The following is a 72,089-nucleotide window of genomic DNA, read 5'->3' as shown; positions in this document are numbered from 1 at the left end:
ATAGAGTTGAGTTTCCGGCACCTGAGAACTGTAAAATTTCTGCCTTTAAAGGAAATCTTTCGGTATCGATCATTTTGACAGTTTCTGCTTTTGCACAATCGAAGGTAATGTTAGTGTTTATCCCATCAAAACATCCTGTAAAAAAACCCAAGTCAACTGAGTTTTTATGCCGTGAAAATATTTAGTGTATTTCAACATGACATCCACAAGATCTGCAGTAACTGCAAAAATAAAGCTTTATAATACATTTAACCTTCTTTGTTTGGTCCATGGCTTTATAAAAAAATATTTCTATACACTTTATTCCCATCCTATTCTTCTAAATGAGCAATATTTGTATATTAGTTCTAGAGTTCTCGACAACGGCTCCAACGGTTTCGTTAAAACTTGATATATAGATGCATACGATCGTACAAAAACGATTAAGCTAGGTAACATGTCAGAGAAAATTCGTTTTTTCCATATTTTCCCCAGAAATTGATGATTGAAATACGTTACGAAACGCTAAATCAGATAACAGTAATATTAGACATTTGATCATCTTCCTCTCGAATTTCTATGCCTATTGAATTGGTTATAAGCTCATCAATATTGCTTTGACTAATCAGAAACCATCAGGCCTGACTTGATCTAACGATTAGATATACAGTTGATCTACACGTAGCTATCTAATCCAATGTGTGGTAACTTTAATTTGGAATGACATCGAAGATCAATATCGCCTTTGATAAATGATTCAACGAACTCTCAACCCAACTATGAATGTCTTAAACAAGTGACATTATAATTTTAAATGAAATAACATTTATTGAAAGCTATATTTTGTACACACACCACAAATAAAAAAATATGTTTTAACTACATTTGAATCTCAGTTCAAACATTAAGCCATACAGCTGAACGTGAACCTTTTCAAAATACATCTGACTCTATATACCCCGTAAGGGATAAAGACGTCATTATATATATATAACAGATAAATTAAGCAAAAATAGGCCACATAATGCTCGTTGATACAGTCACAAGCAAAAGCACAACAGAACACACCGTTGCGTTGTTGTTCAAACTGTAGTGAAAACTTCGTTAGCGGTGGGTGCACGCTAATGCGCCAGCAAGCGGCTCCTAAACACATCTCTACACTAGATACAGGTTTTAATATTGAATAGGTTTTAGAGAATTGCAACGAGAAGTGGCACTGAAATTTGTTTTTAGAATTGTTTAACGTGTAGGTAGGTAATGTAGGTACAATATGAGTACCTGTTTTAAAAAAACCTTGGCTGACCCAAAAACGGTATGCATCCGAATGACAAATTAAAACAAACCTTTTTTTTTCCTCATGAAAAAATATTGATAAATAAAAACGATTTATGTCTTGAGAAAATTTAAAAATAAAGCACTCGTAACATCATCATTGATTGTTTCTTTGCTTTATAAGTTACTTTAGGTATAACTATATTGAGATTTTTTAAGAATAAGCATTTTTTATGTAAGTCAGTATTTATCTTTTCTCCTTTTATCTGATTTCCATAAATGTCAATGAATAAAGTTAAACTTTTTCCGAACGACTTTTTTACGATTAACATAACATTAGCCGGGGAATGTTTATGAATTCGTCATTTAAACTTTCTGCCAGTTTAGGGGCACTCGTAAATCTGAAAGTACACCCTCAATATCAATACAGAGGAACGAGTTCTCTTCGAAATCGGAAATTCAACTTTTCATGAATGAATTTGAATTGAGTTTAATGAGTAGCGGTTTTCATACCTTACGAGTATCTTAAAAATGTAAATAATTCTCAAAGATTGTAAACATGTAGTATTTAATGAAATCTTCCAGAAAAGATGACTAGAACAGACATACTTTCTGCTCTATACTTATCTAACTTTTTTAATTATTTTAAACAACACACGATTCTTAGTTTTGAGTGGCGACTTATTGGCTACTATATGTAAACAGCACAATTTTAAAGTTTCCTGACCGGAACCATAGTTATCGACAATGAACAATCCAGATTTAGATCTAAGCTTTCATGAAAATTGAGTGGCTATCCTAGCGAGCGGGGACTTGAAGTATTATTTGAAGAGAAATCTTAATCAATGTAAAAGCGTTTTGGAGCTGAAAGTCGTCTTCGGAGCCATGTCGCCCGAAAACTATTTGTTACGGTAGCTGAAAAATATTTTTAATGGATTAAGTAAATTATTATTAGATATTTTGATTTGCTTGGTAAAACTAAACAAGTAGGTACATCGTGCACGTCAATAAGTGATACCTTGTACCTAATTATAATAATTTGATATGCGTGCATTTGACCACAATCTGCCTAGTAAGCAAGATGAGGTCTAAGATGTTGCACGCAAGCTAAATAACATTTATAAAAATACGATTCTAAAGTAAATAATGCTGTTAGCATTATGTCCGCCTTACAAATTGTAATTGTTACAATAAAGAATTAATTAATAAATATTAATATAAAACAACACACTGGCGATATTTCAATACAAATTTATATAGTTGAGCCCAAGATTTTTTCAAAATAGCTTGATTGTTCTCTGTATTAAAAGAAATAAAAGAAAAAATAAACAATTTAAATAAACATTCCTCTTCCTAAACCACTAGGCAGTTCAGCATGTGATAGCTAACGTACTACGATAACATATAATGTTGTAGTGTGCTGTGCAGTCGAGTTCACTGCAAACCTATTGGATTTAATTGAGAGTGACAAATGTCACTCGATAACGGACGGCTCACTCCGAAATCCACTCGGAATCAGGAATTTATCAAAGAGCTCCATCCTGACTCAGAAAACGATCCGTAGGGACCATTGTCTGCAATTCCAGCGAAAGTACGAGTAACTATAATACTGAATTAATGGCTCATTTTGTAATTGTTTAATCACTGAAATACAATATTGTACCCTGTATGTATCTTTTAAATACATATATACAATGACCTCTAGGTAAATCCCGATAGACAAAGCCAACAGTCTCGCAAAGATTGAAAGGCCACGATTTAATCTTTTTTACCATAGGTATGTATTTTGGGTACATGTTAAATAAATAAAATTTAAGTTTGTTATCTAGTATATCTGATTTCCTGTCAGTTAGTTTCTGGGAGAGAAATATTTTGTCATTATATGCACCTCAGATATCACTATAGCACCATTTTACCTCAAATAGGTAGAACAATATTGAAAGAATAAGGATAATATTTTTCCAAGAATTAAATCAGCCTATAAGTTACGATGGCTATGGAGTGCTTCGTATGATTGACGGAACTATCTTCCGACCTTTTAAACAAGATAGCGCTTAAAATGTTTAAACGCATAACTCAATTTGGAAAAACATGGCTTTTTTAAATTACAGCAAAGAATATGTATTTTTAAGCATGTTTTGTGGGAAAACGAGATACAGTAAAATAAAATCAGGCCCAGACTTTCATGCGAAACAAAAATATTTTCATAAATATTCTGTTTCACGCTTCCATTTTGTAGGAACACGCTCACCGCAGAAATACACGCGAATCAAGTTTCGAAAAAGACACTCTACCAAATGTGCTGAAATTAAGAATTTTAAAAATACTTATTCTTCGTAAAATTAAAATTCCAAAATGTACTTGAAACTATTGGAATTAGTCGTCTTGCATGGCACGCAGTTTTCTACGCAGTTGTTAAAAGTCCGATCTCAGAATTATGATGTAGGTAGTATAAAAATGTTATGATGTCACAACAGTCGTTCACCTTTAGTTACTACTTCCTTAGCCTTACATCAATTTGAATGCTACGGATTCAACTACAATTTGGCTTAAGTAACCTAAAGGCTTGACTTCACACTACCAACAGGCACGTACATAAATAAGGCGGCGCTGCATGACTAGTCACATAATATTGAGTCCACGCATGGCCGCCCGAATCGGCGAGTCAACAAGAAGAGTCAACAAGTTCAGCATGCATAGCTCAAGTCAGGCAAGGAGTGAACTTTTACATACTTTATGCATTTAGCTTGGACATTCTTAGCTTTTATGAGTAAAGAGAGAGAGAGTTTAAATAAAATTCAGGTAAGTATAATATGTTCTAAAAAAGTTTAGAGACCTAAAAACTTCAAATGTCTGTGTCCCAAGCTCTTCATCTAGCAGAAGATCGTAGCATAGAAATCTAATCATTTTGTTCCGAATTTTAATGATCTAAGCAATTAAACAATTTTTATTAAAGATCTATGAAAAATTAATTTAAATAAAAGACAAATTGGCTATAAAATTCGTAATTATCTCGTTTAGGCGATGTAAACATTTTTTGTAATATCGTTGAAGATAAATTCGATTTGGCGACCGCAGCCAAGCGCGAATTCCGGGCCCTCCCAGGCAATCATGCGTGCGCGATTGACAACCGACGAAAATCTGCACGCAGCGAAACTCATGGGAAAATATAGGGAACACATCAACCGTGCTTTTTCAAGATTTTTCTTTTTCAAATTTCAGGATTTGAAGTTCGCAGCTAACGAAGACGTCGCGGTAATTTACTGTATTCTCATTCTATCTTCTTCATCACTAATAATTAGTAACATTATTTTTAATAAGTACATTTAAACAATGAACGAAACTAATGTTTAGCTGACACTTTTTCACAACATTATGCAACTACGACAGTTGTAAATTCATACTTTTGCAAAAACCTAATTAAATTGCTTTTAAAGTAGCAGACGGGAATTTATGCACCGTGATTTTCACCCCGTTTCCAAAGCGGAGAAAAATTCACCTCTATTTAGCTGCGAAAAGAGCCATCTCGTTAAAAATTTGTGAACTTTATAAAATAGCGCTCAATAAATAAATCACGAAGCTGGTCCGGGTCAGGTCTATATTTGACTGTACATATAATTATGTGCCTTTGTTAGCCAATAGTTCCGTAAATACCTCAAATCAATACCGGCGGCTGGAGGCTGGCTAAGTTATTTAAAATGCAGTTGACACGTCATCCGAGCGAAATGCAATATTCGCCTTGTCCATGCGGAAACATGGTTATTTTCAATCGCGTTTTTATCTCGAATATTCAGAACAATGATTTCGATGGCCCGGCCTTTAAATATTCAGGATAGTTTATTCAATGAATACATTTTATGTTGTCTGGACTGAAGTTTCATATCTTTTTATTGTCACAAATAAACGTTTTAATGTCTTAATTAATTCTTAATACTTCAAAAACGTGAACGATACCCATTATAGGATTTATAAAAATCCATTTGTCAAATTCTGTTTCCTGCATAAAATTTAGGAGACAAATAAGCTATACCGATACTTTAGATGTCCGTTAACAAAAATTATAGTAAAAAAATGTTTTGGTAGGTCCATAACGACTTATTCAAAAACTTACCAAATTGTCCAAATCGAAAATCACATATACCGCAACATATATTTCAACCAAATTAGCATCCAGTACATCATGTTTATAACACAACATCCCTGGTCCCTCGTTCGTAATAAACATAAGCTTTTCATCTGAAGGGTACACGGACCGCGTGGTTGCCTCAGTATCTTCTGAGCTTTACAAATGATAGCTTTGCTCGTCATTCCTCTACGTAAGCTATCTTAAACTTTGTGCGAATTGTACGGAGTTATATATAGTTAACATATTTCTCATTGTAGCAATTGATAAAATTTGTGCACACATTTTTACGAACATCAGGTTATGTTTGTACATTTTTAAATAATTAGTAGTAAGACGTTCGTTATATGATGAATTGTTGTACTAACTTTTCATGTACAAATGTCGTAAAACAATTTAAAAGATATAGTAGTTTTCGTCTAATTAAGACTCATAAGTGAAAAATGTCATAAACGAAAGAAAATACACCATATCTCACTCAACAATTGTTACTATTTAACGAAAAAATAACGATTCATAATGATTACTATCAGCATATCACACGGGATATAATTTTTCGGTAGTAAGAAACAAACAGAAATCCTACTTCACGAGCCGACTTCGAAGTGCCATCCCGACATGCGCATTCTGCATCAATTCGACAGTTTAAGTCTTTGTATATTCCGCCATGATATCGCGTAAGCTCACAAATAGGGCCTCAGCAGGATTATATTCCTGTTCCCGTCGCATTGCCGGGAACCTGTTTAGTTACTAAGACCTGTCGGGTTGTTGACACTATAATGTATCTAAGCTTCTTTTACAGTTACGTACGGTTTGCAAATTAGACGATCTTGTGTTTTTTTTCTTGATTAATTAAATTTGGATTATTCCGCGTCGTGACGTCGGAAGTGGTTTATTTATAATTCTTTGAGTGTGATTTTGGTGTGCTACATTTTAATAAAATTACAATCAATCATAATATTTCAATACATAACCCATTCTACGTTTTGGCATATAAATTTTGGTATTCATCTTTTCGATGATGGGCTCATGTTACTATCTGAATTTTAATTATGTCTGATAGCCATTCAGCTGATTGTTGCCTCTGAGACTATTGGCTTTGTTTGCGCCGTAAGGGTAAAATGCATTCTACGTTTCTATTCTTGATTTGTTATAATCAAGGTTTTAATGAAATTTATCATTGAGTGGACCATTATAAATCAGTTCAACAGTAAAATCTATTCATTAAAATATATTAAACGTTAGGAAGGCAATATGGACCTTTACGACTCTCTCTAGGCGATGGAAAATTTTACGTCTGTTCTTTTACACTTTCTTATAAAGTTATTGCCACAAATTTAATTTTAGTTATCATCAGGGTAAATTAATTTTCACTTGAAATTCGTACATCATAATGGCTTTTTTTTCCTATGACCGCGACCCAGGCATGGGATGGGCGTGTAATAAACTTTAACTTTATACATATCTGTCAGGATCATACTTCATCAAAAAGTATGAGAGGGTAATATGTATCTATGTTATATAATTTTAAACATTTATGTACTTTTAAAAATTATGAAAGTCAAATTATGAAAATTTGAACATTTTATTATTTATCAATCTGATTTATAAACAAATAAAATATCAACCATCAAGTTTTTATTAAGGCATCTTTTAGCACATTCTATCGGTACGTTTATGGCGTAATCTGTACAATAAGTACATACTGGGATCTAACTGTGCGCGTCCAGTAAAAAATAAAGCAGCGTCCATATCTGTTTAGTTTTCCTGGCGCCTTGTTATACTCCTACTAGTTGTTTTTATGTTTTTCTGAATAAACGTTAGTATTGCACTGCGGTTTACAAATAAATTCTTTATAATTAAGTTCAGATTTCCATGACTACCCGCAGAATGCACTAAACAAAGATTGTATGTTATTTTGACGAATCGTGTTGCTGATAATACCTGTATCTCTTTTTTTACGAAGCGTGCTGCTTATGAGTTCATACTAACATTGATATAAATAAGACATAATATTTTTTACTTACCACACAAAATCTAACCTAAACGCGTCCACTACCGCTTCGTCTCAGGCCGGTGAGTCGCTGCGTTTCTACCAGGCCGTGACATTGCGGGGATGCTTGTCACACAGACATTCCTAGCGCTTGTTAGCTTTCCAGTTTAGTTTACACATTATGTTTAATCATTTGATTAAAATAATAATATAAAAAAGAAAACATTGCGTGATGAATATTGAAAAGCAATATTATTTCATCCGGACACGGGGCACAGCGATTACACTTAAGTTTTTTAACCGATCTACTTCAAATTATGAATCTCCTTAAAAGGTAGGAATACGAAAAGAACAAAGTTTAATTCCGGCACAAAAAAGTACTCTTATTCAATTTGAATATATGCAAGCGGAATTGCGGACAGCATCCTTTTATAATAACTTGCAGGAGGATGTAAACAAAAGCTTAATTAACGATATAAAAATGTTATTACAATGCTCGGCTGCCCGGTATTTAATAATTATATTTTCGCCTTGATCTTAAAATAAGTAAAGATCCTTATTTGCTCAAGCAACAAAATATAAAAAATCCATTTCTTTGAAGTAAGAAATAATTTTTCGCTGACTGAAATCTTGTTTTACGCAAATGTCAGCATTTACATTTTGCTGAACTCTCTTTTTCGGATATCTGTGCAAAATCGATATTACTATGAATTCTATCTTTATTTTATACACAAAACGTGGCAAGGACAATGTTAATCTTGCAAATATTGGTAGATAATTTTTTATAATATATATTTTTTCCTTGAATATCTATGTACAAAATGTAAAAAAATAATATATGACGTAGCCTCTGGGTAGAAACGATGTAAAATTAACACACACATACAGCAGGTATGGGAAAATTTCAAATCCTATTTAGTGATATGATCCAAAAATATTCCCTATAACTTTTAATGAGTAAAATACCTCAGTGCCCTTCAAACGAAATGAGGTGAATATAGTTACAATTTATCATTTTCCTAGTAGGTAGTTTATTATTTTCTTTTTTGAAATATGCAACAAGAAATATCTCGTTTTATGATTAAGTAAAGGATGGGAACTTAAGCCTAATACGTAAAAATACATTTTTGATCAAGGGGCCCAATAAGATTGATTATACATCAAAATATAAGTTAAATTAATCTAAATATATCTGCATGAGAGATGTGGTGTAAATACAAAAAATATGCTTGTTAAAATATATTTCCAAAGGCCAACAGGACTTCGCATAAAAGACCCTTAAAATGGGTCATTATGTTCGGTAAGAGTCGGAATCCGCGACAAAGGGCGGGTCCGAGGGTTCATTGCTACACGTACGAATATTATGAAATAAGTTAGGACGTGTAGCACCCTATAGGGACTCAGATTAGATGTAGGTAAATCTATGTGAACCGTCAGAACTTTATACTTTTGTGACGTTAGTGTTAGGGGACTTCTGGTAACAATTAGTTTTGGGAATTCGGATTATACTTTTAAACTTGTACATTTATAAAAAATGTAATCTAACTTTACAAAATGAAAGCAAAAATGTGTACTGAAACCATTCACATCATTCGCGTGTTATTTTTAAGAGAAGAATCCGTGTATAGAACAAAGAAGTCATATAAGAGAGTACCCGAATCTTATTATCACTGTAGATAAAAGGGTACAAGGAGCATGTTATGAAAAATATCGGACATTAAGGTTCCACACTACAAATATAAATCAGTGAGGCGTTAGCCGCAATCTAGGTGGTCATACGAACCTTGTAATTTTTCTTTCTACCCTAATAATTTACTCGCATGTAATACCTAATATTGAAATATATATTTTTTAGTTTGTAGTTTAGGTATTTTACTTTATATTACTTAGGTAGTTTTATTATTACTATTAACAAAAGTTGAGCTTTGTTATATGGTTTTGGTTTGGTTCTAATGAACTAGGCTATGACACTTTCTGGAGTTATTAGTACTTTTGGTAGGAAGGAACTGCTTTTTTGATAGACTTCAGGAGCAAAAAAGTACCTTGCAGAATAGGAATAAACAAAATATTTATAAAATAAAATAAAATATATATGCAGAGCAACATTAATATTTTGCTCCGTATAAAAATCTTTAGAATATTAAACTCTTCAAATGGATTAAAAACGTTTTCCTGATACTTCCATCGACGTAATTCCATGTACATAATGCAGTGTAAAATATGAATGGGTTGGGCGCAATGCAAACCAGCTAAGCTACAATAACTCGGAGGTCCCAATAGCGGAATATGTCTCCATTTTTCGCTCCCAAAGCGTATATAATTTAATCTATAAAGACCCTAAAAGGAGAAGTTGTGACATATTTATTTTATTTGCTAGAATAACTTTGTAAGTTCGTTCTCGCCGCTGAATTATGTTATTTATAGAGGACATGTTTCAGTGCACTCCGAACGATATTAATGATTTGGGGAATAGATTTAGACAATCATAGGTTATTTGTAGATTTTAAGAGTGAAAAAATAAAGTCAAATTAAGTGAATGAGAATTAATTTGAGGGGAAAAATAGATTGCAGATTTTACTAATTTCCTTCATTTCATTGCAGTTTCATTGAGATGAGCTTTTACTTTGATCAGAAATTAATAATATTTCTATTGATTTCTCAGGAAGAGATAAGATAAGAGATTTTGATACCAATCAAAGTAAGTATTCTACACGAATAGACATTATATTAAACCTTTTCTGTATACAAAAACTATTCTAAAATCACAGCGTCAAATCTCCAGCTTTCTTCGCGTTTTCAATAGTTTGTGAGAAAGCTCAGTCTGAATAGAACGTGCAAAATGCATGGTTTTCAATTTGGGCCGAGGGAAGCCCACTTTTTTATTCGTCCCGTGTACTCAGGGCAAGGTTGAAATCCTCATAAGTCAAAAGGTGAAGGGGCACTCACGACGCAGTAAAAACCGCGAAGAAAATTTTACGATGGCCTTAGAGACGATGTGGAGACCAGTTGTGACCGACTGACGTGACTTTAAATTAGGACATCGTATAGATTATGAGACAAACATACCACACACACACTTACACATACATTACACATAACAGTGAGTTTTGAAATGTTGTTAAAACTTATAACATGATGCATAGGCCTGTATAAATCATTGGGGAGTTATTTTCATGGAAGTATTTTTACATTTATGTAGGTTTATGTTATCGATTTTTTTTCTATTACAAATATATACAAAACAAACTGATTTACATGATAGGTAAACACTACAGTTTTATTTTAGGTGACACAGTAAAAAATGAAGATATGTAGGTATTTAATAAGAAACATCAATTAAATAAAGCAATAACGAAATAATTGTCTAATACAAGTATTGTGAATTCTATAACCAAGTCCATAACATTTAGCTAACAGGTTGCTGCTTAGAGAAGATGAAGTGAAGCATAATTTTCAGAAATAATGGGTTAATCCCTCCAATAATCTTTACCCTTTTGAACCCAAAAGGTAATTAACAAGCCTTTACTACGCTGTTACAGTCCCTTATCGGGCTTTGTTTGTATTCACTACATTGAAGGGACTCATTATAGTAATTTTATCAGATTTTTTGCAGAATTCCGTTTTTTCTTGTTTTATTTTTTTTTCTTTTAGTCATCTAGCTATACTGTTAGCTCTATCTATAATAGAAAAATTGTATCTAATTAAGTACTAATTTTTCAGCTTTGTGATAAATAAATTTCTAAAATGTAAAGGAAAGTTCAATAAGCCGTAGAAATATTCTACTTTTGACTATTTACTTATTACAAGCAAACGTTATTGTTAAGATACAGTTAACAAGCTTTATACCTTTAAAAGCTGTCAAACTGGTAAAAGTTATCGAAACATTTTATTTAATTCAATGTTGCATATCAATTGAAAATCATGCAAAACCTGTGATGATAAACATCACACTCATATACACAGTATGCTATACTTAAAAGAAAACATTCTGTCACCACCAATAGAAATAACCAATAGAAAGTTGTTAACCTAGAAGACAGGACACAAAGCATTATAAAATCTCAGCAAAGTAAGTTCTAACATAAGGTGCGGTGAAGCAGAAGTATTCAAAAGTAAAACAAAAGCGGGAAATTTGAAAACTTAATACCGACCGCTCGCGAAACAAAATTAAAATGGAGGTAAAAATATGTAATTAAACTTTCCACCCTCTGTTTGTTTAGCAATCACGTCTGGCATCTCTGAGAAAGAAAATTGTAGGGCACTTTAAAGCCGGGCAGTTTTAAAAAGAAGCTGCATGTACTTACCTAATACTTGTCAATGAAACCGGAAGTTTGCGGCTCGGAACCGGTCGACTCGCACTTTGCACTTTTGCCACAATCCGGACAATCCCTTACGCACCTACGACCTTCAAAGTTCTGTCAATCCGCAGTCTTAATACTAATACAAACACTAAGAGTAAGTTTAAAATTACACCTATTAATTTACTTAATAGTAATCGGGAAATTTTATCGGGATATGTTAAAGATCGCGTGAGCGCTTGAGTTAGTTCACCGGTAGGGTTCGGAGAGATCGTACGTATCGGAGAGGATAGGTTCGGACACACGACCCGGGAGACCGAAACGCCGTGAGTGACGCCGGGCGCCCGATACCTCCCGCCCGCCTAGCGTCCGCCGCGGCCGCGAGCAAGAGGGATGCAGACAGCGGGAGCCCTATCCCGCGAATATCACCGCTCGGATCAGTTCGGCAGAGTCTCAAGTGCTCTTCGCTGTTGGCAACGCTCTCGCTGTGAGGGAGGGCTCTGTACCACTCAGTTACAAAATGAAATAAACGACACTGACAAACTCATTCCTATTTGATACCTAACATTTAATTTTAGAACACCTATTGAGTTGATAAATGTGAGATGAACACCTGACGTTCGGCGTCATATCGAAAAACATATGCCCTGTTGGCTAGGTGTAGCAAATACCATAACGAATACTTTGGCTGAACACGCGCCATATTATGCAACGTTACGTTACTTGTATTGTGCAGTCTGAAATTTTCTCATCATTTGATGCAAGTTTTTAGAGAGTGCGGATGTTTGAGAAATACTTTTGAAGGAAGTACGAGTAACGTGGAGTATTCCACTTCATTTTAAAGCAGTTGGGTGCAAACTTTTATTTAATATATAAAATGAGCCTACCGGACACTGTACATAGATATAATGAGTCACGATAGATGAAACTTAACTAGGTTTTGAATTTTAAAGATTCAATTTTTTCTTAAATGCGTTTTGCTAAATTAACTAAATGACATTGATGAGCAAGCATTTATAAATATACTTGTTTTTGAAACTATATCAGCTTTCAATACAAATATAATTTTTTTTTAGTATAACATTTGGAACCCAGTAGGTTGTTTTTAAAGAGCAAATAAAGTTATCTACTGCATCAGAAATGCCCACTTAGATCATCTACAACATTTTCAGTATCAAAATCAAACCGAAGTCGGATTCGTTCCAAGCATGTGAGCAGCACTTTGAGTTAATTTCCTGCGAGGGCGGAACATTTCCTTGGCTGACCTGCACATTTACAAGCGATTACTTGCAATAATGGCCGTAATCGCCGTCGACCTCAGCACAATACACGGACAATTCAAATAATTGTTTAAAGTTTGCACTGGTATCCAATAGCAATAGCGGTTGTTTCTTTTAATAGTTCGAAACGTTTAGACATTTATATATTTTAATTTATCTGCATTGTAAGAATCATCATCAAGTTTAATGATTTTTATTGAAAAGAAAACAAGCACCAATATAGCCTTTTTTGTTAATTCCTGAAAGGCCGAGAATTTTATTTAATGGCAGGTGAAGTAACCGTCGAAAGCCATTTAATGATAATTTAATTGTATTTAATTTCAAAAAGTTCAAGCAAGAAGCTGCATTTTATACAGATTTTAATTTCTGCTCTCGATGTTGCGGTGCCAATGTAAGAATTGAGCATTATTTGCAAAGCCTGCAATCTATCTGGAGAACAAATGTCGGAAATAATGTCGATAGATGAAACAAAAATAACCTTAGCTATCTACTTTTTTTTTCATATTTTCTCTTTACTCGTACACCATGTTTAATTTTTTTTTAACTAGAAATGTAAACTTTTTTATATCATGCACGGATAGTGAAAGATAAGGAGTAAAGAGAAAATATGAAAAAAAAGAACTCAGCCCCTAAACAGGTACAATATGGGTAGGTGTATGGGAGAATAGTTGAAGAAATGTAGCTATTTTATTTTAATGAAATAATTTCAAAGTATTTTATAGAAAAAGAAAGACGCGGGGTCAAAGTCAGCAGAGGACTTCTCACAGCAGTTCTTGTTAAATTATCTATATAATCCAACTACAAATTCAACTCCAAAATACTTATGAAAGTCAATCGCATGCCAGTGAATTAGAAATGAGAATGAATACTCACCATTTGAATCACCCTATTTGCCGCGTAAAGTTATTCGAAAGCGGAACTTTGACGTATTTGTATACAGTTCCAACAAAATAATTCCGGAAACATTCCAATACTATCAGAAGTTGGGAGTTTCCAATAATGCGACTAGCATCCCTTGGCTGGCCGCAAACTATATTAATCCATCAATTGTGAGACTTACTTAGTAGCTGGTGTTTTACGACTTGTGTGTATCAAGTTTCAACGTTTTCTTGTGTTTGATTTTATTATTTATGAGCAACACTAGCTTTCGACTTCGTGAAAAGTGCTCTTTATTATTTAACCTACTTCAAACTATATGTATTCAAAATTCGTAGAGATCAGTGCTGTTGTTTAACCGTGAGATATATCAAACTTATATAGTAGGTAGGTATTAATTGGGACAAAGAGTTTTAGAAATTATTACTTAGATATTAGAGATATTAGAGGCTCCGAAACATTCCAAAAGGTGCAATAGGGAACATTAAAAATAAGAGATAGTCTGAGTTATGTTTAATAAAATTGTTAGTTTGCTTTTCAGATAATCAAATAACAACCACCCAAAATAAGACCATTAAAAATTAAAAATAAATTATACACAACATTATATAAGTCATCATTTTGTTCACATATTCTACTAATGTTTTATTAAAAAAGTTGTCCATAATTACGGTACTATTTTTGCAGTTAAAAACACGTTTGGCTCGCACGTTGTACAAGTTTTTAGCGGAAATATTGGAGCGTGCATCGGCAGTTGCCGGCGAAGCGCGATGTGTAAACACGCCCCCAAACATTTCACTCTTTTAGATTTTCGCCCTGCGTTGATATTAAAATGTTTTTCATTTACGCAAAATATCGATATGTTTTTCTTTATGAAACTAAAACCAGGGGATGCAGACTATAATTCTGTGAGAATAACCGAAATTTATATTTACTTTAACTTCTATCGAAATGCATTACTTCACTTCCATTCCGTTATTCTTATACAAAAAGTAAGACTTCTCTCGTGAATAATGTGACATAAGGTCGACGATACCGTCCAGCCACGGGAATCTCAACAATTATGCAGGATTTAAATCCACGAAAACCACAGGGTGTTTTTCGTCTGTCGTGCATATCGATCTGCCCATGACAACACGTTTTGGCCCCCTTTCCGATCAGTGGGGTTGAAGTGGCCCGTGGGTCACTCTCCAAAATACTCACTTTGAGGAAAGGCGAGTTTGACTCAGGCACCCTTTTGACCACCTTTCAAACCCAATTCTGTCCATTGAAAAATTATGATCCCGCTTGTCTTTAGACTCCCAGTTCCGACGCCTTTATCAAAGAATTCGATCGAAAAGTACACTTAAAAAGGAATGATAAGAAGTGATAAAGTTCAATACAAAACATTAAAAAGAAAATAATTCTGTACGAGTGTTTTCTGTTGAGTCAAAGAGTTCAGCGTAAGAATAATTACTGAGAGTAGTGAGTTCTTCGATACTCTTACAGCTTTTATGGAGTGTACGTACCTAAGTATTCTGTGATCGTAACTTTAAACTAGCTTCCATGGGAAAAACAATACCGTCAATCTATAGGGTTGGCAAGAAGGGAATAATAATTATACATTCATACTGATTTCATAGTGATAATATGGGCCAGTTATTATAATTCATAAGGTAAATTCGATCTTTGAAAAGTGCACAAATTGGCTTAGTACACTGTTTCAAAATATTGTTAATTTGTGTGTTTACGAAATAAAGTAATTATTTCGTGATACATTTAAAGTGGAGAGATCGAGAACCAATGGCTACTTGCTTGTGAGACATCAAAATTTCCCATCAGTTAATATCGATGGATTGAGACTGTAGTTTACAGATAGTAAAATGAATTAAATCAGACGACTAGAACTAATTAGTCGTTAGCACTGCACCATCTCAAACTATTTAGGTTTTGAGAATTAAAAATTTTATGCCACACTCAGTATTTCCTGAAATTCCAAGTTGTTTACCTAAGCAGTCAAGTTTTGCATTTTAATTGTACCAAGTTGCAAATATAGCAAACCCGTAAAACCTTTTCAATTAGTTCTCGTAATACTTACTAGACCACTAACTCAACAGCTTTCTTTTATCGGTAAACGGCACTGTTCACTTTATTCCCTTATTTTATATTGCCTTTCTAAGCAGCCTTACAATTTATCACCTAGCTGTTTGTTTAACCTAGGAATATTTACAGACACACATAAAATTCAACTTGTTTTAAAAGCTATTGCAATTTCTGTTGTTTGTAGATAGATTGTTAAGGATGTGAGTAGTGTTGTTTACAAATACGTATTGATTAATTTGTTTTGAGTAATTAGCGATGAGAAGATTTCATTGTTATTAATATAAATACGAGTATAACAATACTTTTCCTTCACGGCATATACAGACTCAAGCAAATAATTACATCTCGAAAAAGCAGCGTTTATGTATAAATAGACGGAAATGACGTATCACATCGACTCTAAAGAGAAGATGCACAATGCACGTATAATATCTTATTATATAGTTTATATGTTATAAATTATGTACACAATCTGATGCCTTTCTTTACTTTTTCCTGTCGTGGGCCTGCTGGAAGAAATTTATCTAGAAATAAGTAGTGCCCTTGTACTAAATTTCTCTTTAGTTTAAGTTCTATTCTTTCTTTTTTTCTTTGATATTCCTAAAACTATATTGATGGAGTATGAATTTGTAAGAACGAATACATACTACCTATATGAATTGAAGACTATCAATCATACTACAAGATGTCGACAGCTATAGGATGTGGAAGGCAAAGCGACACGTCATGCGAAGTCACGCGTGGTGTCAATTCGAGTCAAGTACGAGTTGAGCCTGCCTGGGTAGGATTGCCATGAGATATTCACCGATATTAATTATTTACTCATTATTGCAAAAGTTATAATCGTACAATATACCAGTCAACCATTGAAAACTTTTAATACAATGAACCCATCAAAAATTTGCTATCGATCGTAATCGACAAACAATGATATCACGCCTCTTTCCCAGAGGTGTAGGCAGAAACTACGTACTAATACTTAAGACATGACTTTCCACCATTAGTTCCCCGGTTCGTTCAAAGTGCGTTCGTCTTGGCTCTAGTTATCTGTAATGAGGTACTCGGTATCGGAATGGAATAAATTAATGGCTTAGAATCCAGTGCTTTCTGTTGGGGTACCAATTGAAAACAACACGAACAACCTTAACCTTACCTACCTTGTATATGTACACATTGCAACAAGTAGGTTATTTCGAAAGGGTAGATTATGGTATCCAACCTAACCAATCGACCATCAACACTCAATCACCACATAATATTTTTCACAATTTCTATTAATTTTTTACTCGATGCTTGGTTACACTAGCTCTTTTTGTATTTTTGTGCATATAGATTCAATAAGATTTTTTTTGTTGGGGAGTGTACGTATATACGTGCCTTGATGGTCCCGTTCGGGATTAAGAATAAATAGCAATTCGTGCAATCTATAGCATAAAGAGATAATCACCATCTAAATAAATAGTATATGCAGGGATCCTTAGAAGCGGAAAGAAGTAGTCGCTGCATACTTCTCCGGGAAATAGGCGTATTTTTTAGGGTTTCGTACCTTAAAGGTAAAAACGGGACCCTATTACTAAGCCGTGTGGTTTCCTGCGCCAATAGAAAAATAATAGAACTACTCCATCTCTTTCACATGGATGATTTAAAACACTAAGGGATAGGCTTATCAACTTGAGATTCTTCTTTTAGTCGATAGGCTAGCAATCCATTTATTCATATATTTATGTACATCAAGGTAAATAAGAATAAAACTTAAAATAAAAAGAAATTCAGTACAAGGGCACTACTTATTCCTATTTGAGTACCTATCACTATTTGAAGTTCAATTCTATCATGAAGTCAAACAGCTGAATGTGACCTCTCAGTCTTTCCAAGACTTTCGGTTCTGTCTACCCTGCAAGGGATATATCCGTGATTATATCCCTTGCAGTATATGTTTGTATAATTTACTTATTTATGTAGCTGTCTAAGCTACAAAAAAAAGAGCAAATAATTCATTATACAAAATCGAATCAATACAACCTAGAAACCACGTATCAAATGTGGACGGCCGCGGGGTAGTGTTCAGCGAATATTAATTTGTGTACGAAATATTATTTTATTCCTTTGATATCCAGATTTAATGAATTGTGCAATTTCAATGCGAAATATTTATGATGCATCTGTTATTATCAAATGTGCAGTTGTTTTAGATACATTAGCCAAATTATAGTTTAGTGAACAGTGTTTTATTTGCTTGTACAACATTGACGTATTGATTTTGATTAATTTATAAATTTTAATCTAGATTTTAATCACTATTCACCAAAATAACTACAGCCTGACATAGTTGAATAAATTAAAAGATGGCTACTCTAGGTATAGTGCGTATACCTTTTGTCACATTTTACAACATTCGCTGATAAGAGAAGGAGTGGTTCTGTTTTAAAGTGGCGAAAATCACACGGCGAACTTATAAGCAAATTATTCACTCAAAAAAGACATGTTAATCACGGGGTAAACGGATCTTAAGTTTCAAAAAGACTCGAAGGCCACGCTCAGCTGGATGGCTCTATGATGAAATTGATATACAGATAGTGACAGATCGTTGAATATAACCTCGACGTTTTAAAATGTCGTATCATTATTCCTTACGGGGTTCACAGACCCAACACTCTCACAAGGACAGAAAGGCCATGCTCAGCTAGAAAGTTAAATAATAGAATTGAGATTCAGACAAGTGTGATGAAACCGAATAATGGCTAGACATCATTGCTAAAACGATTTTTTCCCAAATTTCGTTTCATTTTCATACAAATTGTTGACACGAAACACATTACTATCGCGTAGTAGGGGTAATTCAAAGTTCTCGTGCTTGTTTCTATTTTCCTATTTCAGTTATGTTATACTGGTTATATTTGAGGAAGGTATGCAGAAAACTCGCAGTATAAAGCCCCAGCTATGGACATTAGAGGTACCTATGTCACAAACACTAAATTCGAGCGGGCGAGGCTGCAGGTAAAAGCTAGTCGTTTCATAAATTAAGCCCACTTTAAGTCGCCTTTGTTGATAAGGACAAACTATAAATATATATATATTGATGTAGGTACGATGCATGGTAATAATAAAGTTCTCCATATGTCCACAAAATGCGGATGTTGCGCGGATACTCCGCCGCTCAACTTAAACTAACTTCCGGTTCCGTCGTAATCGCATTTCCTTAATGTTCCTGCCTCGAAATTTGTTAACTTACTCATTGTTTGATGGTTTGTGTATTCGCTTATTTTTAAAAAAGTTGCATATTTTTTTCGTTGTTATCGTCCACCTTATTCTATTTGCATTACCTCAACCATCTTGCTGCAAAGGGAAGGACCCTGAGACCCACCTTAAACCACAACCCTGGACAGTAAATCATCATCACCGGCTACCTATCGACATATGTCCCAATTGCATCCTTGTCTTTTTTACAAAAAAATGATGTGACTACATACCAATAATGAGAAAAATAAGAAAATAAAAACAAGACTTACCAGAAGATAAAAATATTGAAACAACGACAATAGAAAAGTTGAAGATGTTCCACCGACGTATTTAAAAGCTAGCCGCTCAAACACATTTTTATAAGATAAAGATCTTGCACAAAACCATCCAAAAATAATTATTGAAAATAACAAGATGCGAAAACGTGAAAGCGTCGTAAAATGAAATAATCCTGCTTTTATCCTAAGTGTTGAAGGAAACAACACCTGCGGCTTACTGTCATAAAATGAAACTAATCAAGTTCGTCTTCTTAACTTGAGACAAATAACACTTTGATGATGAAAAATCTTATTGGCTTTATGTTATTGACCGTAATAAGTTTCATGCATAAAATAAATATAATGAGTGAACATTACTCCTGTTAAAACAAAAACTTACTCTTCAAACGAGGGTGTCTTCTTTTACATGATTCCAATCTCAATTAAACCATCACCATAATTAAGCCATCCAAGTAAGCAAAGTCTTTACATAATTCCTACACTATTGACTCTGTCTCTGACCCATAAAGCATTAAAAAGCATCCGTTATGAGTACCCGTACGTAGTTATGTTAGGAGTACCCATAATCGTCGATTATCCAAGAAAACAGTTCTTTATGCGTTTAGAAGAAGCTGGAGAGTTATGTACGGATCATAGCATGTGGAAATCTATAGTCTCTGCCTGGAAACAGGCGTGATAGTAGGTGTATAAACACAAAAGCATGATACGATTGTGCTCTGACGATATTTTCAATATCTCTTGTAAGTACCTAGTAGATACCAATTCCCAGGACGAGGGCTTTAAAAAGATAAAATATACTTACAAATAACGTAATCCACACCACATCTTGCACTTTACACTGAAACTCGTACACTACACGTCACCTGCAGTTTATAAAACCTTCATAACTTTTCACTTCCAAGTGCCAGGAATACCAATACTTTGTTTCAATTCATATGCAATGCAGCTGTTTATTCTGGAGTTAAAGCTTGTAACTGTGTCCCTAGTCAATATTTCGCTTTTACAGCGCTAACATTGTTGATGTATTAAAATTTGAATTGTGTTGCCGAATTTCGTGACGTTTTAGTTGTGACTTAGAAACAGTGAGGTTCATATTGAGGTGGTGCTTTTCTTAGTGGCACATTGTATACCAAATCCGTAACTAAAGCATCGCATAGAAAGTTGTTAGTTTTTTTTTTCATTGTAAACAAAGTTAACTTATCTCTTCCAATGTAGATTGTAAAAGTCAGTCAAGGCACCAAGCGTAAAAGCCACCAGACAGAGCCTAGCCAAGTTTAGCGGTATGACTCGCAGATAATGTACCTTTTAGCGGTGAAAGAATTTACATGGATGATCCTGACGGACAAACTTTACCTCTATATACCTAATACTAGTAGTTCGCCACGAACCTCGCGAATACTTAAAATTTTTACAAAATTTTAAATAATTCTCAAACTGCTTATCAGATTTAATTTTATTTTTATTAAAATTCTATCGACAAATTCTACACACGTTTTATGTTTCGTCAAAATCAGACTAATGGGTCGACAGTTACCGCGTTACAAACATACACACACACAAAATGTGTTGTCGCCCTAAGTTGAATGGTAGACCACTCGCTTCGCTCGGTCGTTCAATTAGTATAAATGAATTATCTTTCCAAGAGCTGAGAGGTATTTTTCACGAGAATCGCTATCGGTTACACCTGAATGTTCAGTTCACATCTGAACGACGCCCAGTCACGCGTGACGCTTTGTCACGACACAATAAGATAGTAAATTCATTGTTATATTTCAAGCTATTATTTTAGAGCGTTCAACTATTCAAGCTTTTGTTGATGATGTAATTATCATTTCCTAATATAACAGAGTTCCCTAAAAGCTCAGTGAATTCAAGAATGTGTATAAAGCATAAAAAGTATATATCCCTATTTAGGAGTAGGCCCTTTGAAATGAGTCATGAATTAATGTTTGTATGCAATATGTATGTAATTATTATTCCCTGATATTTCATGTGAGAAGAGTGTCTGATGCTATTTTTGTAGAATACCAAAGTGACCTAGGTCAATTATATATATTATCTTTCTCGCACTTGCCACAGAAGTGTGGAAGTCAAATAATGACACGAGCAAACTCGGAGTCCAAAAAAAATTAGGTTTACATTCTTGGTGGTTAATTTTGTTCTCGTTCTGCTCACTTTTTGATGCCATAAAACATGCTTGGTAAAATAAAAACAAAACAAAATATTCTAAGCGTTTTTTAAATATTAATCCCTAGATAAGTTAAATCCTAAACGATATTCCAACCCTACTAAGTATATCAAAGTTTCATTATTAATATATTACTAAATTCAACATCGATTTATATCTTCATTACACCATATTATTGTGAATACGGTGCCTACAATATTTCAAACTTCGTCGCTATTACGAGGGTGAAAGGTTTAAATTGAATACGTGAAATTTCAATATTAGTGAATCGTTACCCTTTGTGTGTTATCTACGGAGCTCAGGCATACGCCTCTAGTGGCATACAAAGACGAGACGTGGCGTAATGAGCGTAAAGAAATGGCATACATATGTAGGTATACCATATAAGTGAAACTTGAAAGTTGTGATTTAATTGCGTTATATATAGTGCAGCGGCGTGTATGCGCTGGTATTATATACTTTCATCATGAGAAGTAGGCAGAAGCTACATCTTTCCACTCCTCGCGATCCCTCTATACTGCCATATTATTTTACTTACCTACCTAGCCCCTTTCTATTTCAAAAATTCCCATTTACCTCCGTTTTATATACCATGACTTTACCATCTTAACATTTCATTTTCTACTCATATACTTCTACGTTGCTAAGGCTGATTATCAAAATGGCAAAAAATTATAGTAAGATAATTTGATTGTCGTTGGAAGGAGTTCAACATGCCGAGATGGAGAACCTTGATTACGATTGGTTGCTGATACGACATCGGGCGTTCGGTGTCTGTTTTATGATAGAATTCGATTAATATTAAGATAATTAAAAACAACAAAAAAAATATAAGATCAATTTAGTAGATATTCTATTTGTTAATAATCAATGAAAACGTATCTATCTGGTAAGATGTTTCACAAGGCTGCATAACTTTGGGGAACACTGGTTCACAAGATTTGATAGAGCATCTCAAGTGGCGGCTCAAAGTTATTTGATTCGTCCTAAAGGACGTGTAAGTGGTAAGTGTACACCTAAAGGTGTACACTTACCAACTAAGTAGATCAAATATATAGAGAAAACATCTAACTGGCAGCCAGTTAGATGTTTTGTCAATGTATTAGCCAGTAACTTGCTTTTAACCTGTTCGAATTGTCCCTGAAGGGACGGGAGTTGCTTTGTCTTATAACCTGACTTACCCAAACTAGAATCCATAGTAAAAGGTTCACCCCGGGCTCCCTTTTAGAGTAGTGAGAATGAAATCCAGTTTGACGCAGATGACGGTGAGACAATAATTGCCTGGATATGCAAATTTCCTTATGATGACATTCCTCACCGTCATCAAGATAATCGTTTCAAAGTCTAATGTAACAACTCAGAAAAGTTATCAATATAATCAGTCTATGAATTTCGGACCCGGTATAGATTAAAAGACGAATATGCCAACAAAGCTCATACATAACTACGATTTTATCAGAGAATTATTGTTAAACTTCATAATTATTAATTAAGTACTAACAAAAGACGCGGTAGATCTTTAACACCTTTCATCGTGCGAAGTTCAAAATCAATTAGGCTACTACGAAACAGATTTTGAAGATGGAACAACTAGAACAATATTATATTCCCAATTTGAATGTAGTTCGAGATTCACGTACGAACATTATCTCCGGGGCCGTTCACCCAATATACCGTACAAACTATAAGCAATTTCGGTAGGTACTGAAATAATGGTAAAAAATCTTGATACGACTTTTTGTTGAAACATACATTTTTGAATAGCCATAAAAATAAAAAGCAAAATTAAATTACTAATGTTATAATTCTTTTGCTTGTTACGGTAAGTACTTTACTTTACAAATGTATTTTTTTATAAAAAGACATTTCAAGTTTGTTTACTATTATATCAGTAGGTATCTAAGACCTAGACGAACGTATCTTGATCAAATGAAGGACGTCCTGGTAAGGGGTCAGGTCAAAAGTACCCGAAACCGCCGAGCTTACATGAAGAGAGTTATGAATGTGGATGAAGCGAAGAAAGAATGCAGAGATCGAGGCAAGTGGAAAGAGGTATTCTCTGCCTACCCCTCTGGGAAAGAGACGTGATTTTATGTATGTATCTAAAGAAATGGAGTATACCTACAGAAATGAAACATATTTCTCACATCAAATTATACATAGCAGTGTGTGTACATCAGATGAATTTTGAACTTGGAATAAACTTGCAATCTAAATTCATGGGACGCTGGATCGTGCGCGACTGGACGCAGTCCAGTTTTACTTATTCCAACATTTACTACAAGTATTTACTATTTGTAAGCCAAATATTGGCAGATACAATTCTAGCTCACCTGTTCTTTATTTTTATTATAATTTTTTGTTCTAACAGGTAAAGCCATTTGTTGTGAATTATAAGCTCGAGGTCTGTAAGTGATTTGGAATGGAGAATAGATGTGTGTTATATGTGGCAATTATATTTGGGTTCATAGATATCTTCATTGTTAAAAAATCTTCAACTATGTAGAAGAAATGTTTGACATTGAGGTTTCGCTCATTTTATACAGATTTATTATGCAAGCTACTTTTGCCCGGACTCGAATCCCATGGGAATATATTTTTTTTTCCTTTTTATAAGACTGTTATAAATATTTTATGAAATGAAATAATATTCCAATTTGGAGTTTGAACTCCTTGTTTGAACAAGGATTTGAAAATATTATTTAAAATAATTCTCAAAAACCCCAGTTTAGCAGAAGTACATATCTAAAAATTTTTCTACCTCATCGTAATTAAATTTGGAACAACTAACAAGTTCAGCAAAATATGAGTTTGGTGAATTACGAACAGAACAAAACTATAATTATGCGGAACTAGTTCCACTACGGTGTAGACTTGGAGAAGTAATTTGAGTAGTCGCGAGAATAAGCAATGTAAAATATACAAATATTTACTCTCAGTATTCAATTTTCCAGGCTTCGTCGTAACCTAGAGACGTAACGATGTCTCAGAGGTACTCCAAGAACTTTATTAAAAGTTTTCTACGTGATCTTTTCGTGGAAGACCGGTGCAATTTCGGGAAACTTTTTAATGTGTGATAACATTAAAGGCAAACATCATATTGCTAATTGGTTGGCTTGTTGAGCTGATTACCTTCTATGAGTTATTAAGAAGTAGGTTAAATTATTCGTAAAAGTATAAATTTTTTACGAATAGCAATACTTTGGCATAGAAACTTTTATTCAGAAAAAATTCAACAAAGATTATTTCAGTAATTTTTTTTCACGACGTATATCTAGTGAAGCAAATTACAAAAATTGAGATTTCCTCAACCTACATATTAAAAATTACTGTAAGCAAAATATCAAAGCTCTTTGGCCGCGTACGTAACAGTTAGTTTGTAACCAGGACCGGTAAAAAAAAACATCTTCATATTAACGAATAATTCATCTTGATATTAAAAAAGTCCGTTAATTATGTGTTATTAATAAAATATTTAAAAACCTTTCATTACAAATAAGTACATTCTGAATCAATATTCTAAGATAATGACAACATCCCGAACTCGTGCGAAACAATCAAACAACGTTGATGAACTGGAATCATTTCAATATTAGTTTGGAACGTGGCTATGCGCTCGGGAAAGCGATACGAGAACGTGATCCATTCTAGCAGATCACAGAGCAAAGAACATCATGGCCGCTCGGGTATTATTGCTCTGTGGTAAACCTTGAGTCCGTACCAAAGCGGCATTATATCGTCACGTACGACGTATCACAAAATCAAGCTAAATTGAACATTATGGAATTATTACACTAAGAGCAATTTGCTTTGACACTGTCACGTATCGTGACGATATTTTGTGCGCTTTAGGAGATCCTTGTTTGGGCCCGTCTTGTGAACTGTAATACCATTCGGTGTTACAAATTTTACTTATTACAACTTCAGTTTTGTTATTAAAGGAAGCAAGGTAATACCTAGGTGTACTTACCTATTGAGATAAAATTATAAACTAAAAACATAACGTGATTATCCCCAGATTCTCCTGAGCCCAGGATGATGATGAAAAACCAAACGCACGCGTAAATAAATAAATAGAGCTACCAATAATTTGTAACCGTAAATTCTGTAATTGTTGTTAATTTCGTAGCAAATAAAAATCTCGTAGCAATCGTTGAACTCGTTCTGATCGTAGCACGTTTTTTAATCTAATACAACCCTACGAAACCATAAGGTACATAAATGGGTAAGATGATTTCCAACCTGGATGGCGCTCTGCCTACGTAAGAATTTACAATATACAAATACGAATTTTAAATAGAACTACAGAAACAAAATTAATTGTGAACACTGCTTTACCAGTAGGGGTTTCGCTACACGCCGTCCGAACGTAGTACAAGTTTGAACATAACTTAATACAATGCACTGGCACCAGCGTACCTTACATTAAATAAATATTTATCTAAGTTACTAACATTATATAATTTATACACTCGTTGGTTCTTTATATTTTGTTTTGTCGCGATCAAAGTACGCAATATTTATTTATTGCCCTTTCGTTTATAGAGAGTTTGTTTATTAAGATATTAAAATACGGATACGTTCTGGAGAAACGTCAGGTGGAAAATAACCAAAACAGATAAACTCCTTTATAAAGATTGATGAATGTAGATATGTACAAGGACCATTGCAAGTGGAAAGATGTATGTAGTCTCTTCCTACCCCTCCCGGAAAGAACATACTTGTATGCATATTGCACAGGGTAATTCAATATAAAATTATTTTTTAGAAACTTTATGATGCCTAAAAACGTGAATTAAGAATTAACAGCCGGGTTATTAGTTATTTTATAACATTAAAAGTCTATGCTTTTAAAAGATTTATTTTTAATCTTTTTACGAAGCTCTTTAAGCTTTGTCAGTGATAATAAATGTAATGCTCTCAGTGTCAGTATGGTTTAAAATTTTGCTACCCGTGTCGTCCAGGGGGTTGCTTGATGATCATAAGATTTAAATAACCACAAGCTTCAAATTTTATAAAAATGATTTTATTTAAAAATCTCCTTTTCTTTCTTATCTTTCTCTGCACAATGCGATAAGATTATCTTATGCGGAGCACTGATCAAATAAATCTCAAATTTAAGATTTCTTTCGTTCATTACATATTTTACTTATTAATGATTAGGTACCCCATAATAAATCGCTCATGCTCACCTTCAATTACACAATCTAAGACTTCTAATTAATATTTAACGTGAACTAAGAATTAATACCTTAGAAGAACGGAGGTAACGCTAATTATGGAATACTACCGCGTTCTCTCCCCCATTCACAATAAGTTAGCAAAGCCGTAAAACTATCCGACAGTAGGTATTAATTAGACGATTACCCTTCCTTGGAGGATTGGTAGGGCCCGGCGGAGCAAATGATACTGTCTTATTTAACGGCAAGGGAAATAATTGTTACGACGGACGGACATGCGAGAAAGGGATTTGTTAATCGTTGACGCAACAATTTGGGCTATTTTACATCATCATCTTACAGATATCACGATATATATTTTTTTACTTGGTAGAATAAGAGCCAGAACTCACAACACTTGATGGCTCAATGACGGAATCGAGAACGCGACAGGTTGCTAGCCCATCACAGAAAAGGGTTTAGTTAGTTTACTTTATAATCATTTTGTTTGTTTGACTTTAAAACCAGCGGAAAAAGACTCAGCTGACAAACTTGCTTCATCCCTACCAGACCTCACAAAAGCAAACATCGCTAACTTAACTTACCTTCATAATTGCATTTTAAGCTGCTGGTTTGAACCGCGGTATCTACTAAAACAAGATGTACGTACCTGCGCATGTTGCGAAAAGTTTCATGATTTTTAATAGCAATGATTAGAGCTCAACCGTCTTTTAAGGGAAGATCTGGCGGAAGATCTTCGGCTTGGCTTTCGAAGAATTGAGGGGAAGTAACAAAATAAAATCAAATATCATACTGTAAAATTACGCGAACTCTTAAGAAATGCAATAAGTAAAGTGTGTCGATACACAACACAATGAAAGTAAATTTATTTCAAGTCGCTTCCATCAAAATAACGACATTGATGGATTAGTTTACCAGAATAATATAAGTGAAGTGATGTGCATTTTTTTAACTATGATATAATTATGGCTGAAATTCATAAAAAGGAGGTGATCAGACTGGTAAAAATGTGAAAGGCAGACCCTGGGCTCTTATCCAAAAAAAATGATATCTGCCACAACGACAACCGAATGACGTGAAGTCAGGAGGAAGGAAATCTGCCGCCGTACTTTATGATCACTCGATGGCTGGAAGCGACAAGTGCCGAGCCAAAGTGGCGTTTCAGCCTGAGACTTAACGATAAGTCACGTATTCATTACACTAACTTCGGACAAACCTGGCCCGTATGCTTTATGAGCTAACCTTCAACTTTATTACATGTTAAATTTAATGGAAATTGACGTATCATAACCGCTGATGTCGATTAATGTTAACTGTATGTAAAGCAGGTTTGTTTAAGACGATCGTTAAATCTTGGCAAGGATTTAATTGTAATGTGCCGGTTAGTACATGACTGTGAGTTTAATGTGATGCTCAACTAACTATAATTGAAATCTTATACTCTAACTAGCTTTCCGCCCGCGGCTTCGCCCACGTGTAATTCGGTTATATATAGCGTTTTTTAATGATCTCGACAGGGCTTTTTCTTTCACAGGCTGAAATCTTGTTACAACTGGAATTAAATATAGCCTGTGTTACTCAGGGATGATGTAGCTTTCTAATGGTGAATGTTTGAAATCGATTCAGTAGTTTCGGAGTTTATCGATTACATGTGTAAACAAACAAACATATAAAAAAATAGATTGTTCCTCTTTATAATATTAGTATACATACAAATTTATATAGAAAAAGTAAAGCGAGACAAAATCATCGTCTCAAAAGAAAAAAAAAACAGGATTTATAGGACGAAGAGGCCTTACAGGATTTCCTTGTAAACAATATTTTTAGTTTTTTTATTATTTACCAGTATGAACAGGTTAGAGGGAGAGCTGACACGCGAGCAAGCAACATACAGTTGTCCATGAGAGAAACAATCTTCTCTTAAATCAACACCAGCGACTTTAAAATAGGGATTTAAAGGCGTGATGTTATTAATGTTATGCATGTATGTACATAATTATGTATGTTATTATGTATGTTATTATGTATGTTAAAGAGACGACTGAAAGTTGTCATACAAAGTCTTTTTTTTTTTAAGGATGGGAAATCATCAAATGACCTCTCCCGCTCTGGGTGGAACGGAAGGGAGTGTCAGACTTTTACTGACTAAAACCCACCTCGTTCCTTCAGTTGCCCTTTGCGTTCCGGGGCCACGGTATCTCGTTAGAACTTTCCCGCAGCCCCGGCTCAGTTTATCCCGTTTCCCCCCCTTGGGGGTTGACATTTCAAAAATCCCTTCTTAGTGCTCACTTATGTTACTAAAGGAACCTCTGTTCAAAATCTCAGACTCCTATACCGAGCGGTTTCGGCTGTGCGTTAATAAATCAGTCACCCAATCGCACCCCCTAAATCACGATTGGAGGGTAGTTTGAAAAAACTTATAATTTCAAACATATTTACTTGCCTATGTACGTGTTCATGCCAAGTTTCAAGTTTATAAACCCAAGGAATAAGATTTTTCATAGAAACGTTTTTACCCCTTGTCCCCCCCTTGGGGGTTGAATTTCCAAAAATCCTTTCTTAGTGCTCCCCTACATATCCCAAGGAACCTACATTCCAAATTTCAGCTGTCTACGACCAGTAGTTTCGACTGTGCGTTGTCTGTCAGTCAGTCACTCAGTAACGGAAGAGTTTTATATATATGTATGTATGTATAGATATTACTAGGTTGTACTTACCAAGTGAATCATTAAACCTACATACTTTCGTAGAATATGCTTCTAGTATCCTTGAGCTTGACAGTCGGCAGGAAATTAAATTTTCCAAATTTCAAATCATCAATTACCCCAAACCTTGGACTAACACAGTCTCAAATATGACCCTAACCCCAACTCAAATTAGGCTAACGCTCCACACCGGAGCAAAGTTAATCACTTAAATTTCGGGGCTAGAAAAAGCCGGGTAACACATGTGTCATTTAGTTATAATTGCTAGTAAAACGACCATTTCCCGGGCATACCCGGCAATCGGTCTCTGACAGGTCGGCCATTACAGAACACATTAATTTTTCAGGTCCGACTACCGACACGTAATTGAGCCTTTCCACCTTTGCGCCACTGCGCTTGCCAGTGTTAAATACATTAACTGCATTAAATATACATAGGTTATTCGTTCACTTGATAAAACTAAGCAATTTTACAAATAAATTTATTTTTTTAATACTAGCGACCGCTTCACACGAGTAGAATTAAATACATATAAACCTTCCCGCAAATACCATCTTTTTAACAATTCAAGCAGGAACAAGATCCGTCCACAACTTTCAGAGATTAGCGCATACATGCAGACAAAGAAACTTTAAAATATTTAGTGACGGATAAGGTTCCCTTGCAAATGTTGCGAAGGTCAGATGGCAGTCGCTTCATATATAAGCCTGACTGACTCGTTCCTGGATCATGGTCATAAGGCGTCATAAGGCTCTAGAGATGTGAGGATGTAACCAATAAATTTTTTTTTTTTAAATCTGCTTGCCTCACGAAAACCGAAAATGTTTTTACCTCGACATTTAATCTACAGTGTCATGAGCTGAGGGACAATAACAAAACATTGAATTTCTTTTATTATTGAGGATACGTCGTTATGGGCATAATGGACTGTATTATTAGCTTTACCCTCGAAAAATCCCCATTGAGAAAATATTACAGAAGCTTAACGAGACGAAGCAAGAATTTTTGTAGACTCCTCTTGATTCCGAGGAGTAAGCTCCACTTGAGGGAGTACTTATAGCTATCATTATCTTTTCTTTTAGTTCTTAAATACTTCCAAGAGTCCTGCTATTAGTGTTATAGTCTTATGTGAAAGTCTAATTTAAAAAAATATATAAAACTAATTAAATTGTAAAGATAAATTAAACTATCTAAATGGAACAAAATATTTTATGTCATGCCCACTGACCATACCTATTTCTTGTAGGGGTTGGTAGATTTTCCTTGGAGGTGTTCCATAGATACTTTAATTACTTCACTCGCTTTATTCAACATTTATCACTTACTCGAAAGTTTAGGGAACTTTGACACGGTCCCGTTTTTCAATAAACGTAAAATTAAGAATCTCATTAGTGATCTTATGTTAGTTAAAGAGACTCAGCACCCCACCCAGCCTAACAGCATTTTGTATACAAATTTTATATTTTAAGAAAAAATACCAGTCCATAATTCCCTACTAACATTAATTTTTTTGTTCTTTAAATTCCATGTAAATTGTTGTCACAATATTTGATTTAATTACATGGAATTATGTATATTAATGGCATTTAAAGACTGGAATTTTAAAAGTAATATAGGATATACTTACTTATATATATTTATACCAACGAGAACGGATTCCTGAGAAAAAATCATATTACTTACCAAACATATCGGAGTAAGGTCCCTGTTAAACAGGGAATCAGAGGAAACATACTTGGATTACAGTCTGAGATTAGCAGGCAATCACGTGTACAGTTACTGCTCATCAGCCGTAATTATTGTAACTCGAATCCGGTCTGTTGTTAACTAAATTAAGATTACTCAGTTTAGTATGTGAATTGCAGTGATTTTTGTACATAGTACCTAGTTATTTTTGAAACATTAATTATCCGTACCCGGGTATTGTTCATAGAAATTTCTTAAAATCACCTAAACGGATGCAACTCATTATTGACTTCTTGGCGTATAAATATCCCTTCAACGATAATCAAATTTTCCCACTATCTACCATTTAAATAAAATACAAGTTTATGTGCGGGGTTAGGCTCCCGCGGTAATTAAAAAAGTGTAGCTTGTATTAATCGTTAAGATCTTATTCTATCTCTATGCCAAGTTATTGGGTAACAAAAAACGAAAACACAAATCTTATCTCTCCCTATGCTTCGGGGCCTGGGGTCCACATTCCGACTTTTCGCTTTCCGCTCTGCCGCGTCTATCAATTTTAAGACCATTGACACACGCATAACATCTTTAGCGACGTCCAGCCAGATTAGCTTCAGTCTTATTTAGATTTTATCCCTTCAATATATTTGTACGAGAAGAAGGGCGAAGAAAAGAATATAGATAGAAGGTACAATTTACACGCGAGGCAAGCCACCGACTAGAAAGTAGTACTTAATACACTGTCACAGAGCTAAGCGCACTTAGAGAAATCACCAGGAATTCGGAAGTGCAGTAATAATTACGTGTAATAGAAATGGCGGTAACATAAAGCCGCGGTTTAACTGCCGGCAGCTGCGTCCCCGAGCTACCGGTTTATCGTTCTACTGCGAAGACAATTTGTTCTAACTACTTCAACAATGTAATAGATTGACTACTAGAAATTATTTGCTAACGGTGTGATTAAGTATTTAGATAGTTAAAATTCACTTACTTCAATTATTAATTCGATGTCATCGAGTATTTTATAGTAAGTTACGTTTGTATGGCAGTGGGTCTTTCAATTAAAATAATGTTTTTTGTCACGGGAGTCATGTGACAAAAGGCCTAATGTTTTAAGTGATTTTCTTTCTTTACTAAACTATTTTTTTAGTCCGGTTTGATTCTGTTTTCTATCAATCAAGGTTTTCCCGATTTTAGATAAGTGGATAAATCAATAGATGCTACGCAAGATTTGATAATTAATAATGTGATTAAGTTAAGAAAAACCCAGGCAGTGTAATCCATTATGTATATTTGTGATCAAAGATACAAGATTGGGTTATGATAAATGATGATGGAAAAACCGCCAAAGTTCATCGTCGCAGAAATTAAAACGTCTAAACTAGATTGTAAAAGGCAACTAAAGGAAACACTAATAAACTTGGGATTCTTCTTGTAGGCGATGGGCTAGCAACCTGTCTCTATTTGAAAATCAATTTCATCGTAAGCCGAACAGCTGAAGTCCTTTCTGTATTTTCAAAACCGTTGACTGTATCTATCTCTCAAGGGATATAGACATGACTATATGTATGTATGTACGTAATACGATATAAACCGGTCAGTATTTAAAATTAATGTAAACATAATGATAACATAACTTCTAACTAATGATCCTCTTCTACTGTAAATCTAACTCATAGTTAATGATAACAAAAATTTAATTCTGACTTATCATCAAATCTGTAAAAACGCTTAGATTTTTATTTAATAATAGCCATTTATCTTATCTTGCTATCAAATTAATTATGAGTATTTAAGAATCTGTGCTGAATTTTCATCAAACATCAATATTTGTATTGAAGTGGATAAGACGCCTGGCAAATTAATAAAATGAAATCGCTAGTATTATTTATATTCTTAATATCAACAGTTTATAGTGCTCATATTAATTTCCGCAACTATCATGAAGAAATTGGAATACCATTAGCAACTAAGGTGAAACAATTGGAGGCTGAAGCTATTGCTAAACTATCGAGTAATGGAAGAATCGCTGGAGGATCACTAATTGATATTTCAGCAGTTCCATATCAGGTAACTTATTACTCACTATCTTAGAGTACGAGTATAGCTTAAACCATACATACTGCGGGATGAGTCGCATTCATAGCTATGAAAAAATCATTTGCTTTCTTTTTTTTTATCCTCAACTAAGATGAAAGTTCTGCATTTTGTACACATAGGTGATATTATGGCCGAGCTCACAGACACAGTCACAGACAGATTAATGTCAAATAGGTACTAAGAATGTGTACTTACCACGTTTGAAGACATCGATTGCAAAGAAAACATGACACGGCTTAAGTGAAGTGGCAAAGAATTCAAAACTGATTTGTTGACCTTATTGTTTATAGCTAAACCTGGTAACGGATAAAGCAGAGGAAAATACAAAAAAAACAGGCAGCAGGCAACAGCAGGCAACTAAACTGGCTGCCCATTCGTTTGCGTAGAAATATGAGAATACTTTGCCTTCTTTACAATACTCTCTATAATCCTGCATACCCCTCATATCTGCGCAACCGCTTCACCTTTGTTTGTCCTGTCGATACTCCATGCAGGTCTCATCGTAGGACCATGCTTAAATTCCCTACGCATCGTTCGGCCACTTTCTCCAACTCCTTTTCTGTCCATGCTGTTAGATTGTGAAACTCACTGCCTCCTGAGATACGTGACTCTAAATCACTGTCCCAATTTAAAAAATTAATTAAAAATTATTACCTCTCCAAGCCTTGCTAATTTGGCATATATTATATTTACTTTATGTAAGTTTATTATTTTGTATTTATATATGTATTTTATTATATTTTATTAATGTGTTTGTTTATGTACGTCTATTATTAGTTGTGTGAGTGGAGTACACGCCTGTCACCCTTTCCATCATGTCTCCTATCTCGGGTCTGCTGGAAGAGATTTCTTTTGAAATAAGCAGAACCTTTGTAATTTTGTTTCTTGTGTTTATCAGTCTCGATATTTTCTGTGTACATAAATTAGTAAATAAATAAATAAATAAAAGAACATCGTTTGAGTTAATTTCAGATTTTAAACTTCAACGTGCAATAAAATTGTCCATTGATTTTTACAGGCAGCTGTGGTAATACATCTTCCTACAAACACAGATTCCTTGTGTGGAGGAGCTCTCATCTCCTCAACAAGAGTGGTTTCTGCAGCACACTGTCAAAGAGACGATTCTGGATACACCATAGGCTTAGGATCTAACTTCGCGTTTTCTGGAGGTGTCAGAGTCGCCGTCACGAACTTTATAATGCATCCCGGCTACTCACACAGCGATTGGACTCTCATCCATGATATCGCTATGATTCATATCCCAGCAGTTTCATTTACCAGTAAGTCGATTTCGATCCTAGAGGCGAAATTAGGTATTTAATTTTAGAAAGTACAAACTACTATTAATGTAGTCAACATGCTTTTTAACGATTTTGTAAATACCGTTATATAAGTTAAATAGGGAGGTTTAAACTTTATCTATCTAGTTTTAAACTTTATTCCTCATAATTATTTTTGCAAGTTTATTTATAAACTTTACTTTGCTATTCAGCACCATGTTTTAGGCACAGGTTTGAATAAATCTTATCTCCAAGAAACTAAAATCTGTTGCCCCTTTTATACAGGTATATATTTCCACTATGAAACCAGCAAAAAACCAGCAACTTGCGCACTTGAGAATTGATTTTTCTCGATTGCAACATAGACGTAAATTATTTATTATTTATATTTCAGATGCTATTCAGCCTATTTCTCTTCCTAACTCAGCGGAGGTTGCCAACAACTTTGCTGGACAAATAGCGGTAGCCTCTGGCTATGGTATTACACCTGAAAGTAAGTAAATATTTACTTTTGATTGTTTATTTTTACACAAGTCGTTTGCTGCGAACTTAGACCTCGCGAACACTTTTATTTTTTTAACGAAATCGTCACTCAAAAACTACTTGACCTATTATGATGCCCTACAAATTTAAAAATTCTTTTGACAGATACATACACACACATATTATGTATATACCTGAACACACTTTAAACTTCATCAAAATCAGATCAACGGTTCGAATGTTCTCGCGTTACAAACCTACACATACATACATAAATAACGCCTCTTTCCCGGAGGGGTAGGCAGAGACCACATCTTTTCACTTGCAACGATCCCTGCACATTTCTTTCGCTTCAAACTCGTGAAATGAAAAAGACAAGAAAACGCGAGATTTTAAAAGTATTTTTTTTTTTTCAAATGTTTTTGAACTTTTTAGTAAATCATGTCATTTTAATATAAATTTTAATCATGTCTTTTTTATTTCTTTAAATCACTATGTGCAATACTGAAAATGTTAACAAGGTATTCATTCATACAACACAATACATATAACAATACAAACAGATAACATTCATTCAACAATACAATTTAAAAATCTTGATGAACTTTATTTTCTTTCTTCATAACTTCTCACTTATAGTTCTGGTTCAGTGACCATCCTGGGTATGTAATTTATCTTAGGTATGTTAATTATATTGAAAATAAAAAAGGCTATAAGTTAACTCAATGCCACCTGCTAATCTTTTCTCTGGGTAATATCCCTTGCAGAATAGACAGAGTCAACATTCTTGAAAAGATTGAGAGGCCACATTTAGCTGTAAGGCTTAAGATGGAATTGAGATTCAAATATTGAGAGGTTGCTAGCTCACCGCGTACAAGAAGAATCTTAAGTTATAAAACTTTCCTTTAGTCGCCTTTTGCGACATCCACGTGAAAGATATAGAGTGGTACTATTCTAAAAGTGTTAAAAGGAAACCCTGTAGAAAAATTTATAAAAATTTTCGTTTATACCTAAATTTTGCAGTTCCAACGTTAACTTGGGATCAAGTCCTACGAGCTGTTGACCTCCAGATCATTACTCCTGCCCAATGTGGATCTTCTTATGGGGATTTGGGTGCCAGAAACGAGACCATTTGCACGCATGGAAGTGGTGGTGTTGGGCCCTGCTCAAGCGACTCTGGTGGACCTTTGACGACCTTTAGCAATAACAGAAGAATACTAGTAAGATATCATTGTCACTACTTTAAGACTATTTTTTTTTCTTTTACGGGACAAATTACACAGATTGATTAAGCCTCGAAGTAAGTTAGAAACTTTTGTTACGAGTTACTAACTCAACGATACAGTAGCAGCCTTTCAGTCTTTTCAAGACTTTTGGCTCTGTCTACCCCTCAAGTGATATAGACGTAATAATTAAGTACATATGTAGGTTATCTCTAAATACTACTGGCTGTCCCGGCAAACGTTGTTTTGCCATATAAATAATTTTTAAGTAATTTCTAGTTAAAAATCTTAAGGGTGGACACTAAAGGGTATGAAAAATAGATGTTGACCGATTCTCAGACCTCAATATGCTCACAAAATTTCATGAGAATCGGTCAAGCCGTTTCAGAGGAGTACGGCAACGAACATTGTGATGTGAGAATTTTATATATATGATTACTAAATTACAAATTAATTTTCAGATTGGAATAACGTCTTTCGGACAAACTTGCGGCGCGACATCTCCCAATGGTTTTGTGCGAATAACACAATATCTATCATGGATATTGAGTAACTGATTAAATAAAGAATTCAAATATTATGATTTATTTACTTATTTATTACACAGCGGTTGGTATAAATGAAATACAGAAATCAACATAAAAACAGTTGGTTTACTCCCAATCGTATTGACAATAATAATATAGGTACAACAATCACATAAAGATAGTAATTACTGAAATTAGGCATTACTCCATTAAAAAAATTCTCTCTAGCTAATGTAAAGTTGACATTGTCAACCAAAATTGTGATGCTAGTACAATACTTTTTGGTCGGTTCTAATAATAATATTTAGTATATGATGAGGTTAAGTGTGTAGTGTAAGTAAAGGGGTTTGTTACACTAGCTTTCGCCCTTTGCTCCGTCCGCGATAAATGTGACTGCTCTATGTCATTCCTTATACCTACTAAACACTTTGTGTATGCAATATTTTTGTTTCTGTTTGTCTACAATTTGCTACAATTTAGGTTCATACTCGACAAAATATTATAAGAAGTATTTTTTCTATAGGAGTATATTACAGTATGGTTAATTCTTGATTAAAATTTATATTTATGAGCGTCTTACCAAAAGATAAACTATGTTACGAATCATATCGTACGAGGGATAAGATAAATCAATGATAAAAACTCATTAATAAAATAAAAAGGAAAATTGTTCAATCAATCATATGTATTCAAACCCCGGCAAGACCACAATCTTAGATTTTATTGATTTTTGACCTCCGCATAAACAAGTTTTGCTGTTATTACTTATGGGATAGATAGTTCTATTATAAATAGTTACACTTCAGAATCTGCACATTTTAAAAATCATTCCAAGAGCCTTCCAGACGACTTCATCAAGCCAGCGCTTGCGCATCGTCACGCTAAGTCTAAGAACGATAGACAAGGAATTCGATTTAATTTTCAATACTTCGGACTATTTAAACTGTCAGTCATATTTTTATCTACGAAAAAATATCTGATGACAGCAACTGCATAGGCTTATATTATAATACTGTATTAAAGTAAAACTGTCATAAAGATAAATAATTAGATCATAAACCGATTAATTAGAATCGTAATACATAAATTAGATAACGGCCGGCCTCTGTGGCGCAGCGGTAGTGCGCTTGTCTGTGACACCAGAGGTCCCGGGTTCGAATCCCGGCCAGGGCATGATGAGAAAAGAACTTTTTCTGATTGGCCTGGGTCCTGGATGTTTATTTATATAAGTATTTATTATTATTATAAAAATATAGTATCGTTGAGTTAGTATCTCGTAACACAAGTCTCGAACTTACTTCGAGGCTAACTCAATCTGTGTAATTTGTTAAAAAAAAAAAAAAAAAAAAAAAAAAAAAAAAAAAAGATAACATTTATATGACGAATATAAATCATAAAATTTTTGAATTAAAAAATAGCATTTATTCCAATGTTTACATGTATGTATTTTCCTTATATATATACATCTGCCTGCCAAGTTTAGCAGGATGACCTAAACCACATAGCTTTGATGATGATTTAAAAAAAATGCGAGATTTATTACTATTTTTATACTTTTGACTTCGGTTTACGATAAACAGTTAACCACTCACAAGACGAACGTACCTTCAATTTCTGGAACGAGTAGATCAAGAGTACCCAAAACTAAAAAGATTACATGAAAATAATGATGAATATGTATAAATAATAGAAAATGTTAGCAGGACCGTGGTAAGTGGAATGACTATCGTATGCCTACTTCTCTGAAAAGGAGCATCATATAATGTACATCTTATGCATGTTTAGTTTTAAAAAAGTAATTATTGATCTTACTTTATTCATCTGATACTTGGTAAGAAAGTAAAGTCATAGAAGGAATGCCTAGTTTGGTAGTTTTAACCCTAAAACTGTACAGAACTTGCGTAATCATATCGCAAAACCTCCAATAATTATTGGTAAAGCAATATAAATCATCGACAGTTTATATTTTTGACATAGCATTAGAAAGTTTACAGTTCCGAAACTTACGCTTACACGACAATAGATAGAGCGCAATATTTAAGGAAATGACACAATGAGATTTCATTTCTTGGAACCAGATTATAATTATTTACCTCAATGACGCTTATCTTATCTGAATTTTACTATCCATACTACGAGTATTTAAGATTTTTGACTGATTTCTTATTATCAGTATTTGCTATAGACTGGACGCAGTAATAATTTGTTAAAATGAAAGAATTAGTACCAGTAATAATATTGTTATCAACAGTACTTGTATACAGTGCTAATATTGGAGTTCGTGATTATCACAGAGAAATTGGAATACCTCTAGCAACAAAATTAAAGCAGTTAGAAGAGGCTGCTATAGCTAAAGAAGAAAGAATTGCAGGAGGGTCAATAACTGACATATCGGAAATTCCTTATCAGGTACTTTTTACATTTGTTTTAAACAAAGAAAAACACTTAAATATATTTTTAAACAAAGAGTTGATAAAAGATAATGAGCAGAATCTTTTATATGAAAAGACCCCTTAAATGTAACTTGACGGCATCTATGGAGCAGCGGTAGTACGCTTGTCTGTGACACCGGAGATCTCAGGTTCGAATTCCGGCTAGGGAATGATGAGAAGCGAACATTTTCTAAATTTGCCTGGGTATAAGATGTGTATCTATATAAGTATTCATTACAAAATTTAGTACCGTTAAGTCTCATATTAGAAATCTCGAAGTTACTTAAAAGCTCAACTCAATCTTTGTAATCTGTCCCGTATATATTTCGCTTCGTGTAAAAATTCGACTTACCCAATCCAGGATCATGGTCATATGAATAACTCGGGTTCTTCTCCTGAGAGGTGAGTACGTAACTGGGACTAACGCCAGAAGGAATCTGAACAAAGGTGCTTTAAAACTGACCGGCAAATAAGCAATCAAAAACTATAACATAAATTATACGTAGTAACATTACATAAATGTAATTTTGTAATAAAAAAATTATAACGTAAAAACAACAAATATCCGAATTCAATTGTGGCGCTCCGGGCTTCGCTCGCGTAATTATTTTGCCACATCCCCTTTTACGAAGGATTTTCAGAAATCCTTTGTTACCTGATCCTATTTGTTTGCTGAATATTCCGTTCACATTTTGCATCGCAACAATCTATGCTTTAAAATGGACGTTATATTCGCTTGGTCATTTATGTAACAAGCTTAATGTTCATTGCTTCAAAGTTTAGTACTAAACCGGGTATCGTTGCTTTCGATGGCTGACCTGTCTATATTTCTGAAAATATCGCGTACAGTTTCATATGTTGTCACTTTTTGCCCCTAACATCATATCTACTAAAAATATTTTATTTTGTAAATATTAAAAGGAAGGTGTTGTGTGGTGTTATGTAAATACTAAAAGTTGATTTTAATACATATGTATACATATGTATTATAACTATGTAAAAGTTGATTTTATTATATTTTTACTTATAGAGGTGGAATTTAACTATCTCTTACCAAGTCACAATAAAATATTAGATTATATTTTGTTCGATATATAAAGAAAATTCACTCGTTAAACGCTTAAAATATGAAACCAAACTTGCCAAATACTTTTTTTAAAGAATCCTTTACAATAAATTATTATCTATCTCCTTCTCAGGCAGGTATAGTGATAGATGTACCTTCAGTCTTTCTCTCGTGCTGCGGGGGTGCTCTCATCTCATCAACAAGAGTGCTTACTGCAGCCAGCTGTCAGTTCGATGATGCGATTTACACCGTGGCTTTGGGGTCAAACTACGTATTTTTCGGAGGTCTCAGAGTAAACGCCACAAACTTCATTCCTCATCATGGATACACGGCTGGGGACCCTAGCTATATCAATGATATCGCTATGCTTCATATACCGACTGTTTCATTCACAAGTAAGTATTACTGTAGTCTTATAAGAGTAATAGACGACGCCCGCAGCTCCGCCCTCGTATAACTTAAAATCCCGTTAATTCCAGGGAATCCTCTCTTAATACCTTCTTAGATCACATAAGAAACCTAAATACTAAATTTCAAGTCTCTAGACCCAACAGTTAAGGCTGTGTGACAGTCAATCAATCAGTTAGCAGTAACTAAAGAGTTTTATTTGTATAGATGAATTAAAAATTTGGAAGTATCTCAAGCCACATTTTGGTAGTAGGTTGTACAACAAATTTCATTCTTTGTAAGTCCCATATGACGCCTTTATCCCTTAGGGAGCAGATCAAGCCTTTGAAATAGTCGTAAAGGGAAAACAAACAACGTGAAAAGCTAGGATGAATAACTTACTGAAAGACAAAATAATTGACTTTAAGTAAATATTAGAGAATATTCCACATTACTTCACCAACTTAAGCTAGTGGAAGAAGATTTTACTTTAATACTTTTTTTTTCAGATGTAATACAACCCATTGCTCTACCAAGCAATGACGAAGTTTCTAATAACTTTGCTGGACAGATGGCATTAACTTCAGGCTATGGCATCACACCAGAATGTAAATATAACCTTAAATTTTACATATATAAAATCATGCCATCTATCAGAATGTGTAGGCCGAGCGCCGCTATCCTTGCATTATTTGGCCTCATCTTAATGCAAGCTACTATTAAAATATGCTATTTATATTTTAGCTCCAGCTTTAGATTGGAATCAAATCCTGAGAGCAGTTGACGTCCAAGTAATAACGCCTGCTGAATGCGGAATCTTATTTGGAACCACTGGTTCACGAGATGAGAGTATTTGCACAAGTGGATCAGGAGGGGTCGGGATATGCGCCAGTGACTCTGGTGGACCTCTGACGACCATCAGTAATGATAGGAGAATACTGGTGAGTTGGCCATTCAGCTTTTCGTTTATTTTTTTAAGTGATAATTTTCTAATTATCATTAAAAAAACCTTTCTACTTAAATTTTATCAAAGCAAAGTATGCATGTTGAACCTTAAAAAATTGTACCTATATAGAATTCGTTGAAGTTGTAATATCTAAGTATTTCTCTTATAAGTGCATATAGTCCTTACCTTGGAAGAACTGTTTTAGAATTATAATTTAAAACTCCTATTATATTTTCAGATCGGATTGACATCATTCGGCGCAGGTTGCGGGTTAAGTTTCCCTAGTGGTTATGTGAGGATAACACAATATCTCTCTTGGATATCGAGTACTTGAAATGTAATTTGTGCTATATAATGAATTCCAGCTTTATGATTCGGTATATCTGTGAGGCGATACTCGTATTAAGTTAAGTAGGCAAAATTTAAATAAAATATATTTTGAGAAGAGAAACCAGTCACTAGACTTATATGATCGAAATAGGAAATACTAATAAATATTAATGTGTCACATTTAGCTTTATTACTTTAAATTAATCTAATTTGTTGTATGTTTTTTTTCTACATTTATGCGTACTTTTCTAAAATTCTTATATTTCTTCTTTTGATAACGATGACACAACTGCAATCAAAAAAATTATGTTACAACATGTTATGTACCCATATACACATTATGAGTAATTACATACATACATACATACATAAAATCACGCCTCTTTCCCGGAGGGGTAGGCAGAGACTACCTCTTTCCACTTGCCACGATCTCTGCATACTTCTTTCGCTTCGTCCACATTCATAACTCTCTTCATACAAGCTCGGCGGTTTCGGGTACTTTTGACCTGACCCTTTACCAGGACGTCCTTAATTTGATCAAGATACGTTCGTCTAGGTCTTCCCACTCCGACCTTTCCCTCCACACTCTCCTTGTATATCTGCTTAGTCAACCTGCTTTCATTCATCCTCTCCACATGACCGAACCATCTTAACATACCCTTTTCTATTCCTGTAACTACATCTTCTTTCACATCACAACATTCCCTTATCACGCTGTTCCTTATCCTGTCACTCAATTTCACACCCATCATACTCCTTAACGCTCTCATTTCCACTGCATTTATTCTGCTTTCATGCTTCTTTTGCCATACCCAACTTTCACTCCCATACATTAATGTCGGGACCAACACGCCCCTGTGCACAGCCAGTCGAGCCTTTTTGGATAGTTTCTGACTGCTCATAAAGGCATGCAAAGCTCCATTCACCATGTTCCCCGCGTTCACTCTCCTTTCAATATCACTATCATACTTGCCATCTGATGTAAACTTTGATCCTAGATATACAAACTCTTTCACTTGCTCCACTTTTTCTCCTCCAATCAAAATATTACATGCTGTCATTTCTTTCTCCATTTCAAAAACCAGTGTTTTAGTTTTACTTACGTTCACTTTCATTCCTTTCTCTTTTAAAGCTTCATGCATACAGTTTACCATCTCCTGTAACTCCTCCGCTGATGACGCCAGTATAACCTGATCGTCGGCATAGAGCAGACATTTGACGAGTAACTCATTCATCCTTAATCCACTTTTAGACTCTTTCAAATCTGTCAAACAGCTATCCATAAATAGGTTGAACAGCCACGGTGACGCAACACATCCTTGCCTAACGCCTTTCTCAATCTTAAACCACTCAGTGTGCGCTCCGTTTATCCTGACACAAGCACTCGAATCCTCATATAAGGATTTCAGTGCTCGTATTAAGAGACTGCTCACCCCATGCATAGAAAGTGCTGACCACAATTCATTCCTCTCAACTCTGTCATAGGCCTTTTCCAGATCTACGAATGTGCAATAGACTTTTTGACTCTTGGCCAAAAACTTTTCGGCTATGCACCGCAAGGAAAAGACCTGATCAGTACATCCCATTCCCTTTCGAAATCCCGCTTGAGCATCCCATATTTTGTCATCAGTTTCATTCCTGACTCTATTAATCAATACCTTAGCATACAATTTGCCGACGACGCTAAGCAGGCTTATACCACGATAATTTTTGCAGTCCAGCTGTGACCCTTTTCCTTTGTAAAGTGGCACGATAACAGCCTTACACCAATCTTTTGGTACTCGGCCGCTTCTCCAACACAAATTGAAAAGGCAGTACAACTGACTAGCTACTACGCCTTTTCCTGCTTTAAGCATCTCGACCGACACTCTATCACACCCAGCAGCCTTTCCCGCTTTCATACTCTTAAGTGCTTCCACAATTTCGAACATTTCAATTTCGCCTTCCATCTCATTCTCTTTTTCTTCGCTATAGCAGAAATCTTTCTTATTTCCTTTCTTTTTTTCAAATAAACTTTCAAAATAGTCCTTCCATATCTTTAGTACACATTCTTCTCCTTTCACAACGCTACCATCCTGGCATCTGATCCTAGTCAGCTCTCTGGTTATAGTAATTAATGAGTAATTAATTGTATTAAAATCTGATAATACGTGAAAATGAATTATTCCTGATAAATATTTAAAGCATCGTCGTAGTAACGAGTATAAAGATGTATTTATTGTTCGTGTAGGTACACATTGCACAGATAAAGAAGAATTAAGTGATAAAGACAGTGATAAAATATATCTCGTAATTACCTATTTCCTGTCCATATTTCTTGATAAAATCATTAAAGGAATTGATGATTAAGTAGTGTTAAACTATTGTACAAGAATTTTTGTGCAAAGTAATATTTATTTATGTATAATTTTTATATTTGGTTCATAAGTCATAATTAACATATTTAGGTATAAGCCGTAATAAAAAACCGGTATTAAAAAGTTCTCTAGCTTAAGTTTACCTGCACAAAAATATTCTAATTTGTTCCAAAATCATTGGTCTGTTATTTTTCTCTCCTTCTTCAGCTGTCTGAATGCGTTTATTTTTTTCTACTCCAATACATTGCAACTAATTTTGTAAATGGCTGTAAGTATTGTTTATACAACATTCATTATTTTGGAACTAGCAAGGAGATTGCAAACACCGCTCTACATTCAAGTCACGTAAAATTGGCGCCCAACGTGGTGCGAGCGAAACACATTGATGTAACAATAAAGGTGCAGATACACATTCTAAACAAAAACAAACTTTTAAGAAAATAAAATTGAATCTAAAACCGCATTTTTTATATTTTTATTGTCAATCGTCAAACAAAAAATAAGGAAACTATTCAATGAAGCACGAGTTTGTTGTGCAAATCAAAAATTCACATAAATATCAGTACATAAATAGAATATACATATGTAAATCAGTGATACTCAAAAATTCACTCAAAAAAGAGTGTGTTTGAGTGTCATAAATTTATGTAGATTCTATTTATGTAGTGATTCTTAATAGAAAACATTATGTTATTATGTATGAACAGGATCTGTCTCTCTTTCTTCTGAGCGTGTTCCCGGTTGCGTCCTTGGGCCCGTTAGGGGCCATGTTTGGGGCCCGTGGTCCGCTTCTTAGCTTACAATGTGTAGGTACGAGATTCGTGTGGTTTACGTATTTTAAATGCTAATTTAAAAATGGTGACGAATTAAGGCAATTATTATTTTCTTATTTCGGTTAGTTTTTATATTTTTGCTCTTTTGATAATAAAACACGTATATCTCTATCTTTACATTTGTTTTCTTAATGTAACCACAATGTAAGTACAATGTTTATTTTTACTGTAAGAAATTAAATAAATATACATAATAATATTTTTTGTTCTAAATCGTATCGTATTGAATTTCAATCTTTTCTTCCCTCGACCTTTTTAAATTTTTAAAAATTTTAATTTTCTAATAAGTAACTTGACTTTTCTTAAAAGACAAAAAGTATAATATGTCACCCACAAACAAAGTGTTTGAAAATTAAAAACATTATTATTGCATCAAATTGTCGGTCAATAGTTTTTAAGTTGCCTATGAGTAAAACGTATCACAAAATATGACTATTACCTACTAGCATAGATGTCGCTAGTGTCAGGACGGAAATAAGACGTCGCTCAAACCGACTGCGGTGACTAGCGGACGTGGCACGTGTCCTTCCTTTACTCGACGTTTAATATGACTTTCATCTATGAAATTTACATAATAATGTAGTCCAGAATACATTTTAGAAGACAAATAAATGATGACATAATATTAAAAAAAATTATTAGGTGATCCGGCTGCGATGGACCTGCTGCGATACGATGTTAATGGCTTGTTGTGAGAAGAGAGAAGTGAGGATGCAGATATTTTTTTATTAAAGTTTAATCAACACATACCCAATTAATAATAACAGTATATGTTATTTAACTCGGTGAGCGAAGTGGTGAGGTCTACCGATCAAATTGGGGCAAAAACATTTATGTATATATGTACATTTGTAACGTGGTAACTTTCGAACCGGTGATCTGATTCTGATGAAATTAAAAGAAAATGATGAAGTTTAATTTAAAAATATAAGAATGTTCATAGGTATGATAAGTTCAGAAAGAAAAAGTTTATGGCAACGTTATTAAATAATTAAAACAACAAAAACGAAACGAAGTAGCTGGACAGTTTTACATAGAAATCCAAATGTAGATATATAACGCGAATTACAGTTCTGTGTGTCATACGCAGACGCAACTAACAAACGGTCATTTAAACCTTTGATATAATAACCATTTTGCTCAAGATAAGCTCGACATTTCTGCATTTACTTTTCTACCGCACGGACCCCAGCGGTAATAGTGAAACTTATTTCCCAACCGATATGATCAGGCTAGAACACTGACTTCTATAATGTACTCTGGACTTCATGTAAGCTACGTAAAAATGACCTCCTTTTGGCCACTTTTGACAACGAACATTATTAATAATTATCCAAAATAAACATGAAATATGTCCACAATATTACAGCGGGGAAAAAACCGGCGGTTGTTTTATATAGAACAAGATCGCGGCTCCACCCTCATTAAACGAAAAACCGTCCCCGGAGAGATTACGGTTACAATCCTTTTCTATTGCACCCTTACTGCTACTATCCTTACCATATAAGGTATCTTAATGCCAATTTATACCTCTAGTAGACCCAGCGGTTGAATTGTGTGTTGGTATTAAGAGTCAAATGTTCAGTCACTGTCCTATTATAAAGATGAAATATTTAGTCCAGTAAACTTGTATTATCCATGTTAGTGGGCTGAAAATTTTCTACAATCTCTGCCCCTTTGTGTCCGCAACTGGTCATGACATGTCAATTACGATATCCTGTAAGCGCCCCGTTGATACATGCGGTCACATCATATTATCTGTAAAGGTTTTATATGAAACTGTCCGGTGTAGAGAATATGTCACTCCATTTAAATGGGCTTTTGTGGTCATTAGGGAATGGCTTAATTAAACTTAACAAAATTTATAATTCCACTATTTTAGGAATATTGTTAAAAAAAAAAATTAACTCGATACTTACCCATCTATTTATTTGATTTTTACTGTTAAACCAATGGAAAATCTCAACCGTTGTGTTAAAAAATCAACCATGTTGAATGTATACATTTTTATTTCGTATTACATACATATCATGTGTATGTAATGCGCGTAATCGCGCCTTTAGCGGATAGACAGAGCCAGCAGTCTTGAAAAGGCTGTAAGGCAGCTGTATGATTTAATATGGAATTGAGATAATATCCATATAAACATACTTATATTCGTATAGTTAAACATGGCGGCAGCTTTACAAAATTATAGTTGTCAGGATTTGCCAGGCATTAATAAAGCAGGTTAACGAGCAGTCATACGAGCATTTCAGTTCATAATTAATTGAGCTGCTACATGTTTGATTAGAGATTTGTCTGACAACCTACATACGCACACATACACACATGGATTTTATTCTAGTACATAAAGGCTTATAGATTATAAAGGATTTCCTGTGAACCTAAAAATTTAATCAAATTGCGATAGGCTTCCCAGTTATGCTAGTAAATTTTAATGTCACTGTACAGTATATAGCGTTAGCTGTTTTCAGATACTAGTATTCAACTTTTTGTTGATTTGCTAATATTTATAATTTTTTATTGCCAATTATATTTTTGTTTTAAGATGTGGATACATTTTTGTTTTAAACTAGAGTCTGCGGCTCTGCTCGCGAACATCATGTTTTCTCGTAAATCGCACAATACTTTAGACTATGTAAGTATATGCCACATTTCTTGAATATTGGTTAAAACATAAAGTAAAGATAGCGAACAAAGAAACATATACAACTTACTCAATTATAATTTTAGTATGAATTTACTAACAAGAATGAAATTATAAGAGCATTTCAGGGGTAAGCAAGATGAACACTTACAATAAAAGACAACTTACCTATATGATAAACTTTCATGGTGGAAATCTTGAGGTTACATTGAGCGGTATCTATGCATTACAGAAGATTTTTATTGTGCATACATAGAATTAATAATTTAATTAGAATATAATTTTGACTGTAGGTATCATTAATAGTTCGTTGGCTTCTGATCACATGACACAGTCATGCGTCGTAATACGGAATGAAGAATTTCCCAATGTCACCACCAGACAAATTTATTCACCCTTCTTGTTGTCATCTACTTGATTCGGCATATACATATACTCACTCGTGGCTTCGCTTTTGTGGGAATACTAAAAAATAAATCCCCGGAGCAAATTAACTATAACATCAACTAAGTATGTGTACTCCTGATTAATATAAATTATAGTAAAATAGGGCCAATATTTTCAGAATTTACTACTATAGAAATTGTGTACCTACACTCACCACTAAAAAGCCATTTTTAATCAATGAAAGATTGTTGATTTTATCTAGAGTATCTTTAGTGGTTATTACCATATATTTTATGTTAATGACTGTGTTTATCTATAAATACGAATTATTGTAACTATATAAAACTGAATTAAATATTTGAACATTCACCACAGAAATCTGAATATTAGATTACCATACCACGTGGTTGACTGAGTCGAAGATACAACTGTATCTAACGCCACCGATCAAAACGGACCAAACCAATTACAGACCAAGGCGGGGTTTGTGTGCAGAAATTAGAAACTAAAACGGCCAATGCACAGGATCAAGGTTAATCTGTAACGAATCCCCTTCTGGTGCATACAACACTGTCAGAGGAGAGAACATCGAATATCGGTTCAATACGCACGGGTACACATGACCACGCATACGCCACGTAGGTATTTCGTAATAAATTGTATGAACGCTTTGGCCCAGTCTGTATTTAGCAGAAGGTTCAGATATTTAAAATAAGAATCTTTTTTGGCAGTAGGGCTTCATAGAAATTACAATTATATCATTCATATCTTTAGCGTTTTGAAAAAAGGTCATGTTCGTGTGTAAGAAATAATCAATAAAGCAAATCATTCGAGGGACTTTTATAATAAATAAGTAACAAAATATAATACGGGACAAATTACACAGATTGAGTTAGCCTCGAAGTAAGTTCAAGACTTGTGTTACGAGATACTAACTCAACGATATTATATTTTATAATATATACTTACATAGATAAACACCCAAGACCCAGACCAATCAGAAAACGTTATATATATAGCTTACTTGACGAATTCCATGAATAAAAAACAGAGTCAATATATTTTATTGAATAATGATCACAACTTCTATATTATTTCTAAGATTTATTGAATATTTTTAGGTAAAAGTCTATTAAATTGGCCCAGTCGGTAGGACATTGGACATATTTCTCGCTAAAGAATACCTGTTGTAACTTGATTGATGCATCGATGATATTCCGTACATTTTCCATAAAAGCTGGTATTTAGTTTGTTAGGAAAAAAGTCACACTGGCTGGCGCAGTCGGTAAGAGCCTGGACATGTTTGCTGCTAACACAATTACCGCTGCGCTGTGTGCTGCAATCTGAAGCCGATTCAATTAACATCGGCTTTTAAGTCCCTCTATTGTCCATATGACTAGCGCTGGTATTTGCATACACGTTGAAAAATGTAATTTTGTATAACCAGGTAGGTATACATATTGTATATGTTGTTGAAAAAATCTTGTAAGAAAAAATAAGTTTGGTTTAAAGTATGAAAGTGTGTGTTTAACCTGTTTATGAACACTAAAACTGTGTATTAATTTATTTCAGTAATTATTTTTTTAATGGTACACCGCCTATCATTTGAACAAGATATTTCTTTAAATTTAAATTATCGTTATTTTAAATTGTATATTTATGACTTTTATGCTGTTCGTAATTTTACCACTTGCAGAAACCAAATCAAAAATATCTACTTTTTACTCAGCTATGAGAGATAACTCGAAAAAAATATAAAACTTTTAAAACTTTAGGTGCATAACTTTGAAAGTTATAAGTTTATTTCGAGAACACATTTAAATAAAGTTCTAATATAACCTAAGTATATCTAACAAAACCGAAAAATTAAACGACCAGTGGTCTCCGCAAAAATTGCGATCCTTATCTAAAAGCCGGAGAGGTGCTTGAAAAGACACTGGGTTTTTCACATTCAGTCGAATAGCGAGAACCAATTATAACTTGTAAGTAATCCCCTTATCTGAAACTCTGCGAGTCGACACTGTCGGCCACTCTGAATATAATTCACTTTATCCATATTCAATATCAGATCGTACGACGGCGGGCAAATAGAGCGCTTCAAGTGAGAATTATTATTGGATAAAGCCCGCCTCTTTCTTCCTAGTCTATTTTCAGTGTCCATTGGAGCGAGATAATTTACGTGTTGTATTCAATATTGCGCTCTCGGATTGTCTATTTATCATTTGTAGTGACAACTCGATTTAAGACATAATAAAAACAATAAATAAATTAAAAGTATTTGTGAGATTTTTCAAACGAATGAAACGAAACACGATCACCGTTTTCAGAATATTGTTTTGAAATCCAGTCGTGTAAACAATTGAAACAAACAAAAAACCAGCTTATTTGTTTTATTAAAAACACTAAGGAATTGAGAAAAGTTTTACTAAAATTGTTGTGAATAAGTTTCTATTAATTTTGGAAGAAACTTTATAGAGAATTTTTTTTGTTATTTTTTTACGAAGATATTTGCGTATCTGAAAACTGTCGCCGACTCTAAAATAAATAAAAAGTATTGTAAACAATAATTTTCAATATTGTCAGTCCTCAAATAAGAATGTTTATTGACAACAAAGGGCAAATAAAATAGTTTTTAGTGTAAGAGTGTTTGTCTCGCCAGCGACGCGACACTTCTGTCTGCGTGACACGAATGCCGATAATGCTAACAAAATCACTTCTCAAAATGTTTAGGAAAACTGTCCTCGGAACGTGAGTCAACAGTTTAACAGATTGATATTGTTATTTGACGTTATTTCAGTTACAGGAATATTTGACCGGCTACTTACTAAAGAAGAAAAGCAAAGAAAAATGCTGACAAAATCACTTCTGAAATGCTTGATTGGTTGTAATATTTTTATCATCTTGGGAACATAAGTCGACAGTACAGGCAATACAATTTTTTAGTAACAGGAATAGATGAGCGGGTATTTGAAAATGAGGAAAATTAAAATTATGCTGACCATCATCACTTCTCAAAATGTGTAGGAAATCCGTCTTCAGAACGTCAACTACTCTGGGCGGTTTAATATATTGACAGGAATAGTATATTTTCAATAAGAAAAAAATCACAAACATTATGTTTATTATCATAAGTATATGTATGTGAAAGCATGAATAAAACAAAGATCAGTAGACATTAATTGATAAAAAGTTTATTTAAGTATATATGTAAATGAAAAATGAATGCATTATTTTTAAGTGATAAGTACTCACCAATATTTAATCATTTTTCTTTAACGGAAAATAAAAGGCGTAAAAATTTTTTGAAACAATAAAAACCAATTAAACATTATCTTATTGTTAAGATAAACTTTAAAATTCAAAGTCTGATTGTCTCAACATATTGAAAAGAGAGTATGCAGATGTCATTTTCTGAAATAAAAAAAAACTACCATTTGTTATTAAAATATTAATACACATCTAGTGAAATACTTTCATATAAAGTTTTTTTTTGTCAAATTTTCTGTATATTAGTTAAGCCACAAATGTATCTGAAAAATAATGTTTGCATAGTTATAATTATTTACTTTATATTATAAAAAAAAATATAATAAAATAGTTTAGTTTCTCTTGTAAGGAAGCGACTTCCGTTTGACATGTGCAACTTCCTGTCCACATACTGAATTCAGTATCACGTCTACATGTGGATTTTGGGCTTCGCTTTAGAGTGAGAACACAACCGAGACTACAAAAAAAAATATGTATACGGGACAAATTACACAGATTGAGTTAGCCTCGAAGTAAGTTCGAGACTTGTGTTACGATATACTAACTCAACGATACTATATTTTATAATAAATACTTATACAGATAAACATCCAAGACCCAGGCCAATCAGAAAAAGTTCTTTTCTCATCATGCCCTTTCCGGGATTCGAATCTCCGGTGTCATAAATTATAAATAAAATTTATAACTTACACTTGAAAAGGTTTTGATTGACACCTCTTGGAAACCAGGGGCTTGGAAAGGAAGTGGTCTTAGGCACCTCTGCATGATCAATATCAGATATGGTCTGATTGTGCGCCCAGGGCCATTCCAGAACGGGATTTCCCAGCAAGCGTCACTTACTGCGCTAATCTGCCATTTAAAACATATACGTATGAGTTTTACCGGAATTATTTTAAAAAAAAATGCATTTAACAACGTCATTATAACACATATTAAGTTTCCAGTATTTTCTGATCTATTATCAAAAGTTAAAATTTAAGCAAGAAAGGTTTGCACAGTAACCTTTGACGTTAAAATATTTTATTTATTAGAAAATGTGTACATAATTATATTAACAGAGCAGTGAAAATACCTTGCTTCTGAGAAATGTGCATAGATAACAAGGTATGTACAACGTTATTGATGCACCTACACACAGCAGCATCATTATCGCCTGGATCTCACCCTGATCGAGTTTCTGGAAGCATAATTTTACGTGATAAATAAAGAGATTTTGCTAAATCTCGATAAGGATAAAGAAAGAAAAATCTTAATGTTACATGCATTGTTTTGAACATCATCATCGTCAAATTTGAGAGTAGGACTACTGATAATACCAACGCCGGTTCAACTGCTCAATCAAAAACAAATACGTGGGAACATATAGTCACAGAGTCTAATAATATTTTTATAAACAATCGAATACCTACTGCCATTAATACAGACAACAAAGTTTCGTTTCTATTTTCGTCATAGGGAGATAGAGTAGAAAGAAAGAAAAAGTTTTGTAATAAATTTGATGACAGAACTGGCCTTGAAATTTAAATTATACTATTATATTCTCATTATCTCGAATGCTATCGATGATGATGATGATACTCTCGATTGAATCCTTTATAATGTGTGAAATGATATATATTTTTTTGTGTATATATTTTATTTATAATGCGTGTTCCTGGTATACAAGCTTATCATATCTGATTTATAATTTTATCAAAATAGTAGCAGTTGCACTGTAGGAAAATGGGAAACAAAAATATAAATAAGGTACCTCTGCCGCGCAGTATGCTAGCATGCAAATCGTAGGGCTGGCAAAGAATTGCTCGAACATCAACATTTTCTTGTAAACAGCCGCGTAATGGTCAATCAAACTGCAATTGAAGTAATCATCGTTACTTTTAAGATTAAGACCAGAGATTCTACGTCACATTTTTTTATCCCTCGTTCATTAAAAAGGGATTATTAAAACTTTGAAAATTATGATTTTATAATAGCAGAATATTTGGTTTTTATTGAACTACTCGTAAGTCATATATAAGGTAAGGTTTACTTAGTGAAATATAAAAATACATATTAGTGCTCTCAAAATATAACCAATTTCTTAAACTTTTCTATGTAATACTTGCAGATACATAGATTGTGACTGGGATATTATCTCCCTCATTCGAAATTTAATCATAGCGGAGTAGCGTTCCTCTTCTTCCTTAGTCTCTGCTGGCTTTATGCCTTCTAATAGATCTTTGATGTTTAGTATTATCATTTCTGCTTTTGAAGCAATTTGCCTTATCCACACAATGTCTGTTTGAAGAATAACTGAAAGCATTGTAAGGTTCAGTCTGTTGTAGTACTTGTACATTATTCAGCTATAAAAGTGATAATTTCATATAGTTTTCGACATAAAATGGAACAAATCTTAAAAAATCACTAGCAATAAATATGTATTTAAAAAGGCTTACAAATAGTTTTCAAACTAAACTACTTCTTGTACTCCATATCATAAACAAGGTAAAACCTATAGAGATTTTTTTATTTAAAAAATTATAGCGATAAAGTGGCATGTGTTGTTAAGATCCCTTACATAAATAATGAAAAGAATATGCCGCAACACCCAAGTTGGCAAACACAAAGGCTAGTTCAAAAGCTGGAGTTGCTGTGTAGTCAATGCCGGGCGCCCAGAAGGGGAAGACCAGTTCCCTCACTCTGCCGTCTCCTGGAGTATGTGTGGCGTAGTACCAAATGAGAGATATACACGCGAAGCCCACCAGGCCAGTACACAAAGCGAACATGAAGAAACAGCACCATAGGCTGGCTCGCCAGGTATTTTGATGGATTTCAAAGAAAAGTTTTCTGAAAATGGAATATGACAACTTTTTAATTTTTCAAAAATTTACAACTTATTGACAGTTTAGTAAAATCTATTCTTTTCATATATAAAACTGTAGAAGTGTACACTCTACATTGAATACTAATAATAAAGTAATAACTTTAATACATTACATCAAGTTTTGCAAAGGGTATAAAACTGGATTTAATATTACTCGTATACTATCCCGCGCATCCCACAAAAATTAGAGGTATTCTGTATTTGTATGAACCATGATACCCAATTTAATAAAAAATGTGTAATACATTTTTTAAAAAATTGCAGTGTTATACTAAATCGGTACCGAACCCAAAAAAATATTATATTTTAATCTCTCTGTGTTTAATAAAGCACCACGCAATATAAAAACGACTAATTACTCGTGGTAAAATATAAACAGTAAAACATCAAAGCTATTACTTATATCGTATATCCTTTGTATTGATGTACTGAAAATCCTCTCTCATTGCGTGCAATAGATGAAAGAAATTCTTCTTGTTTATCCAAGTTGACGCCATGATCATCGCCTTGTATGACAGAAGTATGGCGTAGGTCCCGGCTTCAGTTATCAGAAACACATCCATCATAGCTATACCATGATAAAGGGACAGGTAAGCATCAGTAAAAACTCCTATGCCGCAAACCATAGTGTACGTTTTGGTGAAGTAGCTAAAAAGAATAAAGAAATAAAAAAAAACAGGTTTTAAAAGGGGAGTGAGAGAGCACTACCTGTCGTTATCGTCGTGATGCGTTCAATATTGTAGTCCATGTATGTTTATTTATTCGATATTTTGTTATTATAAGTTAATACTTTTAAGGTTTATCAGACAGGAAAATGTAAATAATATATTTATTTATATTATTTACATTTTCCTGTCGTGGGCCTACTGGAAGAAATTTCTTAAGAAGTAGGTTGTGCCCTTGTACAAAGTTTCTCCTTAGTCTAAATTCTAGTTTCTTTTTTATAAATTGTTGTTGTGTCTTCCTTACCTTGGAAATACAGAAATATAATTTATTTTTTTAACTAAAATAATTTTCCTACTATACCATTCTCTAGAAAGATTGAAAAATAAATGTAGTTTCATGAAACAAATTGAATATGTTCTGCAATACTTACCTATACTTAGGATAAGGTTCATCTATGACCTGAAAGCATCGCAATATAAAATAGAAAGTCGTATGAAAATCTGTCGGTTTGCCGAAACCATTAGAATAATCAAAGCCTTCCTTGTCATAGTACGCCTTGATATTATTCCACATTATTACGTCTTTACTGCACGAATGACAAAAATCTATTAACGTAAAAAAATGAGTTGGAAATCGGAGAAAGTAAATTACAGTTATATTCAGTTATAATAATGACAGAAGAAATATCCATGAATCCCTACTAACATAATAAATGCAAAAGTGTGTAAGTATGTACATACATATGTTGTTTATATTGCATTCTGGCGCTTAAATCAAGGTATAGAGATTATAAATTGTGACGTTCAGAGATGTAAATAGTCAACATTTTATTGTGACAGCTATGTCTCTCTCTTTCTCAAAGCTTTGCGTATTCCTAGTTACACCACTCAATGCTTCAGGACTTAGTTTCTGCTCCCTGACATTTCTCTTTGTCCAGCCTGCAGCATCCTCAGTTCTAAGACTATTGCCATTCATATCATCTTCGGCGACGTGGAGCCAGGATTTCTTCGGCTTGCCTCTTCTAACCGGGCCCGGCAGAGGCGTCATCAGCCAGACATTTGCTTTTCGGATAGTCTGCAAGACATCTTCTGCTATATATAAGAATATTTCGTATAATATCGTAGCCGATTTGGATAAATACAACACACTCGCAAACTAGTCATGCGAATACGTCCGCGCTAATGACTATGTATAGAAACGCCTTCTCATTTATAAAGAGCATTTATTTTCTGCATTATAATTTTGAGATCCAACGTGGCATTTTCCTCCATGTTACTTTCTGCAAAGCAAGGTCGTGGCGGATATAAATTGGATATGAATTGCACAGCTCTCTAATTTAATTATGAACGTAATTTAATGTATAGAAAGTGACTATTGATTTACCGGACTGATATATATTATTTTTGTTATTAATGTTTTGTTAGGTGCAGTGGATACCGGCACTAAAAAAAAAATAGGACCACTCTATCTCGTTCCCATAGATGTCGAAAAAGGTAACTAAGGGATAAGCTTATAAACTTGGGATTCTTCTTTTAGGCGATGGGCTAGCAACCTGTCACTATTTGAATCTCAAACCTATTATCAAGCCAAACAGCTGAACGTGGCCTATCAGTCTTTTCAAGACTGTTGTCTCTGTCTACCCCCCAAGGGATATAGACGTGATTATATGTATGTATTTTATTAATGTACCTATACGAGTATGACTGAAAAGTAATATAACAAACGTTTCACTAATATAAAATTTTTTACCGAAAAAATATTATACCGTTCAAAATCAGCCGTAAACAAATCCGTAAAACGGTTCACTATGCAAGAAAGAATATTGAGCTAGACAAGTCTAAGTCTCAGATAACTGACATTCCATTAATTTTAATTACAATGTGCACTCAGAGAAGGTCATTTACCGCGTCCTGGTTGCCCGACAGCCTGTGACGTCATTCGCCACACACGTTAACCTGTTCAGTAATAACACTTCCTTGTTCCCAACCAGCTTTAAATTCAATTTAATGTTTACACTTCCAGATTCGGCGCGAGTTAATATCTCTATCAAAATTTTGAACTTCTTCCATGGTATGAAATAGGTCTTCATTCATAGAATAGGTAAATTATAATGCTTAATTATTAAACGATCGGCCTCCTGTCTTCTTGGATTCTGAATATATTCCCTTATTCGCCTTTAACCGTCGATATTTACGGGGGAAAGGGATTGTTTACGCGCATTTGGACCAATTCACTATTGAATGGCACTTGAGTGGCTCGCTTCGCTATCTCGTTAATATGTATCTAATCACAAGATAACTTATCAAAACTTTCTCCCGAAACCTAATCTACAATTTATAAAATCTATTAAAAAACTCAAACTAGACGTTATTATTGTTTAAATGACTATTTTGTGATGTCAAAAGCAATTTTAGGGTTTCACCACACAACGAGACCTTTAATTTTTTAATCATGTTCGAATAAAAACGAGCTGTTTTTCATTATAAACGATTGTTATAACAACAAAGCAACTGAAATTAGAAAACGCATTAAAGAACGAATCGTAATAGCTAAAATAAATCCAATAAGGGGCGACGACGAACGAAGCGTTAACCGACAAAACACAAAAATGAGGGATATTTTTATCATTCGATCATTTGTATCCAATTTCCCCAACAGAGGCTGTGACAAAAATCGGATTCAGCCATACTTGTGGCTCAAAGCGATCTCAATAATAAAGGTGCAGAGATGAAGTGTCGGAAATAACAGAAATGTAGCTTTATTAATTTGCTTGTTCAGTGCAATCTAAGCTTTTTCTAAAGACTCGGATTTCATACATCTGTAAAAAATATATATTTCTCAGTCTACGTCAATGTCAGGGTCTCTAGTCTAGTGCATTGATTAAAATAATTATATCTGTATGTTCCTAGTAACCATCCAGCAAAATCATTTCGTAAATTCTTCCAACAAAGTTCACCTCTTCGAGCCTATGACTCCAGAAGGCCCATTGTAGTAAATACATTTAGACTTTCAAAAAAAGTGCCCATCGATCCTGATCTGTGCTCTGGTTATTTTATAGCCCTAGCAGACTCTTCGGCAGTCGCCGACGTAAATAATTCATGAACATGCTTAGCGCGCCTCTCATCATGCCACACTTCCCCGCGACGCGATCGCTTACATGCCCTTTATGTGACGTAGGCATGATATCGTCTTTTAATTTAAAATATTACGACAGACCGGTTATTTCATAATTAATTATTTATTGCTTAACCAATTTTGGAATCTTTTTATTTTATCTTTTTGTTCGTTATTTTATCTTTCTGTCAAGTTTAAATGCTTCCTTTACCATTTGTCTTTGTGTTTGTTAAGCAACCTTCAATTATTACAATTAATATCTTATTTCATGACTTTAAAAAAGGATTGTCAAGTTTCCAAGGTTCATATAAGCATAATTTTAACGACTGAGCAAGTGCATAGTCTCGAAAGGATAACCTTGTTGAAGCTGCAAACGAAGGGACTTCATGGAAACAACTACGAAAATAAAAAATTGACTGTATTAGGTATATAGACTAAGACAATATTATAAGAATACTTGCAATTAGATTTTTTACGAATTTATTTGAGACATAACCTGACCTAGTACGAGGTTCAAATCTACACGAAAAATAAGACAAGAAATTATTTGAAAATCTTACAGAAAGTACTCGCATAAAGACAACGGCATGAAAAGTAAGTTTTGGAACTGCCAAACTATGATCGTCCCCATCCCAATTATTTTGTCGTTGCATGAATGCCGTTTTCGCTCCCTCAAATTAACAGAGGGATTATTTGGTTCACTGGGGGTGTTCCCCTACATCACATATACGGCCTTGTCCCACTTTACAATCAGACATTAAAAATTTTCGGCACAGCCCTTTATTTCCATTAAGCGTCTCCGTTAATGGAATTGTTGGATTTTTTTTTAATATCTCCATGGTCTAGTCATTTTACAGAATTACCTGTTAATAATACAGAAAAACATTCAGCTTTGAATGCACGAATTTAAATCGTATATTTCGCGTTTTATAAAATACGCGTCATGATTGATAAAAGGGAAGAATTTGGTATGGAATTAGCAATTTTTAACTCTTCAAGAGTGTAATCAATATATCTTCCATTCAGAAATATGACAAGACCTAAGCAATATAAAAAATATAAGTTCTTTGGATTCGTTATAAATAAAAAGAAAAATTCAGTACTCTTATCCACTTATTAAAAGACACAGTTAACAAGATAACTAACCAATCGGCTTATTTATAGTCTTACTTGCAAAGCCGAAAATTTTAAACCAGTCAACCACCTTGAAAATCTAATATTTGCATTTCACTCGTGACCTTTCTATGTTTATGGTTTAATCACTGGTTATCACATCAGTCAGATAAATAAATGCAAATTTGATTCACAAAGGTTAAGTCGAGGTATGTCCAACTAGTCAGTAAGGCCACATCACGAAACACAGTGAAGGACAGTCATAATATTGAGTAAAAATATTTTCGAATTTTATTTGCAGTCGATGGTAGAAGAAAGTAGTTCACTTGTTTAAAGGTTCCTGAAATGTATGAAGTACGTAGGAGTAGCTATGTCACATTATGACGAGTATCTACAGACGTTGAATTTTTTTTTTTTTTTTAGAATAAGTACTTATAAATAAGAACTCGAATATTTATCCGAGTCATGAAATAACCACTATATAGTTACGTGAATGTGACGTAATAAAAGCTGAACATTATAGCTTTGGTAATGTCATATTGAATTTTTGACCAATGAAAATATTTTATTATTTTCTCATATAAATTTTATCGTAAAACGCGTTGATCCTTCATGAGGGGAAAAGCTTTTAAAACAATTAGTTTTGTTGTCCAATGCAGCACTCAACCACTTAAATTGATTTAACTATCGATACCTTTATAATTGTTGAAAGTGCATTTTAAGTAATTAATTCCACTTTATTGTATTTTCATTTGACTTATTACAATTATATTTTCGGTGTTATTTTTTTCGTCCCAGTTGATTGTGTGGTGTTGTGCGTGTCACAATTTCCTAATAATTACATATACCTAAATAAGCGGTTTTTCAAGGCAGGGCAAGGCTTTTGAATAGCATTATTTGATTTTACTTATAACACCTTACATATTGTATTTGCTTCCTGTGACATCCTAACCTTACTTGCTTCCCGTTTGGCAAAAAGTGTTAAACGTTAAATATTCGAACTAATTAAGTATAAAAAATAAACATCGATTAAAGTTAAGACATACGTATTCTACTTACAACTCATCAAATTCAATTAGCAATAACAGAAAAAAAAACATTTCTTAGACTTTTTTGGGGTCCACACTGCATAGAGAAAATTATAACCTCGCTAAATGTTAAATTCTATTAACATGCAGTATGAGCTGTCAGCGATTAATCGCAAATACACTTTAATGAGACAAATATTTTAAATAAAACATTTATTAATATCAAATATGTTATTACTTTATTTACATAAGCTTCAACCGTATTTTCTCTGGAAAATATTTGGTAAAAATTACCACGTGAAACACAATATTTGTATGTAACCACAACCGATACGTAAACAATATTGGTCCACAAATAGCAGCTTCAGAGGGGTATTTCGAATCACTGGCTCTCCCATATTAACCTATATGCTTTACTCCACTAAACATTATCCGATGAACACGTTATGGCGTATTTTATTTACGTATCTTTGAAGTGGGGCAGTCCCCTGAAAGGGTTAATTAGGCGAAAGATTCTAAGGGCTGTGAACTGAATGATCGCGTTAGACAAATTATACCGTATTATTGAGCAAAGAACATATTTATAAACTGCCAGACATATTTCCACAAGCTCCTATTATATTTCCGACCTTTTGTAAATATCGTATTCTATTAATATTAACAGAAATACATTTTAATAATGGTTTATAATTAAAATCTTCTAAATGTATATTTAGTTTAGCTAAAATTTGGCAGATCATTAGTAGTGAGATATAAGTGAGAATTTTAACGAAGTGTGTTGTGGATAATCATAATTATCAAATGTTGAAGCTAGCTTAAAACACAGGGTAGGTACCTGAATCGTTATAGATTGAATTAATCACATGACAAGCTCCTTTGAAGCTTGTTACATAAAACTAACAAAAAAAATATTCCTTACATTAATCTTTCATATTTGGAACATAAAGATTATCTACCAGGGCTGTTCTATGATTAATATCACCATGTTGCTCTTATTGGCAACGTCGTTACATGCCTTGGCTTCGAGCTGACACCGCAAGTGTGAACTAGGAGTGAGTATAATGTACATACATACATACATACATAAAATCACGCCTCTTTCCCGGAGGGGTAGGCAGAGACTACCTCTTTCCACTTGCCACGATCTCTGCATACTTCTTTCGCTTCGTCCACATTCATAACTCTCTTCATACAAGCTCGGCGGTTTCGGGTACTTTTGACCTGACCCTTTACCAGGACGTCCTTAATTTGATCAAGATACGTTCGTCTAGGTCTTCCCACTCCGACCTTTCCCTCCACACTCTCCTTGTATATCTGCTTAGTCAACCTGCTTTCATTCATCCTCTCCACATGACCGAACCATCTTAACATACCCTTTTCTATTCCTGTAACTACATCTTCTTTCACATCACAACATTCCCTTATCACGCTGTTCCTTATCCTGTCACTCAATTTCACACCCATCATACTCCTTAACGCTCTCATTTCCACTGCATTTATTCTGCTTTCATGCTTCTTTTGCCATACCCAACTTTCACTCCCATACATTAATGTCGGGACCAACACGCCCCTGTGCACAGCCAGTCGAGCCTTTTTGGATAGTTTCTGACTGCTCATAAAGGCATGCAAAGCTCCATTCACCATGTTCCCCGCGTTCACTCTCCTTTCAATATCACTATCATACTTGCCATCTGATGTAAACTTTGATCCTAGATATACAAACTCTTTCACTTGCTCCACTTTTTCTCCTCCAATCAAAATATTACATGCTGTCATTTCTTTCTCCATTTCAAAAACCAGTGTTTTAGTTTTACTTACGTTCACTTTCATTCCTTTCTCTTTTAAAGCTTCATGCATACAGTTTACCATCTCCTGTAACTCCTCCGCTGATGACGCCAGTATAACCTGATCGTCGGCATAGAGCAGACATTTGACGAGTAACTCATTCATCCTTAATCCACTTTTAGACTCTTTCAAATCTGTCAAACAGCTATCCATAAATAGGTTGAACAGCCACGGTGACGCAACACATCCTTGCCTAACGCCTTTCTCAATCTTAAACCACTCAGTGTGCGCTCCGTTTATCCTGACACAAGCACTCGAATCCTCATATAAGGATTTCAGTGCTCGTATCAAGAGACTGCTCACCCCATGCATAGAAAGTGCTGACCACAATTCATTCCTCTCAACTCTGTCATAGGCCTTTTCCAGATCTACGAATGTGCAATAGACTTTTTGACTCTTGGCCAAAAACTTTTCGGCTATGCACCGCAAGGAAAAGACCTGATCAGTACATCCCATTCCCTTTCGAAATCCCGCTTGAGCATCCCATATTTTGTCATCAGTTTCATTCCTGACTCTATTAATCAATACCTTAGCATACAATTTGCCGACGACGCTAAGCAGGCTTATACCACGATAATTTTTGCAGTCCAGCTGTGACCCTTTTCCTTTGTAAAGTGGCACGATAACAGCCTTACACCAATCTTTTGGTACTCGGCCGCTTCTCCAACACAAATTGAAAAGGCAGTACAACTGACTAGCTACTACGCCTTTTCCTGCTTTAAGCATCTCGACCGACACTCTATCACACCCAGCAGCCTTTCCCGCTTTCATACTCTTAAGTGCTTCCACAATTTCGAACATTTCAATTTCGCCTTCCATCTCATTCTCTTTTTCTTCGCTATAGCAGAAATCTTTCTTATTTCCTTCCTTTTTTTCAAATAAAATATATATATATACGGGACAAATTACACAGATTGAGTTGGCCTCGAAGTAAGTTCGAGACTTGTGTTACGAGATACTTACTCAACGATACTATATTTTATAATAAATACTTATATAGATAAACATCCAAGACCCAGGCCAATCAGAAAAAGTTCTTTTCTCCTCATGTCCTGGCCGGGATTTGAACCCGGGACCTCCGGTGTCACAGACAGTGCGTACTACCGCTGCGCCACAGAGGCCGTCAAAACAATAGCCGTCAAGTCAAATAAACTTTCAAAATAGTCCTTCCATATCTTTAGTACACATTCTTCTCCTTTCACAACGCTACCATCCTGGCATCTGATCCTAGTCAGCTCTCTGGTTATAGTATTTCCTCGGGCTGACCTTACGGATTTCCAGAATACTTTCAGATTTGACTGAAAGTCTTCTGATAGCCTTTTATCAAAATCCTCTTTATACTCTTCTTTCTTTCTAATCACAGCTTTCTTAACCAAATCTTTCATTTTCTTATATTCCTTACGTGCTTCATTCACATCTTCATCTATAACCTCTTGCATTCTTAAGTTAGCTTTTGCTGCTAACAAATCCAGCCATGCTTTCTTCTTTAATCGCACAAGTTCTTGCACATCTTTACTCATCCACGCATTTTTGTGATTTTTTCCTTTCCTTCTTCTACTTACACCACACACTTCAACAGCTACTTTCACAATTCTTTCTTTAAATTCCTTCCATCCATCTTCAATATCGCTCATTTCCTCTAAATCTTCAAATTAGTATAATGTATAGCATCACTATTATATATTTCAAGAGGCCTTGTAGTTCACAGCAGTTTAAAATAAGACTACTCTCACAATCTTGCCGGTGGATGTCGTAAGAAACAACTAAGGGAATAATCTTTCAGCAAAACCGTAATACAAGCTTTATTAGATATGTGTCTTACATTATTTTATAACGAAATGATAAATTGTTACACATTTAGTGTATAAAACAATAAAACATTAATTGAGCTCCAAGCATAGATAAACCTAAACTAAACCTAAAAATGCCTACCGAAAATACAAACCGAAAGGCTTATATTTTCGGCACAAATAACCAAATGGCAAAACCCAATCATGCGTACTTCACGATACATAACCAATTTAGTGTAAAAGTAATCTTTTTCGCCACACATTTCGCCCGATGTTTCTAAGCGAATAGCTTTTTGAGAATCTTACAATCGATACAAATACACAATGGAGCTTCCAACCCTTATTCGTGTCCCTTCTAAAATACAATCGCTGTTAATAATATGAATTATTTCAATATTTTGTTTAGTAGGAACCGCATAAAAAGATTTTTATAAGGCGCGCACGAGTTACTCTCTTAATATGCAGCGTACCTATAAATACAGCGTGGTCTATAGTCTATACGCTTAAGTCCTTATCATCTTCCGTACGAAATATATTTAAAAAATTGCCAACTTTAAATATACATATTTTAGTGGCTAAATAAAATTGTAACAATCGTAACTTTAAATAAATAAAGTTTAATTTTAAAGATTTGGTTACAACTGGATCTCATCTGAAGAAAAGCTAAAACTCGCGACTACTATATTTTCCGCGCTCGATATTTTTTTTAGTTTACCAAATACAACAGCAAAATAGCTTAATTTTTTTTAATCAATGACTAGAAAATAAAAAAAACGAAAATTCTTCTACGTTGGTTTGCGGCCACGTAAAAATGAAAATGTTTTTGGTACACATGTCAGCCATCAGAGTCTTGAATGAAAAACAATTTAGCACTGGATATTAAAAACTGTGTATCGGACGGTTTCAATATTCAGTTTCAATAGTTAAGGATTCGAGGGCTGCGTTACTAACTGACCGCAAAATTGATGTAGGAATTTGGTACGTAGAGCGCCTACAACAACAAATGTTTATAAAATTAATAACTTTATAGGTGGGCAGGTATATACTATATACCAATAAAAGTCATATGTTAGGGTAAGATTCGGAGCGAGAACTCGACAAAGATGAATTTTCTGTCTTTAAAATTTATGTTGATGATTTAAAAAAAGCTCGCAATACTGTTTCGAGACTGCATGCAAAGTGTATTTCGTACTTTAGTTATGATACGAGTAGCTAATTACTGATCTGAATTAGAAATGGCAAGTAAAAGATATTGAAATTTTGGACATTAAGATGTTCAACGATATTTATGCACACGCCATACCGCTCCAATATTTATGCCTTTGCCTAGAAAAGGATACAAAATGAATAGGCCCAAAAAAATATTCTGTCAAAAAATGCAGGTATTTTTAGTGGAAGCACGTGCGTCTGTTGACGTATCGGTACATCCATATATCTGTAAGTAAAGCGATCATATTTCAAAACTCATGGCCGCCGATGCTCGGACACGTTTCACAAACTCGGGGACCGTGTTTCTATTTCGATTACTGAATATTGGAAATAAAATATAACCACCGCTATCGCTTTTCGACGCGACGACGGGCGGAAATAAAGCCCGTCGACAAATCGACAGTAGTTACAAAGTACAGAATACAGATATTGAGCTTTTCACAGAATGTAAATGCACGCATACTATATGGTAGCACCTGGTCTAGTAGAGAAAAGAAGCCAAGTGGGCCACGTGCTCACTGTAAATGTATCACTAGAAAGCCTTTCCTTGGGACTATGCGATTCTTTTGGGTGATAGCTAACAACTTCTTACCATTATTATTCTTAATTCTATCATTAAGATATCAAGGTAAACGTGGCCTTAAAGTTTCATGCGCTCATGTGAATAAATTTAATAGAATTACCTACATAAGTTACACAAGCTATTCCTTGGAACTCTGAAACCCCACTTTCGGCACATCTTGATAGACACCTCATGTAACAACACAAAGTTTCCATTTCGTGCTACTCTCACCCCTTTTCGACTATAGTACCATTTCAAAATTTGTAGAACAGCAGCCAATTACGGCTGGTACCAGTACCAATAATATGGGTACGAGGGAGCGAGGGTAGCTAGATGAAGTGTAACTGGTAGACTTCATCAATATGGTGTTAATTACTACAGCGACTTTCAGTGAATTTCATATCTCAGATCTCTCCAGAAAAGACAAAAAATGGGCAAAGCCAGATAAAAGTAACCGATACAACACTTAAATATATTATCTACGTTACTACATCTGTACTTTTTTTTATTTAACACCGGCACTGCTCGTGGATCGCACACGTCAACAAACCACACGGCGGCGCTACGTACCTACGCAAATAAAATGAATTTTATAAAATAATGTATTATTTGCTTTTGTACATATTATAGCGTCCACATTTACCTATTATGTATCAGACCTATCTGTATAGGTTGCGGAGGTCAGATGGGAGTCCATTCGTGCAAAAACCTGACTTACCCAATTCAGAATCATGGTCGTAAAAGCCGTACCCGGGTGTCTCTCCAGAAAGTTGAGGATGTAAATCTTGACTGAGCTGGCATATCGGACACACAACCCAAAGCGAGATCTGGATCTAGTGGGTAGTCGAGTTTTGAAATTATTAGCTGTAGAGTTTACAATAGCTAATAAAACATCAAAGTCAGGTGTTTATATGCGAAATTATATTGCACACATTTAACCTCCACGACGAAATTGGAATTTTTAATCTAGAATACCTTGAGTAAGTAAGTTATAAGTTTTCATGATTATGTAAATTACGTTTAATAATATGTTACTGGATAAACTATTTCATCAAGAAATCAACCCAAAAATAAGAATTCTTACTGATCTATACTTAATCTTAGTCCTTATGAGAAAATATCTACTCTGTAAAAATCTTTAATACCCTGCATTTCCTCCTGTAATCTTAATGTTCTTGACATCATATCTTTCAAACTATCCTTGCAGCCGTCCTTTTGGAGTCATCTAGATAAGATATTAAAATTGTTGAGATATCGCCGTCAAATGATAAGAGGTCGCTTGCGCATATTACCTGTATGCATTTCCACATGAATAAACATCTTTAAGATTAACAACCTGGACAATATTTCTCGTACTTACATCAACACTTTTATCAGTACTGACCTTCAAATACGCATAATTTGATTCACAATCACCTCCCAATGAAGAGTTGGGACAGGTAGCGTTCATTACTTGGACAAAGCAGAGTGTTTTCCACGTTAAATTGAGTGTAGAGAGGCAATTTGGCCCGGACGTCTGCTCCCGACGTGGGGTCAGACAGGCCGAGTTTTTTAATTTTTGGCCCTCGTTCCAATGTGCGTTGTTTGTTTTACCAGAGTTATTGCCGGCGTTCGACTGCCTGTATTTTAAATGACCTGTCGCGTCGGGGTTTTTAGTTACATCTAGATTTTATTTCGAGAAAAAAAATATATTTTGGGGTTACAAGTCAGGACTACCAATAGCATGTGGATAGTATTGAGGAAATCCCTAACTATAGAGTAACATTTTGCATGTGAAAAAAAATCTTACACCTAATCCATTATTTAAATAAAATATATTTAATTGAGTTTTACCTATGTTAAATAAAAACCAAACGTCTATTCAATCCGGATAAGCTATTTAACTGTTCATCAAACCATTCACGAGAAAACTACGAATAAATACCAGCCAGCCAGACGGCCTCTGTGGCTCAGCGGTAGTACGCTTGTCTGTGACACCGGAGGTCCCGGGTTCGAATCCCGGTCAAGGCATGATGAGAAAAGAACTTTTTCTGATTGTCCTGGGTCTTGGATGTTTATATATATAAGTATTTATTATAAAATATAGTATCGTTGAGTTAGTATCTCGTAACACAAGTTTCGAACTTACTTCTAACTCAATCAGTGTAATTTGTCCAAAAAAAAAAAAAAAAAAAAAAAAAAAAAAAAAAAAAAAAAAAAAAAAGTCGAATTTAAGTTTATAACAATAGAGTTGTTATATGTTCTCAGTTCTCAGATATAATATTGCATATGGGTACTTCTTGTATTGATGTAATAAAATTGCTGATTAATGTAATGACGTCATCAAAACCTAAGTATTATTTTATCTAATACCGCTTTCAAAGATGCAGAAGTAGTCCAGTCACATAATGTTCTACCAACGGCCTGAACTTTTTGTCATCTTTCACTGCGTCATTAATAATACTGAAATATTCAATTTGTTCGTATGTCAACATAACAGACCTTCGAATATTTCAATTCAGTCTGCGATAGCTAAATTAAACTGCGCATCCAAAAGCCCGCAGCCGCTGGGTGCATTTCTCATGAAATATTTACACCTTTCAACGTCAATGGCCCATTGAGCATTTGACTGCATGCTGCCACAAATATTGTAAGCGACACATATTATTTCTATGTAATCGTCAACATTCTTATTCCTTCTGGCATAAGTTCGGGATAGGTTCCGGATATGTTTTCGTTAAGTGAACGCCATTCCCCCTCCTTACCCTACATTCTAATCACTCTGGAAAGAAATCCAGTGTGCGCCTTGACCATGATCATGATTTTTATAGCGATATAGGCCTCACGACTGGCGTCCATTTATAGGGGGACTTAGTGCTTAAGGGTCATAGTTATACATCCATTTGTCTGAAGTGAAGGTTTCCTCACCATGGTTTCTCATATCGTAAGATTAATGGTTAGTACACAAATTAATGTAGGTACATGACTTAAAAAGAAGTCATTGGTAGGTACATGGCCGAGGTAGGATTGTCCTCTTAACTACTTCAATAAACTGATCATTTTTTCTGTGGTTCTTCCAAACAGTAGAATAAATGATACCTATTTATTGTATGCCGTGTGGTTCCCGGCACCAAAACAAAAAAGAATAGGACCACTCCATCTCTTTCCCATGGATGTCATAAAAGGCGACTAAGGGATAGGCTATCAAACTTGTGATTCTTTTTTAGGCGATGGGCTGGCAACCTGTCACTATTTGAATCTCAATTCTATCTTTAAGCCAAATAGCTGAACGTGGCCTGTCGGTCTTTGCAAGACTGTTGGCTCTGTCTACCCCGCAAGGGATAAAGACGTGATTATATGTATGTATGTATGTATGTATTTATTGTACTTAAGTAGCTTATATTTAATTTTAAACACAAGACCTATGTTTTAAACACAAGACTTTATTATTTTTAGGGCTTTTACCCATAACGACACCTTGTAGCAGGTATATTTCATTCACAAAATGTTATCAGTTGTAGATTTACTCGTATATCATTAGGTATCTAAGTAGGTACATACTAATTTAATTATAAAAAATAAAAATGGCAAATAACAATGAAAAACATTTGTCTATTAAAATAAGGGTACATTAAGTTTCATTACTCTTTTTGATTTCTTCCAGCAATATATTTGTAACAGGATTATTAACTAATTCTTTCACTCTTTTCCCATATGCGAACTCTATATGTGTAAAGTCTGTTGTTTTATTAAAAACAGAAAATCTTTTTATAGTTCTCAGCTTACTAACTAGTATTTTTACATCTTCTATGTCACTCAATTTATCAGATTCACTTGCAATCAAACTCAATGGGACTGTCACTTTCGTAACATTATATTGAGGGGGATATATAGATGAATACAACGCAAAATTTTTCCCAAATCCATAATCAAATTTTTGGAATTGTTTATCTCTATACCCCTGAATAAAATGAGCAAAAGTCTTTGTAGATGCACCGGCCGGAATGTGGCTATCTATTATATCAATTTTATTTAATGCTAAGTTATTAAAATTTGTCACTCCAAAGTTTATGTAATAGTCAAAATCACACACTAGTACAGATTTGTTACATTCAATACCCTGTCTCGTTCTTCTGACATTTTCAGTGAATATTTCATGTATGCCGAGATTATCAAACATAACAATTAGGAACTTTAAATACCGGCCCAAAAAATTTATAAATGGGTACTCTATGGTATTGACCCATGCTACTGGCGCCAATAATACAGCGTGATTAATTTTTTCATTATACTCTGGTTTTGAGCTGCACATCACAAAAAATATAGTGGTTCCTTGTGAAAATCCAACATATGTTATTTTTTCTCTAGATGTCACCCTGAGGATGTAATCGATGCAGGCTGGCATATCTTTAGTTCCCATTTCCTCAAAGCTGAAATCCCAATACTCCTTTTCACTGAAGTCTCTTGTACTTCCTCTGCTATATTTGTTTCCTCTTGAGTTGTATAGCCAGATGTCGAATCCAGCATCTGATAGTTGATAAGCTAGTGACATCGACGGTCCTAACACCAGCCATGAATCTGAACTGTCAGCAAGACCATGAGCTAGCAGCACCGGCGGTCCATTGCCAACTATTCTGAACAAACTCACTATGTAACCATCTTCTGTTTCCACTAGATGTTTCTCCGGTCGATAACCATATTTACCGATCAATTGATATGAATCTAAGTTGACATCCGAATCACTGGAACTAACATAATTTAACTTGCAATTTACAAAAGAAACTAAAATTGACAAAATTACGCAACAGCGAATCATAATCGCTTTTTAAAAATAGATATTCGTTGCAAAATACGTGGAGACATGACGAAACACCGGTAACAAATAAAGTAAATTCATAGTTGGAATCAATATTTACCTTCGCGGCCATGGAAGTAAGTGTAATGTGGCCAATGTCAATGAGAGAGAAGAACTGGCTTAGGTAGCCGCCTGACCTTTACTTCCAGAGCTCAACGACCTCACCGAACGAGACACCTATTTTTTGTTGCAACAAGTATGCCATGAAATCATATATACAACAATTTAATCAATTTTAAGCAATTTAATAAAACTTGTATTAAACGTTTCAAAGCTTTTCTATTCCGCAAAATATATCTGTTCTTTTCTTACGAATTACGAATTCGCTACCCACAATAAAACCGACTGCATTTAAAATTATAATACCAAGAAGTCGAAGACCAAAATCCTCAGGGAAGTGAGTGAACACCCCAATTTATTACTTGCATATATATATTGCCATCTAAATCAGTTTGATACTCTATACTTAAGCTGTTTTGGTGTAAGTCAAACATTCAGGTGGGAACTAAAGTAATTCTGCTTTGGTTTTTTTGGTTTTGACTCTTTAAGTTGCCGCCAATTCTGCTACAATATAACGAGCATGTTGTTTTTTGTGCAATAAAGATTAAAATAAAAGATTTTAAAAAAATCGTATGCGCAAAATCTAGTGACTACGAAAATTGCTAGATTTTGCGCAACGAGATAGCATAGACATACACTTATAGAAATTCAAAATCCTTCAACACCCAACTTATAGTTTTATACTTAGGTGACCAAAATAAAGCCGAACCTTTCAGTCTTTTCAAGTCTGTTGGATATGTCTACCCCGCAAGGGATATAGACGTGATCATATGTACGTATGTGACGAAGCTATTTTCTAGGTATGGATGTCCTACCTATTTCAGTAGAAGTTAAAAATGTAGGATTATTGCCTTGACAGTTAAAACAGGCAATGTCAGTAAGGTAAGTCCATCGATCAAAAACCAGAATATTTGCGGCTATAAAGTTAATTCAAGCCTTGAATAAGCCTGCCTGTAGGCAGTGGTTATATTTTTACGCTTGGTTGATAAGGTCATTACAGGTAAATTGTCTTAGTTTTTGCATATTTTGAAGGCTTTACGGTGTCTTTTCCATAATTTACCACAAGGCAAGATATAATTGAAATAGCAGCTTCTGTGGAATCTATCTTTTCAAAGAAATGCCAAGCCCAAGGACGCTCTCGGATTTTGAACTGGTCTAGACGACATGCATCATTATGATTATTTTGGGTAACTATTAGATTGGTAACTAAATTTTCAAATTATAGACCCAAGCAGTCGATTATATATAATCGAATCAATATTTACCTTTAAATCTCATAATTATTAGTGCTTGTTCTTGAGTGCGGTGCGAATTTGTCGGCTGTCTTGGAATATCCTGATTGAACATTTTCGGACGAGAACATTAGCGATGTTTTCACACACTTTCTTGATCCTGGCTTTAGCCGGTTGCATCCCGACCTCTGTGGAAAGGAGCCCGAGGTATGCCTTTGACCATGGTTTCTGGATCTGGTGAGTGAGATTTTCACACAAAGCAACTCCCATCTGACCTGTAGTACAGTGCTGTATATTTTCACATACCTATTATGATCCGATCGAATTA

General features: G+C 34.3%; 4 protein-coding genes across 4 annotated transcripts; 2 read left to right on the top strand and 2 right to left on the bottom strand.

Moving 5' to 3' along the window:
* Positions 1-32,986: 32,986 nt before the first annotated feature.
* On the top strand, positions 32,987-36,843 carry LOC106134649 (collagenase). Its single transcript, XM_013334744.2, has 5 exons — positions 32,987-33,247; positions 34,296-34,557; positions 34,952-35,050; positions 36,064-36,260; positions 36,725-36,843. The coding sequence occupies exons 1-5, from the start codon at positions 33,047-33,049 to the stop codon at positions 36,818-36,820; spliced, it is 855 nt and encodes a 284-aa protein (XP_013190198.2). The 5' UTR covers positions 32,987-33,046; the 3' UTR covers positions 36,821-36,843.
* Positions 36,844-38,947: 2,104 nt separating this feature from the next.
* LOC106134758 (brachyurin) lies at positions 38,948-42,296 on the top strand. Its single transcript, XM_013334887.2, has 5 exons — positions 38,948-39,199; positions 40,422-40,683; positions 41,185-41,283; positions 41,420-41,616; positions 41,860-42,296. The coding sequence occupies exons 1-5, from the start codon at positions 39,002-39,004 to the stop codon at positions 41,953-41,955; spliced, it is 852 nt and encodes a 283-aa protein (XP_013190341.2). The 5' UTR covers positions 38,948-39,001; the 3' UTR covers positions 41,956-42,296.
* Positions 42,297-51,481: 9,185 nt separating this feature from the next.
* Positions 51,482-55,547, bottom strand: LOC106134625 (uncharacterized). The gene is made up of 8 exons (XM_060945811.1): positions 55,405-55,547; positions 54,708-54,956; positions 54,003-54,271; positions 53,551-53,737; positions 53,196-53,295; positions 52,518-52,622; positions 52,136-52,294; positions 51,482-51,589 (listed from the first exon to the last, which is right to left on the bottom strand). The coding sequence occupies exons 1-8, from the start codon at positions 55,545-55,547 to the stop codon at positions 51,530-51,532; spliced, it is 1,272 nt and encodes a 423-aa protein (XP_060801794.1). The 3' UTR covers positions 51,482-51,529.
* A 13,539-nt stretch (positions 55,548-69,086) lies between these two features.
* On the bottom strand, positions 69,087-70,484 carry LOC106134677 (lipase 1). Its single transcript, XM_013334776.2, has one exon. It carries the CDS (start codon positions 70,428-70,430, stop codon positions 69,246-69,248), a length of 1,185 nt encoding a protein of 394 aa, XP_013190230.2. The 5' UTR covers positions 70,431-70,484; the 3' UTR covers positions 69,087-69,245.
* Positions 70,485-72,089: the final 1,605 nt, after the last annotated feature.

Source organism: Amyelois transitella, chromosome 9 (assembly GCF_032362555.1).
Source record: "Amyelois transitella isolate CPQ chromosome 9, ilAmyTran1.1, whole genome shotgun sequence".
Classification (NCBI taxonomy): domain Eukaryota; kingdom Metazoa; phylum Arthropoda; class Insecta; order Lepidoptera; family Pyralidae; genus Amyelois; species Amyelois transitella.
Note: the sequence above shows the minus strand (reverse complement) of the source record. Positions and strands in the feature narration are given on the sequence as shown.

What these genes read in the sequence shown, in the direction of transcription:
- LOC106134625 (XM_060945811.1), bottom strand. Translation starts at nt 55,547, where the DNA reads ATGTGGAATAATATCAAGGCGTACTATGACAAGGAAGGCTTTGATTAT. An exon ending in ACAAAGGATATACGATATAA is followed by an intron (nt 54,272 to 54,707) that starts GTAATAGCTTTG and finishes TTCCATTTTCAG; the next exon opens with AAAACTTTTCTTTGAAATCC. An exon ending in CAGTCACAATCTATGTATCT is followed by an intron (nt 53,296 to 53,550) that starts GCAAGTATTACA and finishes CTTCAATTGCAG; the next exon opens with TTTGATTGACCATTACGCGG.
- LOC106134649 (XM_013334744.2), top strand. Translation starts at nt 33,047, where the DNA reads ATGAAATCGCTAGTATTATTTATATTCTTAATATCAACAGTTTATAGT. An exon ending in TTTCAGCAGTTCCATATCAG is followed by an intron (nt 33,248 to 34,295) that starts GTAACTTATTAC and finishes TGATTTTTACAG; the next exon opens with GCAGCTGTGGTAATACATCT. An exon ending in GCAATAACAGAAGAATACTA is followed by an intron (nt 36,261 to 36,724) that starts GTAAGATATCAT and finishes ATTAATTTTCAG; the next exon opens with ATTGGAATAACGTCTTTCGG.
- LOC106134677 (XM_013334776.2), bottom strand. Translation starts at nt 70,430, where the DNA reads ATGATTCGCTGTTGCGTAATTTTGTCAATTTTAGTTTCTTTTGTAAAT.
- LOC106134758 (XM_013334887.2), top strand. Translation starts at nt 39,002, where the DNA reads ATGAAAGAATTAGTACCAGTAATAATATTGTTATCAACAGTACTTGTA. An exon ending in TATCGGAAATTCCTTATCAG is followed by an intron (nt 39,200 to 40,421) that starts GTACTTTTTACA and finishes TCTCCTTCTCAG; the next exon opens with GCAGGTATAGTGATAGATGT. An exon ending in GTAATGATAGGAGAATACTG is followed by an intron (nt 41,617 to 41,859) that starts GTGAGTTGGCCA and finishes TTATATTTTCAG; the next exon opens with ATCGGATTGACATCATTCGG.